We start from the raw sequence: 68,408 nt of genomic DNA on the forward strand, positions 1-68,408 counted from the left end.
AACAAAAAGCTGGCCTTACCCTGGTGCATGGTGCATGTGCGCCAGGGCTAGCACAACGTACGTAGTGTCGCCCCTGTGTAAAGACACACCATTGGAGAAGTGATCTTTTATACAAGGTAGCTCTTACTGTTGGAGGAGTCTGAACTCTGTACTGTCATCAAAACATTCAATGCGGCCCTCATTTAGTATGCATGATACAATGTTCTACGATTAGTGAAGTTACTTAATTACTTTAGATTGTCTTCGTCTACAATGTTGAAATGGGTAATTTAAATATTGTTTTAAAGTTACATCAAGCTTAGATACAGATTTATGCAGTTCTTTTATATTATTTTTTATAGTAGTAAAGTTGGTAATATAGATGAAAATAGAGCAAATTTAATTTGCTATTGTCATTAGTCCGCAATAGGAAGCGTACAGATACCATAAGCCAATTAATTTAACGATGACTTCACCTATCGAACTTGTGAATAAGCGCCCTCTTGTTATTGAATTCGTGAGAACGTTGGTAAGCGTAGCAGCATCCCTGCTGGTAAAGCACCGTGGGTTTTGTCGGCCTGCACAATCAAATGAACAGCTAGCATCCCATTCCCATCGTCAAGTGCAACGGTAACACGCGTGCAGCAAGAACAGTGTAATTAGGGGACCATCTAGACTACATGTAAGTCATCTGTTAAGCTACTGCAGCAATATGTAGTATGATCAGAAGAACCTCATTGTAATAAACACGCTTTGCATTTTATTCTACCATCTTTGATTTTAGTGCAACAATTGAGGCATACTCCCTCCGTATAGGAAATAAACGACATTCTGGCCCCTCCCGTGGTTTGCATTAAAAATGTTTAGGACCACTGATACGTAGTATATGATTATTAGGACCACTGGATCTACGACTCGACATAATTCGTAAAACGATAAAAGCAAATATATCAACTACTCACGATAAGACTATGATGTAAAAGTAAAGATATGTATACATACCTACAATAAATAAAGAATATCACAAAAACACCAAATAAAGATAGTAGGTGATAACTTAACCTCTTGCAGCCCTTAAAATATAAGAAAATATAACATGGGTTAATCAACTCTAGCGAATATATGTTGCGATGTCCACCGCAATGGATTAAGTAAGTATTATTGTGAGTGCGGGAATGAATTCGGCTAGAACCTCACACTCAAAAGTACATAGTAGAGTCTTTTGTCTCGAAATTGAGTAAAATCTATCACCAATATCTAAACAGTCGATTTGTAAGTTTAGGAACCGGAATGACGCAACGGTACAAATTTTGGAGACTAGTAATGGACTTTACTCTTTAAAATTTCTCAGACGCTCGGATAAAAGGAACCATCCTAGCTACTAGTACGCGTAGCAATAATCAGCACCTTGAGTGAGTATATACTTAAATGAAATAAAAAATGAGCGGAATCCTGTCCTCATGAAACCCTATCTTCCCAAGTCCAACCCTAGCAGCAGTAGCTATACGACACCACTAGCATGAACACGGAAGGTAATCAGGGGACCATCCCCTCTATATAAGCCCACCTTGATGGGTTATCTACCACCAGAACGGTTGAAGAAGCTCAGCCAGTAGTATATGTAGCCCTCCCAGATCTGGCCCCGCTGCTTCCGCCTTCCTCCGTCCCCAATTCGGGAAAACCGGGACGATATGGAGAGTCTGCGTAACGGGGTTTGGTTCCTACATCCCTCTCCGATCCCCTTTCGTGCTCTCTCTCTTCGTGTCGAGTTCTTGCTGCGTCTGCTTGGCCCCCTTTTCAGCGGTGATCGACGGTGGGATGGGGCGGGGCGCTGGACATGGTGGTGTGCTGTGGCTGACAGAAGAGAGTGAGCACGCAGCGGCCAGACTGCATCTGAAATTCTGAATACGCGGGGGTGGATGGATGCAGGCCTAGACGCAGCTGCTGTTGCGTGCTCACTTCTCTCTCTGTCAGCTCTCTCTCCTCCTCGGGACTTGTTCCGCCTTGTCCATCTCCCCCCTCCCACTTCCATCCATTGCTGCTCACCGCTGCGTCGTCGTGCAGACGTTGTCGCATCGGTCGCCGTGGCCGTCGTGGCACTGTTCGTCTTGAGGCGCCTGCCGGCCTTGCCGTGTCCCCACCTGCAATAATCCTGCTCGGATTCCTACGGCGCCGGCCTGCCTGCTCTTTGGAACAAGGTACTCTTAAATTTCAGGCAGCCGCCGCGCGCATGCACGCCATGGATCCTCGCGCCGGCCGGTTTCTTTTCTCGGCGAGTTGTGGTTGCTGTCTTTGTGGCTTCCGATGATGGATTATTAGCAGGGGCGGCCTTCAGCCTTGGGGGAGGAGGACGCGTGATGGTTTGATTAACACCTGGCTTTGCTCGCCTCCCCAGGTGTGCTTAACGGAAACCACTGTTTGACTAGTCCTTGCTACCCCTTCTCCCTCCTCTCTCTCTCTCACTTATCTACTCTTTCCTCTTCCTTTCCGTAAAGATTTTACAGCAAAAACTGGATCTTTTGACTCTGTTCTTTTGCTCATCTCATGTGGCGCTGTGAGTGTTGGGAAGTAGGTGCCTAGGTAGGAGGCAGCCATGAAGACGGTGGTCGGAGGCAGATCTGCGAGGTGCAAGTGGAAAGGGAGGCGGCCGGGCACCTACCACCGCCGCCGGCGGCCGCGGCGACTACCAGATCTGGAAATAATGTTTCTTCCCCGGCCGGTGAGTCCAGCATGCTGCTTCTTCCTCTCGATCTCGTCCTAGTTTCTTCCTCTCTCCTCGTACCTGATCTATTTGTGGTATTGTGCTTATATTGTTACTTGCCTTGTTTTAGTGTTGTTTCGTGGATGGTTGATTTCGTCTCTGAGGGCGATTGGGGATTTTGCATCTCACCATGGCGCATTCATACGTGTGATATGAGCTAGCTAAGAGTTTCTTGTTGTCAATTCGATTTTCAGCCATGCAATTGTTTGTCTCTGGTGTTCAGTTTATCTCTTGCATGTGTGTTGCTCTTAATTCGAGTTAACCGGTGTCAATCTTCCAGATAATATAGGCTTAGTTAACCTTAGGCTCAAGCTTATCTACTCTCGTGCCCACCTAATTTTCTTAATTTATGGCCGGTCTTTTATCAGTCCTTTATATGATCTCCCATCTGGGAATTTGTTGTAGTACAGTGCAACACATGGTCGTTTTATTGTATGCAGAATTGAGGCCTTGTTGAACCCTATAGGAACAATCAACTCCGAGGATTTCATACTACTATATGCAATACTACTTGCTTTACTTGCAAGCATGTATTGTTTTTCCAGTGCTTTTTTATACATCATTTGTTGTATCCTTCAACTCTGCGCCATCTCCATATATTTCCACTCGATCCAGTGTAAAACTATAGTCGAGGCACTCCTCCAAACTGTTGCTTCATGCTACAACACTATTGTAATTCATTAGTTTAGTACAGAAGTTGCAGCTAGCCACAAAAGATATTTATTTACATGGATCATGTAAAACTTTGCAACCAGTTCTGCGTGTGATGCAAGTGAAAAACCTGTAGTTTGTTGCTGTATGCATGGCACATTGAGTTTAATTAAGATGTAGCTCAATTGTTTGTTACTGAAGTTTCAGCTATCAACACCAAAGATATATTCTTGCCTTGGTCTTGTAAATTAAACGTAAGTTAATAATAAACTCCACATATAAGGATCACTGCTTAGTTTCAGTTTAATTGTATGTTATATTGCATATATATTTGGACACAATAAACTGGAAAAAGATAAAAATTTGGATGGAGCTTATGATGCTTCTTGTTATATATGGCTTTACAAATTTTATTGAAAATATCTAATAGATGAAGTTTCTAATAATGGCGATGCGGGCACTCGCTTCTATCTAACAGTTTTTTTATATCAAAATTAACCAGTTTTCATATTAGTTCCTCTTGCAATCTGTAGCATTGCATGAAATAATTCCATTCTGAGAGTTAAGTAGTGACTAATTCCTTAGCAGAACAAGGACATAATGTGCTGGTTGCAGTCTCTGCTCCTTAAAGTGATTGAAATCTCAATTATAAAAATACTTTTAACTTGCATATTAGACACTGGATCTATGTAGCTCCATTTCCCAGTAGATTTTACAGGGCTTTTGAACAGGAGAATGTTCATGTTACATACACGGCCTATTTTTATCAAATTGATATTGGTGTCCTTATTTAGTAATCAAATAGCCACCACTCACTCCAAAATCACCATATGCTCCTCCCTGTACCTTTTTACCCTACTATTCATGCAGTGTAAACGTTATTGTTGTTTAGGTGATGTTGGCTGACTTGTACATTGTGCATTCTTGGTTGATAGCTAACTTTTGGACATTATTTTATTTGATATATAAATAATGACCCAAAATTGAGATTAACTAACAAAACGATTCTATTTTGTTGACTTGTGCCACTCAACTATTATGTTTTGGTGCAAATATCTGAGTCCAATTTAATTATTTGAGGCACCATACCATCTGGTTTTATTTTATCTAATTAATAACTGGTTACAGAAAATTATCTAACCAAATACATCCATATCATAGATGTTAATGCAAATGAGGATTGTAAATTAGAATTTAGATAGCTGACGTCACATGGAGTCCGTATCAATAAAAAGTAGATAAATATAGTTATAAGCGCTCAAGTCCACTAAACTACTGTAAGAAAAATCAAACCTAAAATGATTCTACAATCAAATTTTTTGCCACACATTCAGTATAAACATACACGTGTGATGTTGGTAATATCGTAAATAACTAAATATTAATAACCTAAACTGGTGTCTCAGTTCTTTTTTGTTTGTCATTTTAGCTTTATGTGCACTAACAAGATAATGAGCAACAAAACTGAGCCTTGGAAATGTATAAAACATTGTATAGAATATATGCAGGATTAGCCCTGTTCCACCTCCGTAGAGGCTTTGAGCTCTGAGATACTAATCTTGCTTACAGACTCCAATATCTCTATGGCTTATATAATGCTTACTAATAATCACAAGATACCAACTAACCAAAGATCCTGCTGAATAACTAAACAAATATAAACTAAGGAGAAAGGGAAGGCGCTGTAGATGGATTGCACATGCGGCACTGATGCGTGCGACCCACGAAAGAGTCCACAACAGTTCCTCCATCCCCGCAAAACAGCTTGTCCTCAAGCTAGAAGTCTGGATACTCCTGCAAGAACTCAGTGACCATCTCCCATGTGGCATCAGATGCAGGACTCCCCATCCACTGCACATGCCACATGCCTCGATTCAGCCGAGCTTGGATGACCTTCTCTAGTACAAGCAGCACACGCACATTCTATGTGGGCGGTAGCTGCACTACCTCCGTCGGCGGCGCCTGACGAAAGGCTTGAGGAAGACGACGTGGAACACGAGAGGCCTGTCGCCTTGGTGCATTACCACGCCAAAGCTAGACCCAGACGCAACACAGTTGATGATGAATCGGCACTCGATGTCTGGCAGCTGCATTGCCGGGCCGGAGGTGAGCGTCCGCTTGAGGGCGCAGGAGGCGTTGTCGGCATCTACCATCCGCATTACGCCTCCTTGAGGAGGCCAGATGGTGAGCGTCCGTGTCATGGTGTCACAGTCGCAGATGAACTTACAGTAGTAGTAGCATGTAAGCCTGAGGAAGCTGTGCAGCGCTCGACGAACCGCCGTCGGCATTGGCCATGCCTCTACTGCCTTGACCTTTGCCAGGTCCATGGCGATGCCATTCCTGGTAATGATGTGGCCGAGGTATGCCACAGCCCCTGGACTGCTCATCGAAAGCGCACTTGCTCCACTTGAGGATGAGGTGGTTTGCGCGGAGGACTTGGAGGACCACCTGTACGTGAATTGTAAATGATGAGTTGTAAATGAGGATGTTGCGAAGAATACGAGCACAAAGCATCAAGTGATGCAGGTGCTCCGCCCATGATGAGCTGTAGATGAGGATGTCTTTAAGAATACGAGCACAAAGCGTCGAAGGAAGTCGCGGAGGACGTTGTTTGTAATCTGGGCCGGCTTAGAGGGGAAGGCAGCCAGGGCGACAGCCCGGGGCCCACGGAGTAGGGGGGCCTATAATCTAGTATGTAGTACGTAGTAATACTTGGTCTTTACTATTTGGTCCAACTCGGAGTATATGAGCAGGCAGCCAGCCACGCAGGCAGTCTCGCAGATTTCCAGACTCCCGCATGAATTAGTGATATTATTAGAATTTGTATCTTCCTTTTAATTACCGTCTTAAATTAAAAAATAGTTGGCCTAAGAGCATCTCCATCAGTCTCCTAATCCCCTAAAAAACTACCACTATTGGGAAAAGAATTGCTCCATTAGTCTCCCAATAGTTCTCCCTTTCCCTAATATTTTTTTGGTTCATCCCAATAGTTCCTCCTAAATCTCCCAATATAGAGGGGAACCCAACACCATCCCAATATATTGGGAAAAGATTATTGGGAGACTACTGGAGATGCTCTAAGACCCTCCATAATGTGAGGCTTGAGTGAGGCTAAAAAAAAAGGAGAGAGAGGACTGGGGTATTATTCTACACACTATTGAAGCTGATGCTTATGTCAAGCGATGCCAAGAAAATGTGGAGCGGAGCAAGAACTTGCGCTGGTGCCAATTCTATTAAAAATGGTTTCATTGTCCTTGTCAGCTCTCCTCGCCAACCTCGCCAACTGCCGCTCACTGCATGTCTCAGGCCTGGGAAGAAAAAACACTAAAAGCAATGCTATTTTATTTAATGTGGTTTCCAATACTACACCAAAGCGGAATTACCTTGCAAGCATATTTGACAGCTTCGATCCTCATTCATCTGTAAACTGCAGTTTGGAAGGTTGATGCCTATTCACTCACTTCGAGACTCTCTTTTTAAGTCACTATAACATTGTGGAGTGCCTAAAGGGCCCATAATGTTTGGATCGCCCTGGGCCATTGAAAACCATGAGCCGGCCTTGTTTGTAATCAACTGGAACATGTATGGTGCATTGGTGAGGCCGAACGCCATCACGAGGAACTCGAAATGGCCGTGGTGGGTGCCAAATGCCATCTTGGCGTCGTCATCCAGTTGCATAGCCGTTGCACAGATCGATTTTGGTGAAGAAGCATGTGCCCTTGAAGTTGTCCAGCAGTTCATCCACCATCGGGATCGAGAACTTGTCCTTAACAGTGTTCAAGTTGAAGGCGCGTCAGTTGAAGACCCAGCCTTACGGACCAACAAAACGGGTAGCAAAAATGGCGATGTGCTGGACCTAATGACGTTGAGTTGGAGCATCTCCTCGCACTACTTCTAGATCTCATCCTTCAACAGTTGGTGGTAGCGGTAGGATCGAACAACGATCGGCGACATGTCGAGCAGATGTATGCAGTGGTTGTAGACGTGAGTTGGTGGCAGGCCCTATGGGGTGTCAGAAATGTCTGCAAACTCGGAGAGAAGGAGTTAGAGCAGGTCGTCGGAGTTCATGGCGCGAGCATACTCACCATTATTGGGTGCCTCCAAGCCGAACCACTGTCCTCGGCGTTCCACCACCAGAAGGACATTGATTGCTGGCTGAAATCCCACAAGATGGGGCCGAGGGTGCTGAGCCACTGGCATCTAAGGATGGCCTCATACCCTTCCAAGGGAACAATGAAGAAGTTGATGGAGAAGCAAACAACACCAATGGAGACAGGGACGACCGGATTTCGCATGGGATGCGCTCGCGGTTAATGGTCATTCCGAGGCGCGGCCGAGGCTAGAGACCGAGCTTGCGCGCTGTCGTCGTCCCGTTGAAGGAGTGGCTCGAGCTAGAATCCACCGGGGCACGTAGTGGCGCTTCTTGCTCAGACATGCTGAGGTGCATGGTCCTGGGCGACATGATGCCGTGAGCGCATTGAGGCAGATCGCAATATCATCATCCAAATCATTGAAGATTGTCTCTCTGTTGACCTCGAGCAGGTAGATGCCGTGCATAGGGCAGTCTTTGATGTGCTCGCGAGTGAATTTGGCGGGGAAATTGAGCAGAGTCCCTCGGCGCGGCATTGCGCCATCTCCTCCTGTGTGAGGCACTTGAATCGTGTGCCTGGGGCCAGTTAGGGCTATGGTGCTAGGGTTGCCGCCGTGGACGTGACGGGCGATGAGGAGCTGGACGGAGGGGATGTCATCGCTGCTGAAGGTACAGGAGCACACACTAGAGTTCTACGATTTGGCCCCCCGAGTAGCGGTCAGAGGGGTTGCCGAAGCCAAGCCGGGGCTCAAATGGCCTTGCGAGGCCCATGGCATCCTCTAGGGAACAGGGGCACTGCAGCTCGACACTTAACGTGGAGTGAGTCACCAAGGCCCGCGGTGAAGATGGCGATCTACTGGGGATTCATCATGTTGTCATAGCGAGCCAGATGTGTGAGGAAGCGGTCCTAGTACTCGGCAACGGTCCCTGTTCGGCGAACATGGATCAGTTCGCCTAGCTAGTTGCTGCGTGTCGGCTGCTTGAAACGAAGGCTGACAAGCTCGACAAAGTGCAGCCAAGTTGGGACTCCTTAGCCGTGCTCCATACTATAGTACAATTGTTGAGCTGCATCGTCGAGTTAGAAGGAAGCCAGCCATACCTTCTCTCCTTTGGCGGTGCATGCGGCGCGCAAGAATATGTCTCGCTGTGGTGAAGCCAAGCGATGGGATCGGCGGAGCTGTCAAACTTCAGGAAATGCAGCTTGTGCGAAGCTGCTAGAGGAGCGCTGGTGTCATTGGCGAGGCTCTTGCCATTGGCTCTGTTGGTGGAGGACTCCGATTGTTCGAGATGTAGGGATTGGACGTTGTTGACGGCGACATGGAGGTGCGCTTGGTTGACTTTGAGGGAGGAAACCTCGTCCTCGACTGCCGTTACTTTGTCCAGGACCTCGGCCAACAACTTCTTGGGATCGGCAATGCTGGATTCACTCATGGTGATCGAGATTAGGGTGGGATGGGTGGGAAGCGTGGAGGAAAGATGGTACGGCAAGGAGTTTTAGTAATATGAACCAAACATACGATGGCAGGATTAGCCCCGTTCGCCCTCCGTAGAGGCTCTGAACTCTGAGATACTAATCCTGGTTACAGACTCCAATGTTTCTGCGGCTTATATAATGCTGACTATAACAATCCAAAGATACCAACTAACCAAAGATCCCGCCGAATAACTAACCAAATATAAACTAAGGAGAAGGGAAGGCGCTGCTCCAGGTGGATTGCGCCGGCGGCGCTGATACATATGCGACCCACGAAAGAGTCCACAACCTAGCTATTATATATATATATATATATATATATATATATATATATATATATATATATATATATATATATATATATATTCTTGAAGTCTGGCAAAAAAAACTACTAACAACCTGCAATTGACAAAAAGAAAAGGAGCTGAAGTAGTCTTGTTTGTAGGTAAAATAAATTAATAATCTCGTTGGATCTTAGTAATGTTATGAACTAGATCCAAGAAGGGTACTTATGAATAGGATGGAAAGAGCAACATGATGTGTACCAAATGAAGTGTTTGGATCAAATATGTAAATATGAGGTTTCCTCCCTCAAATATGTAAATATGTAAATTTTGGAATTGGCATTTTACTTTGATTTCCCGGTTGTCTATAACTTATCTTTAAGCAAAGAGTTATCTAGATTATCCAAATGGTAAAAATATCTCTCTGCCATCATATTTCCTATTATGTCATTTGAAAAAAATTTGATGGTGTTGGCCCTATTTTTCTGTACCATTTATGCTAATAGCAGTCTGACATTATGGCCTCCAACTCTCACTCTCATCTCTCATCTGTTTTCTGCCATTGTTGCGACCATATTGGTAAGATTGTGAAATCATTATGTATCATATGTTGGTACAAGGATCTTAAAAAATACATTTTAAGCTTTAGTATTCCTTCTAGTTCCAAATATACCCTTCCTTAGTAAAAGTCAGCGTGCAATTTCGAGGCATTTTGCTTTGTTAGACCTTCATACAAGGACACAAGGTCAGTCATTTTGTTTACTACAATTTCTCTTGCAAACTTTTAAAAAATTATATATTTAGAATTGGAGGTACATGTAGTTTAACTAGTTGCATGGTTTGATTTAAAAACATTTTGCGTTAACATTTTTCTATTTTCATGACAATTTGCTGATCATGTAGACAGAAAGCCAATTAACAAATTCAACATATGGGCTCTAATAATTAACAATTAGGGATTGAAGAGCTCTGTGTTGAGGGTTGAGAATTTACAGTGCACCACAGATAATGTAGCTAGCAAGATTTATTGAGCATATGCCTATGCAAGTTATATATATTTTTAACGTAGTCGATCAAATCCAGGTTATGAAGAGTCAATTTATTGGATATTGGATGGGTATACGTAAAGCTGGCATCAACATAAATAATATGATAACAAGCTTTCTTTGTCAAATATTTCTATATATGCAACAAAATTTTCACTTCACTATAATTTGTACACACAAGTTACTTTATATTTTTGTGAGGGTCTGTCTAGCATTTATGTACTCCTGTATAACAATAGATGATTAATATCTGGAAAATACATTTTATATAGCTTATCCATCGTTTATGGAACAATATAGTGTATATAAAAGATCGATCGACAATAAGTTCATGTAGTACTATTGAAGATGGTATAATGTAGTATAAGATAATAAATTATTTGATCGTGTCTAAATTAGTTTCTCTTTGTGCCTAGTTATTATGGGGGTGCTTAAGGAGACAAGCTCGTACTGGTTATGTTGTTTTAGAACTATTTAGTAGCGTATGTATACCTAACTATTAATTAAGGTTACATAATTATCGTTCTGTTGGCCAAAACACCATTTATTATCTCGCATGTGATCTACGATTAAGGTAGACTATTATAGAACCTTGTATGGATATATACTGGTTATACAAATATGCGACTAATTTCTAGAACTGTCTAAGTTGACCAAACAACTTATCATGGAAAGCATTTTCTAATTAGCCTTGTGCTAAGGTGAAATATTATTATTGCTAACAATTTTCTTGATATTTTAGTGTTTGTATCCTATGAGTGTTATTAATCACTTTCGCACTCAAAAAGTCAATTATGATGTATTCTGTTTTTGGTTGATCACATATCCCGTATTGTGTGTTTTTTTTTAATCATTTGAACATATGGTCAACTACTTAGCTAGGCCGCACATCCCATGTTTTCCATCTGTGTAGTCACTCGTGAATTCATGGCTAAAGGAATACATGAAACTTGGCAAATGTCTATTAGATAAATGCAAGGTTTTTTGATAGCATGCATACTGCATACATCAGCCTCATATTATCACATATATATTTGTAGGTGCCTTCTTGAAGATTGCGGATGAAGCATTTCCTATAGTCTGGTCAACAACTGGTGTACACCAATATATACACTGATTATGAACTACGTTCTTTTGAAGGGTTAAGTGGTGGGGTTAAGTGGAAGGGTCTGTATGCCTGGAATCCAGCTGCCTGTGGCGAAATGCACTTGCTCAAACAGTCATGTGAGAAATCTTTTGGTTAAATTTTAGCATGGCGAGCTTGATATATGTACTAATTAATATGATTTTCGTCAGGTTCCAGGCGCAAGATGCCAAGACATATACGGAGAAACCTTGACATTTGGAAGATCCTGTCGCTACACTACAAATAAATGTGTTTTTATTTTTGCTCGCAAGAGACAGAATCATATTTCATATGCAGCGTCATAATCTTGCATATATAGGAAGCCATGCATGAAGATCAGGAGCTTTCAATGCAACTCACCTATTCTTCTATTAGCAATGATGCGAACTGGAAGCTTTTTTCTTTTCTTTTCCTTTTCGTTTCATTGCTGGCACTGCACCGAGAGAACTTAAATCATATGTTTTTTGTGGCTTGCAATATCCTGGAACTGCAAGTCTGCAACCCTGCAATTTTGTGTTGAAGGATCAATGTGCTACATCAAGGAATAAAGTTTCAAGTTCAATTCTTATGTTGTTTTGATATATGGAAACGTAGATTTGGAAACGGTTCGCTGCTTACATGCCATGAAATTCCTGTGCATAGGGTCCATTGTGCAGAAGTTTTGTTTAGTTTAAATTCTGGGGCCACCTCTGCTTGCGTTTTCCTTTCATGTGTCGCTGTCTTGTTGCCCCTACGACCTTATCTATTTTATTTAACATGATGTCATTTACTGTCATTTCATGACATTGCATTCACCCGTAGAACCAGAGCTAAACATAAACGTTCACCATTCCTGTCAAAAAGAAAAACAAGCAAAGCAGCATAAACGTTTTCACCAAGCTGCAGCCCACGGACAAGGCCCCGTATGCCAACACATCAGGGCCCAGCTATCTTTTCGGCCTAGCAGGCAATGGGCATGCCGGAGCGGAATGGCTATACATCCTATTACCTGAAGGAGGGGTGTGTCCAGCTTTGAGCTGGGACTTTTTTCTTTTTTATATTAAAAAAAATTCAAAAATATATGTCCGTTTTGAAAAATTTCAAAAATACCCCCCGGTCGTCCTATGGGGGGCGACAGGATCTAGATGTAATTATTTTTTCTTCAAATTTGCAACGAGGTCCATGGCCGAAAAAAAATGAAACAGGGGCCTGTCGCACCCCCAACGGGCGACAGGGGGGCCTGTCGCCCCTCCCCCGGGCGACTGGTGGCCCCCGCCCACAGGAGCGAGGGGGGACCTGTCGCCCCCCCTCGGGCGACCGGGGCATGCCCCCCTTATATAAGCATCTGACTCTCATTCCCTTCTCATTTGAGCTCGAAAATTCCACCAAAAATCCAGAAAAAAAGAGAGGGGTGAGGAGAAGGAAAGCGGCGAAGCCCTGTCGGATTCCGCACTTGTGATCTGCAGGTTAGTACATTTAGTTTATGTATTTTTCCATTGGTATTGTAGAGTAATTTAATTTAATTAGTGCTATAGTAAAACTATTTAAGTAGGAGTTTAATGATACTGTAGTTACGTAGTAGTAAATTAGTTTAGAAAATTAGTAATACACATTTATTATTACAATTGCAGTACTATTAGAGATGTGTTTATAAATTAATTACGATTTAGAATAGAATTTGGCATATGCAGTATAGAATTTGAGTGTCATCACGTAGTTATGAATACTTATACATTGTAGTTGAATTCCATACTTAGTTTTTACGGATTATTGAATAAGGTAGTGAAGTAAAGTGTATAACTGGATAAGTATTCTGTGATATACAGATATGTCGAGCAAGATGCACTTTCAAGTATTTTATGGTGACTTCAATGTTTTGTATGGGCCAAATGGAGTAGACCTTTCTGTCTTTAAGTGCACATCTAGCACCATAGATAAACCTCTGGAAAGGAGTTTTGGTTCCATATGTAAGTGGCTGCAGCGTGGGTTCCGTGTTGATCCGTTGACACATGTGATGACCGTCGAGACTCTTGTTAATTGGGAGGTAGAAAGTGATTTATGAGAATTGATGATGATACACAGCACTGATGACTGGCAGAAGTACATGCAAGCAGCTCTAGAGCGTGGGTGGCCTCTGGCCATTCTTGTTCAAATCCGGGAGAAGACACAAAATGAAATCCAACATGGTGCAGATCAAGCAACTCCGAGTATTCGAAGAGAAACCAATTATGTTGAGCAAGATGAGTCAGAAGAGATAGAGAACCAAAACATAGGACCACAGGGCCTTACTGATGAGGGAGAGGATACATAGCATTGTGGACGAGATAGAGGCAGAAGACCAAACCACAATAGAGATGGAAGAATATGAGGGCTCATCTGATGACGAGCAGTACTCATTGCCAAAAGAGTGGAAGGAGCATGGTTTTGGTAGTCATGTCGCAGAAGACGTACGAAATCAGGAGTGGGAGTACAGAGGGAATGAGGTAGTGCAAGGTGCAACATATCCAAATATTGAAGCCGTAAAAGATGCTGTGAGACTATGGGCAATATCAATGAAACGAGAATTTAGAGTCGTAAAGTCTGCCAGTAAAGAATATGAGGTGAAGTGTGTGAATGATGGATGTCCATGGCGAGTACATGCATTCAAGGGAAAATGGAAGTCGAACTGGAAATGTTCCATTGTGACAGAACACACTTGTTTGCTGTCAGAAGTTCTTCCCTCGCATCGCAATATATTATGCGACTTTGTTGCAAAGCAAATATATGGGTTGATTATGGACAACCTAAATTATGAGGCAAAAATGATTGTTCGACACATTGAGCAGACTTATCAGTACACCATTAGTTATTTGAAGGCATGACGGGCTAAACAAAGGGTGTTTGAGATGCAGTTCGGCACATACGAGGCATCATTTGATAACCTACATCGTATGTTATCCCAGGTTGCTGCTAGAAATCCTAGAAGTTTTTATGACACATACCTCGTACCAGCCGTGACTAGGGGGCAAAGAATTATGCAACGAGCCTTCTTTTGCATATGTGCTTGTGTTAGAGCATTTCAGTGTTGTCTTCCGGTGATCTGCATTGATGGCACATTTCTGACTGGAAGGTATAAAGGTCAGATACTCACCGCAATCGGGGTAGATTGCAACAACCAAATAGTTCCGCTCGCATTTACATTTGTTGAGAATGAGAACTTAGACAGTTGGTATTGGTTCCTTGAACGAGTGAAGGTTCATGTTGCTGCTGCACGTCCAGATGTGTGCCTTATTAGTGATAGGCATGCAGGTCTGCTGCAATCAATACTGAAATTGCAACGTGGAACTGCGACAACGCCTCCATTGTGGCCCGATGTCCAAAACAGGTGGTGCATTAGGCATATGGGTGCAAATTTATATGACCACTTCAAGAACAAGGATCTTAAGAACATGTTTAAGAGGTTGTGCACCCAAAATCAACAGAGAAAATTCAATACATTATGGCAGATGCTTGATCAGTTGACTGTAGAGCTAGTGAAGGTAAGGGCATCAGGAGCAGACACGAGTCAGGCTGCAGAGGCTAGGGATTCAATTGAGAAGCCATTTTCACACTGGATTCGAGGTGCACCTAAGGAGAAATGATCATTCCTTTATGATACCAATGGAATACGGTATGATATTCAGACAACGAACCATGCAGAGTGTTTCAATATGGTTATGCGTTCTTGTCGTGTCTTTTCTCTTGTGGGAATTGTTGAGTTCATCATTTTTGTGTGCATGAAGTATTTCAGAGAGCGTTACATGGCTGCAAGCATAAACATCAGCAACTCCCAAATTCAGTTTTGCACAAGAGTGACACAATATATGCAAGAGAAGATTGAAAAGGCCAAACTGCACCGCGTCATATCGACAGGTACAATGGAGCATAGATTTGAGGTTCTATGCAAGGATAGAACTGGTCGTGGTATCCGTAGAGATAGGGTGGTACAGGAGAGTTTGATTACAGTAGATGGCAAAGTCTTCTGCTCCTGCATGAAGCCTAAGTTATTGCATTTGCCATGCTCGCATCTCATTGTGGCATGTGCAGAGTCTGGGTTGCAGCCAGGAGTATTTGTTTCAGCTTACTTCAGCAAGGAAGTAGCTGTATCCACCTGGGGACATGAGATATACGGGATTGGAATAGTGGGGCCTTTCATTCAGGATAATGAGAATAAGATGTTTATTCCTGATCCAGCCACTAAGAAAGGCAAAGGCCGCCGTCAGACACGTCGTATTCGAAATGGTATGGACGAGTCCGAAGCAAGTAAGGCACAAAAGCGTTGCGCCAATGTGGAGCATTGTGTCACAACTACAAGAAGTGTCCTCAGAATGCACATCACGATGCTGCTGACGTGGGTCCTTTCGGAAATCCCAGAGATGGAGCACCTCCTACGTTCAGACGACCATCGGCAAGAATTGCTCGTGGAAGGCATTTGGTGTCATGATCCACAATTGTATCGAACATATTTGTAATATGTAGTAATCGTGCGTCCAATTTGTATGGAACATATCTGTAATGTATAAATATCGTGCGTGGAGTTTGTATCGAACCTATCTGTAATATATAGTAATCGTGCGTGGAGTTTGTATCGAACCTATCTGTAATGTATAAATATTACGCGTCCAGTTTGTATGAAACATATATGTACCTATGTGTTCTCATATATTTTTGAATGCAGGTATGGAGATGGACTCCTTGCTAGACCCAGTTATCGACTCGAGAAACAGGTCTTACTTTGCAGCAGCTGAGCACCGAGCCCTTGAGGTGCTACGTCCTCGTCCACCCGGGGAGGCGATCTCTATACACCACGATTGGTGTGACAGGTATGTACTGAAATATTATTGTTTATCACTTATGTATTCGTCGGTATTCCTTTGTTTCGACAATTTTGTTTATTGCAGGTTACGTGAGGCCGGTCTACTGACTCTGAGCCATCTTGTCGAGGGTGGGCCTATTCAGCTCGACCGATCCCTCCTGACGGCGCTCGTTGACAGATGGAGGCCTCACACACGTTCCACCTCCCGTGTAGGGAGATGACTCCTACGCTGCAGGACGTGGCCTACCTCCTCGGCCTCCCTATCGTCGGGGAGGCTGTAGGTCCGCGTGTGGTGGCGGCCTCGTGGAAGGATGACCTGGAGGCCCGTTTTGCCCTGGTTGACCGCGTGGAAGAAGCAGGTCCGATCAACCCACACCCGCGAGCAGCAGGTCCTTCGAAGACCTGGTTCCTACAGTTTACAGTAGGTATTCATTGCATATTTAAATTTAATTGTTACAATTCACATGTTCCATTGTCAGTTGAAACCATTAATCTTAATTGTTTATGCAGCCTGCCCTGTTGGCTGCGGATGCCGACAAGTATAGTGTGACCAGATCGCTAGAGGCGTACCTACTTTGGTTGTTTGGTTACATCATGTTCAACAACACTCATGCAACTCGGTCGATAGGATTCTCCTTCCGTATGCACGGGAGATTGCGGATGGGGACGAGGACGTACCGCCCTACAGCTGGGGCGAGGCGGTACTTGCAGCCACTTACCGTGGACTCTGCGACGGCTGCATGAAGACACATGGGAACGTTATCCTGGCAGGGTGCTCACTACTGCTACAGCTTTGGTCGTACGAGAGGCTAGCCGTTGGTCGGCCCACGATCGGCCACAAGGCTTACCACGGGGCCATGTACGGCGACGAGGAGGATGAGAGGCCCACTATGGGAACTATCTGGATCTGGCGTCAGGTACGTTCGCAACAAATCTAATTTTGTTATTCATTGTTACAAGATGCATTAGCGCACTTTTAATTTTACTTATTCGGAATGCAGAGGTCCTGGGCGCATGCGCAGGTTAGACGCGCATATCCTGAGTTTGTTTCGGAGCTCGACATGCTGACGCCCGAGGACGTTGTCTGGGAGCCTTACACCCCAGAGGCTGTGGCTACCCGTGCACCAGCAGGCCTGTCTTCGCACTGCTCCACGAATGCGAGCATGTGTCTTACTACAGTTGTCCTGGTTTATGACATCGCGGTTGAGGCATATTGCCCCTGGAGAGTCAGGAGACAGTTTGGGCAGCGCCAGGAGTTTCCGGTGCCCACCGCGTTGGAGCGTGTCAGTCGCCAGGACCACAGGTAATTATGAATGAACTTGTCTCATACATTCGTGTTGAATCTAACGATTCTTCGTGGTCCACTTTTGTAGGTTGTCAAGAAGTGGCTTGCCGTGCTCTGATGATTGGCTCACCAAGATGCAGCCGTGGGTGGACCAATGGGAACAGGCAGACGAGCACTTGGTCCATCCAACAGGACCACACACAGACAACTCCTTTAGGGCTTACCTCACCTGGTACTTACCCCGGACTCGGGCTCGTCTGGTTTATGTTGACACTCACCCGCAGCCACACCAGGCGAGGCCTCAGGATGGCTATGCCCGGCACCACGTGGAGGCACTAGCTGGCGCGGTGAGTATCTTGATCATATTTGCATATGTATATTAATATTCATAAGATAATTCATGTGTTTCTAACTGTTCTTTTACTGAATGGATGCAGTTTCGTCTTTGCAACATGATGGAGACGGACTACTCGACTTACCTGACGAGGGTACGTGCCGGATCCCCAATGACCCAGTTTGAGCAGACAGAGGCATGGTCGAGGCAGCGTGACCAGTTGCGTCAGGTAGTGCACAACTTGGGAAGCCGTGTGCAGTACGAAGACAGCCATGGGTCGTCCCAGGCCTCGTCATCGTTCCCGTGTCCGTCGACCGTGCACGGGCCGACATCGCAGTTCTTCCCAAGTGCAGGTAATGTAGATATCTCTTTAAAATTTGATCAAGTGTTCCTACATATTTACTAATATCACAAACAGGATACGATCCAGCTACTGTGTTCGGCCATACTGGAATGTTTAGAGGGACGGCACCAGTTGGCGGACCGTATCCAGGGATGGTACCGGGGCCACAGATACCGGCCTACACAGGTTAGTTTATGTTTCGTATTTTGGTTTCTACATGTCATGACGAAAGACACGAGCGTACGCTAACATCCCCATTTTATGCGTAGGATTCTACCCCGATGCGGGCGCCGACCCTTCTTCTTCCTCCTTTTGACCAGATAACGAGGGCTTCACCTTAGACGTCCTCGACAGCTTGACTCCAGACGAGCCTGCCGCGCAAGGTGACCCTGATGTCTTGGGGTATTCACAGCTAGGAGGAGCACCATTTGGGATCTCTCAGCAGCAGACACCGCAGCCCCTTTCGCGTCCTGAGCGACAGGTGAGGTCTCCCGATGTTCTCACCTACTCCGAGGGCCATGTCCGTGCCCAGCAGAGGGCTAAGAGGGTCCGACGCCCTAGGGGTGGTTAGATATATCTGATGTTTGTATCTCTGATGTTTATTTGTAATGAGATAGCTGTGGACTGCTTATTTGTATCCGATGTTTATGATTGTGCTAGTTTACTTGTCATTTGTTTCTATAGATACTATTGATGTGAACTTGTTATGTTTGTGAGTTCCATAATGCTCGTGAAATAAGAGAAGTTCTTGCGAATTTTTTCCATGATTTAATGAAGGACAAGTTAGGTGCGGTAGGAGTTAGCGGGCGAGATCCCGCCGATGATGATGACGACAACCGCATACAGTGTAAACTTCGCGACACGCTCGAATAGCTCAAAATAGGAACCATACTGTACCTAGCTGCGAGTACGAGATCACAGGTTGCCACTACTCAGCACGGCGATCACGGGTTTCCCAAATGTCGCATTTTTTGCCCAGACATACGTGACAAAAGACGACAACCCAATAGCAGTGCCCTTCCACCATTTCAAAAAGATGTGACAACACGACAACCACACCAGTTCACCTTCAAAGCAGTCTCTCTGGCGAGGACGACGGACCTGCCATTCTATAGCGAAGGTCTGTGGCGTGTAGTGGGGAAGGCGGCATCTAGTCGCGATCGACCGAGCGGCAGCAATGCAGTGCTATGAGTCTGCATGCACAGAGATGCATCGAGTAGTCATTTCGAGAATCGAATCTAGCCTTTTCAGTGTTAGGTCAGCTAGCCTCTTCACTGTGTTGTCATGTAGGCTTTTTAGGTGCATTTACACTCAACACTCCGGGTATCAGACCTTTGTGCACCTATAAATACTCCGAAGTATGTGAACTCCCAGCAGCACTCAAATACGAAAGCTCATTGTATACCCAATGTCTGGAGGTGGGTCTATCGGGAAGAATTACTATGGTTTTCGGAAAGGAAAAGGGGGAAGAAAGGGAGACCCCATAATATGGGAGGGGCCTCTTGGACCTAATTCCTTTTCGGAACCAGTGTTTGAGTTTTCGCCACAGCACAAGAGTGAATTTACCAATGAAACTCCTCTTCGACAATACGATAACCGTAGAGAACCGTGGCCAAAATGCAGACATGGTGACAACTGCTTTGTGTAGATGTGCACCGACGGGATAGATGGCGGTCGGCGTTTCTTTAAATGTCCACACGTATGGGTAATACTCGGTTGTTTCATTTTTTTATCTTCAATGAGACACCTTACATGAAATTTGTTTTGCAGTCTTTCGATGCTTCAGAAAACTGTGGTTTTACTAGGTGGGTCGATCCTGCACCAATTGATTATGTTCAGGAGTTCATCGAGTACCTCCAGATAAAGATCTTTGATCTGGAATGCAAGGTGAACCATTATGAGGAAGTGAGCGAGGGTAATAAAGACGACGAAGATGATGATACTAGCAATGCTGCCGGTTCACAGGATGAACCATGCACTATTCCTTACTGCAACTGCCCTTGTCACAAGAAGAAGGGCCCTGCGACTCCGGCACCACCGCCTGCACCACCTGCAATGGGTGGATACTGCGGAGAAGGCTCAACGCAGTTTGCCACGTGGGGGTACGGCTACTAGGACTACCCTAGTGCTAGTGACATACTGCATCATTGTGTTTGTTGTGTTGTTTTTAAATTACCTAAGGCATGTTAGGTTAGTCCAGAATCTGTTTACCGTAGTTTGCAACGGGTTCTGCCATGCCACTGCATGTGTGATGTGTGTTTCATTATCGTTGTATTATGATGTAAAATTTGATGGTTCACATTATGTAATGCATTTCTTAGTTCTTATTTCTTATCGTTATATTAATTAAATGTGTGCTTTTTAGTATTCTAGTGACATGAAAAGCTCCGAAAATATTAAGGACAAGTTCAAACATTTCATAGATTCCCGGCTACAACTGCAAATTAATGGTACAAGTTACAACAAACAGAGTCAAGCTCTAAACTGAAAACATAAACAACTAATTGCAGTGGCATGTGCACGCGACAAGGTAATTTCTTGTTGCATCTAAACCTACCATGCCTTATGGAATGTAAAATGCCGGGATTACATGGTACTACTCTACTGAGTGCACCGAGGATATTTGCCCTTCCTAATTGCTTCGGGCCCGGCTTCCTTCGCACGGCGTGCCCTCTCTCGCTTTCTCTCTCTGTCAGTTTCACGTTCGGCCGCCGCCTTACGATCCACCTCCTCCATCCTCTTGTGGATCTCTTCTTGCTCTTTCTTGCGCTTCTCTTCTTGCTGTTCCTCGTGCTTCATTCAGCGCCAACGTTCTGTAGCCCACCTTGCTTGTTGTTCCACAAAGTTCTTTGCCTGCTGCGACTGCACGGTGTCGAACCACTGCATAAAATCACAAAGAGGCGGAGGAAACTTTGTCCAACAAAAGTTAGAATCATAACTCAATGTTAGGTCACGAAGAAAAATAGCATATGTTGTCCTGCTACATTGGCCCGGTATTTGCCGTATCGCTTAGGTGGATCATATTCGTAGTTCTCACACATAAAGAACCTCATGCCGTAGTCATCTCCTAAAACCTCAGATTACATGAACTTGCATAACGAACCGCAAAAGCACATTGTCACATCAATTCCTTCAGGTACGGTGGCTACACACTTGCTCCACGGAATGTAGGTTGATCCTGACGAAGACATTGGCGCTATAGTGTGGTGCGCCAAATGACGAACAATGATTTAAATAATGCACATATCGTATACCAAATCGATGCGTGAAAATATAGGTACTGTCATAATTCTATTGTCTTATGCTGCAATATCAATAAAGTACTGTCATAATTCTATTCTAATGCATAATTAATTTAAAAATAAGTCTGTAATAGTACTCAAATTGTAATACTAAACGAGTGTTCTAAAGCACCAAATCTAATTCAGCTAATCCGCTAATTAAATGAAATTGTTATACAATATCAACGGATTCATACGGAAGTTACCTGCAGATCACAAGTGCGGAATTCGGCAGAGCTTCGCTGCTTTTCTTCTCCTCACCCCTCTCTTTTTTCCTGAATTTTTATGCTCAAATGACAAGGGAATGGCGGCCAGGGCTTATATAGGAGGGAGGGACCCTGTCGCCCCTGGGGTGGGCGACAGGCCCCTGTCGCCCGTTGGGGGGGGCGACAGGCCCCTGTTTCATTTTTTTCGGCCATGAACCTCGTTGCAAATTTGAAGAAAAAAATTACATCTAGATCCTGTCGCCCCCATAGGGTGACCGGGGGGTATTTTTGAAATTTTTCAAAACGGACATATATTTTTAAAATAGTCCTTTGAGCTGATTCTAGCATATTCGGCCTAATAACTATTGCTGCCGGCTGTTTTGTTATCCAACATTGGATTGTGGGCTGTTTTTAGCATATTTGGCCCAATAGCCATTTTCTGCATACTGTTTTGTAATTTTGTTAGAAAAAAGTTTAATTTACTCCCTTTCTATTATAGCCAAAGTTTGGATATAGCCGTGGGTTAGCGGGGGCTGCTGGGTCACAAGGGTGGCCCTAGCAGACTTGTCACCTACTCCAGATTTTATGTTTCTGGGTATAAATTAGCCTAACAAACTAGCTCATAGTCAAATTTATTCAAGAATAAATTTATTTTGTTTCGAAACAATTTTTAAATTATTCTAGCAATACAAAAAATGTGTTCGAGAACAAAAAAAATTATTCCGAAATAAAAAAAACTTAGTTATTGGACCTTGAGCGATGGTTTGACAGGCAATAGCCCGAGCGACTCCTAATATTTGCGCGGATTAGTTGGGCGAGCGAGCAGTGTTGCTGTAGCCTGTATGTAGCCTATAGCCGGCCCTGTGAGCGCTTTTATTCTTTGTGTATGTTTTTATTCTATGGTATTCTTTTATCCCTTCAATGCCATGCACAGTGTCGCTGTAGCGTTTAGCCATGCGAGCTAGGACACATCATCTTGGTTAGAAAATATCATCATGCGCACGTGTATGATTGCTTTCTTTTCTAGTTTTATTCTTTGTCGTTGATTTCTCTTGCCAAGTATAGGTTCCGATACTTTTTTATTTTTCATTCTCCGCATTTATTTATTATTCCAATTTTTTTATTTTTCTTTCTTTTTTCTTCTAATCCTGTGTATATCACTTTCTTATTTCTTTACTTTTGATTCTAAACCCGATCTAGATATTATTTCCTAACTTTTTTATTCGTGACATTATTTTTAGGGAACGTATCTGGTGCAAACCACAGGTTCGTGATAACTTGTGCAAACCATGCCAAAAAAATCACACATGTAGATGATATGATGATAAACAACCTTATAAAATATCTTATACAAACTCGACTTCCTTTGTGAGATATAAAAATAACAAATTTCTAACAAATCATCTGGACAACTTCCTGGCTTGAAATTTGCTCTTTTTATATCTCACAGATGAAGTCGAGTTTGGACAAATTATTTTACAAGGTTGTGTACCATCATATCAACTAGATGTGTGATTTTTTTTGTGAATTTAAACGATTTTTTTTTGTCATAGTTTACACGGGTTTTCACGAAGTTGTGGTTTGCACTAGATATGTTCCCTTATTTTTATTCTTCACATGGCAGGTTACTTGTATACTAATTTGTTCCACGATTTCGGTCAATAAAGTTTTGACACATCCACTAACTAGATTTTTTGAGGCAGTTAGTAGTAATGACTTATTAGAGGTAGCATGCGCTCGTCGTGTGTTTTCTGCTTAGCATGCATTGCATCCATATTAGAGGTAGCAGATAATGATGAATGTGTTCCTTCTATGTAGTTGTCTAGATGCATGTATGTGAGAGGTAGCAAATAATAATGCATGTGCACTTGTGAAGGTTTGCATACAAGTCCCCCCCCCTCCTTTTTATTTTTTATTTTTGATTATATTATATTATATTTTTCTTTGTATTCTTTTTCAATTTATATGATCGTTTATATATTATACTTTCTTGATACTTGTGTTAACTCTTAGTCCATGCTTCACAATCATTTATTTATGATGTTCAACAAATTGGTATTCATGTTATAGAATTTATACAAATTGTGGATGTGTTGTGTAGAGTTATTTTATAATTTATATTTTTTATATACTAACTTGTTTAGCACGTGTATATATTTATAAGCATATTTTTTACAATGTAAATGCATTTATTGTTCATATAAAATTATTTGTCTATGTGTAACTAATTTTATTCAAAATACCAAATTATTTGTTCGTCTTGTAGATTAAATGGTTCCATGATGTTGATCAATTTTGTTCGCAATATTTATTTTTTATTACTTATCCTATATAATTAAATGTTTGCCAAGTATATATAATATTTTGTTCATTGTGCATTATTGTTAGTCTGTTATGTTTATCTTTTTGTTCGTAGAAAATAATTATTTGTTCATGCTCTTAAAATATATGTTCCTAGTTTCTGAAATTAAGTATTTAACATTAAAAAATGTTTTTTAAAAAAATATCGCGTAAATATAAGCAAATTTGATCTCATTTTAAAGATCTTGTCATGAAAAAGAAAATGGTGCAGTCCAAATTTAATCTAGCTTAGGTTAATAGTTATAGATTTTTTAGTTTCGAAATTGCATGCATATGGATCATATCATCATCTTTGTTCATTTTGTACGCACAGAATCTTTTCGGAACAAGTCCATATTATCCCCCTAAACTTGTCAAGGAGTCCGCATTATCCCCCTCAACTCTCAAAACCGAACAAATCACCCCTTAGACTGTGTGGGCCCCATCTGTCAACTTCTCATCTCTCTCCTTTCTCTGCTTCTTCTACGTAGCAGCGGCCGGCTCCAGTGCGGCGGGAGGCCCACCCAGCGCGTAGGCGGCAGCCAGCGTGAGCCCGCGCGCGGCGGCCACCACACGCAGGTGGCCAGGCTGCTGGCCGCGCCCGCCGAATTGCACGGAGCTCCTCGTCCACGGCTGGTCACCTGCATGCCCGCATCCCCCACCGCTGCCCGAGCCCTCCGCTCCTGCCTCCCCCGCCGTCGCCGGTTCCGTCCCGCCGCTCGAGCTCTCCTTCTCGCCACGCTCGCCGCCGCCTGAGCTCCCCTCCTCGCCGTGCTTGCCCCGTCACTGCTGGGGCGTCTGCTCTGGGCTGACTCGTGAGGATTTGGGCCCTGCGGCGGAGCTCGAGCGGGGGGGGGGGGGGGGGGGGGGGGGGGGGGTTAAAGTGGACTTGTTCCAATTTTTCTCAAGCACACAGTCAGTCTTAAATGGATTTATTTGCAGCCCAAATAAGATCCGGAGATGCGTACTTCAGGTGATTTTTGCACCCGAAGCGATATTTAATCGCGCCCATATATGGTGGCTAGCTAATGCGTTGAGGTAGAAATGATAAAGATGGCATAATTGTAATCAAGAACTGACAGGTGATGGGCCCGTGTAAATAAAAATTAAATGTTGGAAAATATGAAGAGATAAGTTGCTGTACGTGTTGGGCTCTAAACTCGTCACATGCTGACTTGGCTTGGAAGCCTTATTAAACCTTGCTCACATAGACGTATATCCTCGCATCGACTGGGAGCGTCACGGGCGCCCCGGCACCGGCACGGCCTTGAGCGGCGTCACCATGTTGAGCGACGTGCCGAACCGGTCCCGAACGTCCACGTCCCCGGGCTGCATCCCCTCGGGCAGCCTCCACTCGAACGCGTGCAGCATGGATGCCAGGAGCAGCGGCAGCACCCGGGTGGCCATGGGCGTGCCGGGGCACGCCCTCCGGCCGGCCCCGAACGGCATGAACTCCAGCCGGCCCTTGACGCGGAAGTCCGCGTCGCCCGCGCCCACGAACCGCTCCGGCACGAACGCCTCGGGCTCCGGCCACACCGCCGGGTCCCGCATGACCGCCCACAGGTTGACGATCACCTTGGTGCCGCTCGGCACCGGGAAGCCGCCCACCTCCGCGCCGTCGGCCATGGCCAGGTGCGGCATCAGCATCGGGCTCGGCGGGTGCAGCCGCATGGACTCCATCACCACGGCGCGGAGGTAGGGCATCCTGTCGATGTCGGACTCGTCGGGGTGAAGCTTGGAGCCCAGCGCGTCCCGCAACTCGGCGCGGACCTTGGACATCACGGCCGGGTGCCGGAGCAGCTCGGCCATCGTCCACTCGACGGTGATCGCGTTCGTGTCCGTTCCGGCGGCAAAGAGATCCTGCATGTGCGCGTGGTCAAAGGAAAAACCTGGACTTTACTTTGGAAAAGAAAATGTGGCCGTGTTTTGTTCAGTGCCTTTGACGAATCAGCTGTAAGATCGCGACAAGGTGAATGCAAAACTTGTGGACCTTGTTTTTTTTGTCAGTTCGAACACAAAGGAGACGAAATTCCATGGATATCGTTCAAGATAGATTTGGCTATTGGACAGAAACTTACCAAAAGAAAGGACTTGATAGTTTGCAGGCTGAGCTGATCCAATGAGTGAAGCTGAAGCAGCACGTCTAAGAAATCCTCCTTCTTGCAGCCGCCGCCGGCGTTGATGCATCGCGCGATGATATCGCCGAAGAAGTCGTAGAACCTGCCGATAAGCTCAGCGTTGCGCCGGCGCCGGCCCTGCAGGTCGAGCTTGGCGAGCACGGGGAAGAGGTCCGAGAGGTTGGGCTTGCAGGCCTCCTCCACCGTGTCCCTGACCAGCATCTCCAGCTCCTGCGCGCGGTCCGAGCTCAGGTCGGCTACGTCCTCGGAGAAGAGCGCGTTGGACACGACGTTGAGCACGCACGAGAACACGACGCGCCCCACGTCCACGGCCTCGCCGGCGTGGCGTCCCAGGCAGGCGACCAGCTCCCTCGCCTTCCCCTCCCGCGCGGCGCGCGTCGCGTCCAGCCCGCGCGCCGAGAAGAGGTGGGTGGTGCCCACGGCGTGGAGCCGCTTCCACAGCGGGCTGGTGCCGGGGAGCCAGATGACGGAGTGCTCGTGGTTCCCCAGCGCGCGCCCGGCGTCCGTCACCGACCGCGCCGCCAGGACGTGGTCGTACCTCCGCAGCACGTCGCGCGCCGCCGCGGCGGAGGAGGCCACGACGGCGTCGGCGGCGCCGAGCCTCAGGGACATAACGGGGCCGTGCGTCTCGGCAAGCCTGGCGAGGGCGTGGTGGGGCTCCCCGTGGAGGTGGAGGATGTTGCCGAGGAGGGGCAGAGGCGCCGGGCCCGGCGGCCGCCGCGCCGGACCGGAAATGATCTTGGTTGAAAGGAAGAGCTTATAGAGGAGGCAGGAGGCGAGTGAGACGTAGAGGAACCATAGCAGGGCTGAAGCTTCCATTTTTCCTTAGGATCGGTATAATGGGTAGATGGGGAGTGGATTCTGGATGCTCGTGGATTCTTCATTGAGCTGTATGCACGGTCCTATATAGTGGCGCAATCACCAGTCAGCTTTCATTTGGAGAATAAATTGGCCAGCCTAAACTAACAATGCTCGCAAAAGTCTTCCGTTGAAAACTTTTCAAGAGACGTCTCAAAGTTTTTCTGATAAACATCTTACAGAAAAAGTGATGAAATGACTTTTTTTTAAAAAAAAAAACTTTCCCTACATTGGAAAAGGTTAAGAAATATGAAAAACTGGGAGATTGTCAGATTGTGCACGAGTCAATTAGGCTTTTTTAGTGTGCGAGTGCAGATTAGGACGGCCCATATTTGGGCATTAGAAGGTGCATTTTCTCCGTCATCCATCAAAACATTCATGGTTTAAAGAAGTTCATGGAAGCTTACAACTCGGTTAGTGTCTATTGTATTGGATTTCGTGTTGAAACCGGATATTGCATGAGATATGTTTTTTCCCCTCTCTCTTCGTTCTCTCATTTATTAATTTATTATGGTGCCACATAAGTTAAGGTCTTGTTTTGTTTCTCTTAAGCCACCTGCTTATAAGCTGAAAAGTGAAATAAGTAACCCATTTTTGTCAAACAACACTAGCTTATTAAGTCATGTGATTTATAAGTCATAAGTTTGTACACACTTAAAGCCATAAAGCCAGGAAGGGGTGGGGTACAATAGGATCTTTAATGAGCTTATAAATCACCTATAACCAAACAGACAGGGCTTATAAGTCACTGATTTTTAATCACATGGCTTATGGTTACCAAACGGAGCATAAAAATCCTATGTGACAATGTCAATGTTTAAAATGGCGGGCTATAGAATTTAGCGGAAGCTTGGCCAAAACGCTATTTTACCGATATAGCGGCGCTATAGCGCGCTAATGAGCATCGCGACAGCTACTTCTGATTGCTATAGCGGCACTATTTTGGCGCTATAGCACGCTACTTTTTACACTAGACAATGTAATTAATGCTAGAAGAATTGGTGATCTCATCCCAACTCTGAACACTAATTGTGATTTACACTCATTTTCAACAATTTTATAATTTTACCGCTATTTGTTGAAAATGAGGGCTCCGTTTGCCCTCTTTTTAACCCTGTTAGTGTGTTCTAAAACAATGAAATATATATAAAAAAGAAAAACTCATAATAATGGTATGGAAAGACAGTAATACCCTTATCCATTGGCACACATGACACAATCCTGTTTACCCCCTCAAGAACCCTCTCTCAATGCCCCCCCCCCCCCCCCCCCCCCCCCCCCCATTCTCCTCTCTCCCAGATTCAAGCAGCAGCGACGACTCCACTGACTCGGACAGCGGGCCCGTGGGCTCGGCGAGGGAGCGGGGGGCGTGCAGGTTCAACCGCTAGGGCCTATTCGTTGCCTTCGCCGTCGTCGTGCGGCGTTTCTTGCAATCAAAGGAGGGGTCCTGCGTCGGCTTGGACCTCCACCACGCACCTCCTGGTGGTCCGATCCGACGGTGGGCGGAGGAACGGGGCCACTGGCCACCACACCCTCGCCGCGGAGTGGCCAGCTAAAGGCTCGCCAGAGTACTACTCCGAGCTCTCCCGCCATGACCGTTCCCTCCTTGCTGTCACGACCTCACCGGCGCCGGCAATGAACTTCTGACCTTTCGCCGATGGCAACGCAACCATCCAAAGCCTCGGATCGTGAGACTTGTCTGAATGCTACGGGCATCACAAATTGGAAATCAATCCACCAAGAACACGCATGATCTGAAGTACGACGTGGAGGTGGCGCGGGGCACGCCGGAGGTCGGTGGCACTGGATACCGGCAGCGACCTTCTCTGGGTGCCCTGCAGATGCAAGCAGAGCGTGCCGCTGTCCAAAAACGACACGGCGGAGGGCTGGCCGCAGCTCCGCGAGTACAGCCCGAGGCTGTTGTCGACGAGCACGCCGATGACCTGCAACAACCCGCTGCGACCGGCCCAACACTTGCAACGCAATCACCAGACCAGGGCGGAGCTATAAAAAGCATCTCCAACCCGGGCTAAACCAAAGGATAAATACTAGATTGATTGAAGGAAACATATCAGGTGCAAACCAATTTTTTCGTGTAAACTATAAAAACTTCAATCTAGATCATCAGATCAGCAGATTTACCATGTATGAATTAAGCTAACCAATGCTGCAGCACACCCAGCACGGGCCTAACTCTGCCCCTGGCCACCACCAACGGAAGCTCCCGTACGGCCTCCTCCGGGGTGCTGGTCCCGGACGTGCTTCATCTAGAAATGGTAATAGATCATGATTTTATTAGTTTGTTTATAATTTTTAAATTTTCAAATTTAAAATTATATAAAATTAGAGCCGACCGGATCCGGCGCCGACGCAGAGCCCCTGCAGGCCCCCGTCGTGTTCGGATGCGGGCAGGTGAGCAGACGGTTGCATTCCTGGACGGCGCCGGCTTTGACGGCCTGCTGGGCCACGGATGGACTCATGGACAGGGAGTCCGTGCCAGCGGGCTCGCCAGACGCGGTCTCTGTCGCATCCAACAGCTTCTCCCTGTGCTTGGGCAACGACGGCGTCGGCCGGATCAACTTCGGCAGTTCGGCGGCACCGGCAGCCGCGGCGAGACGCCCTTCCATCCCCCGGAGCACACAGTTAGGCCTTTGGTTTCAAACTTTTTTCAGAAGTCCCTATCACATCAAAAGGAATCTTATTATTTCATAGTATTAAATAAAATCTATTTATAAATGTTTTTTGACAGCTGAGTGCTTTTTCGCGAGACGAATCTAATGAGCCTAATTAATTCATAATTTGCTATAGTGATACTACAGTAACCATTCGCTAATTATAGATTAAGATATATCATTAGATTCATCTCGCAGTTTAGCCATATGGTTCTGCAGTTAGTTTTATAATTAACATTTATTTAATACTTCTAAATACTAAAAAGTTTTTGGGACTTTTTTTTTAATCCTTGTTCCAAAACACCCCCTTAGTCAGTTGCTGTTCTGTGACGTTACTTCACCTTACTACTTGTAATGCCGTGCAGCCTGACGTCACGACGATCAACGTCGGCAGGGAGTCGGCGCGGTGGAGTTCGAGGTTCAATCACGGACTCCGGCAGACCGGCACGACCTTCACGTACCTCAACGACCCGGTGGAGTTCTCCAGGATTTGTGCTCATTAAATGTTGTTCGTCCGCGTCGATGGGCATATGAAGGCCGCGTTTGCTTGCGCATTGTAAAAATTTTGAAAAATCATTTTTTTACGTTTGAAGTACTAAATATAGACTAATCACAAAAATAATTACAGAACTCGTCTGTAAATCGCGAGACGAATCTAATGAGCCTAGTTAATCTGTCACTAGAGGTTATTTACTGTAGCATTAATGTAGCAATTTACCATCTAACTACAGCCTAATTAGGTTCATTAGATTCGTCTCGCCATTTACAGACAGCAGTCGAAATGTGTTTTTATTTTGTTTAAATTTAAGTCTCCAGGCAAGTGCCGGAATTTTTTTTTTGGAATTTTGGTTTTTGCAACCAAACACGGCCGAAAGCATGGAATGTCTGTTGGATTTCAGTTCAGCTCTGGGCTAATTTCTGCAGCGGATGTCATGCAAGTTACTATGTCGTGATGCTGTTAAGATTTTATTATTGGTCAGCTTTAATCCTGTTAATTTTTAGTTAATAAAATTATGTTTATATCTGATAAAGTACTGTCCATATATTTAATGCTAAATAGAAGTAAAATTACAAATTGCTTACAAAAACAGGGGCAAAAAATGTAAGAGTAAACTCATCTTTTACCAGCTCATTTCACACGGTTATGCAGTGTTCACAGAGTAGGGGCAAACTCTCGATTCGTTTTTATAAAATAAGGATAAAATTGTAAAGTCTGAGAAAAACAAGGATAAAATTTCAATTCGTGATCAAGGTAAGATCGCAATTACCCCATCCCCAATTAGAATAGATCTTGTAAACAATCCGTAAAATTTCCAACCTGTTAACTAAAACCTTCAAATGACGTTTTTCCATTTAACCGTTCACCCACATTATTATTTCGCACGAACTTTGTACAGAATTTCGTGGAAAGAACACTTTGTACAAAACAGAGTTTGCGATTCGTGTCACGCGTGACGCAGGTGCCCACCTTGGCATCCAAAGGATCAGGACGTTCGAAATTGGCATTAAAGTGATGGTGGCTCCATGCATCCCGATTCCCGATAACCTCGGCAACAGGCGATCTGTTTACTGCTTCGGCCGTCAGGCGTTTCGGTCCCCGATCCCTATTTCTACCGCCGCGCGGACCTTCTCCCCCGCGCCGCGCGCTTGAGAGCACCCTCTGCTGTGATCCAATCCAATCCAACCCTTCCTCCGTAGGTGTCGACCGCCGCTGCGCGCAAGCGGCCGGACGCGTGTGCTGCGCCGCCGACGCATTCCAAGCTTCCGTAGCCCACAGTAATCGGACACACCGGAGTTAGCAAGTACTGGTACGTACGGAAGAACTCGCGGCTGGGATCCTTCCGCCGCCGTGATGTTGATGTAGTATTTTGTTTTGTTCAAAAGACTATCTTGGCGAGTTAGGGCGGCTGTTCGCCGGCGGTTGCTTTAGTTTAGGATGCGTTATGGTCACCAGTTGGTGTGCGCACACAGCGCACCCGAAGTGTTTGATGAAATGCTGCAAGGAGCTCGCTCGCTCTCTTTCTGGTTACCGTTCTGTAGCAGTTGAAGCCAATAAACCATGATTTAGACAGGACATTGTGGCTCGAGAAAGTTTATCACCAATTCACCATGAGTCCGTGTGCTGGGCTTCCAATTTATAGGAGGCGTTCTTCACCAAAGTCAGGGCACGCTTACAGATTTCAACCAGTAGTTTGATGATAAGGTGATATGAGCGAGAGTACTTTTGCTGCCTGCTCCTTTTTTCTGCTCTTTTGCCTTCCTGCTAACTGCTAGTTGTACTGGTGCAGGCCGTCAGGTTAGGGTTGCTTCTTATTGCATCTTTAGTTTTCATCTTTCATGTACCTGCCAGTTCTTTTGAATCCTTAGTGTTATCTAGTTCTGATATTTTCTCTCATTTTAATATTTTCTCAAGAGAACTTACTCCTTGAATTTCCTCGGAACATAGACCTCGGCCAGGTATTGATCAGGTTCAACCAAGAGAGCAACAGCGCAACACTACAACGACAATGCTAGACCTGGTTGCTATAGCAGCTGATGATTCTGCGCTGGCTGAGGATATGCAGGTTGAAGAGGTTCTCCAATTCTCAACTCAGTTCAAGAGTGAGAATGTCTGTGCAGTTTGCAAACAGGTGATCCAATCGTTGGAAGCCTCATGGAAACCTGACAATTGTGACCATGTCATCTGCATTGCCTGCTTCTGCCAATACACAGAGGCCACCGGGCTGCCTAGGTGTGTCGTGGCTTCTTGTGAATCTTTGTGCCATACAGAGATGCAGCACGAGATCAGGGTGCCTCATGGCACTTTGATCTCAACGGAAGACATGGACAGCCGTAAAGGGAAAAACCCTCTCAACGCCATGCCCCAAGAGCTTGGGCAATGCTCTCATGGGGCGGATGCAATGATAAGCAATGAGTTCTACTGTTCCATCTGCATGGAGACAATGCACATTGGGGAATTCTTTCCCATTGACGGATGCACACACACCTTCTGCATCAGTTGTGTGAGGCAGTACATTGCTGCAAAGGTTGAGGAGAATGTATTGTCTATTGGCTGCCCTGACCGGGGGTGCAAGAAAGGTGTGTTGCACCCAGAAGCATGCCGTGATGTGATCCCTTTGCAGCTGTTCCAGAGGTGGGGTGCGGCGCTCTGTGACTCATCATTGGGGGAATTCAAATTCTACTGCCCCTTCAAGGACTGCTCGGCTCTGTTGGTTGATGATCCTGGCCCTGGTGAGGCGGTGATAACAAATGTGGAGTGCCCACACTGCTGCCGGATGTTCTGTGCCCAGTGCAAGGTTCCATGGCACGATGGTGTGACATGCACAGAGTTCCAACGCCTCGGGAAAGATGAGCGAGGCAGGGAGGACCTGTTGCTGAGGAAGGTTGCACAGGAGAGAAAGTGGCAGAGGTGCCCCAAGTGCAAGATGTACGTGGAGAGGATCACGGGCTGCGTGTTCATCATCTGCAGGTACTGCTTGCAGATCAAACATACAGTTTTGCAATGAGCACAAATGATGACGTTTTTCTTTCTCCCAATTTGCAGGTGCGGGCACTGCTTCTGCTACCTTTGTGCATCCCCAATGTCTAGGGATAGCCATTATTGCAAGACCTGCAAGCGAACCTATTGAATGACCTGAAGCTTCCAAGCCCTAACTGAAGGAAGGGAATTCTTAGCTCTACCTCTACTAAATCTGGTTGATTGCTGTTATGACTGTTTTGATTATCTCTGGCTTGTGCAGTTCTGATTTGATAAGTCGGTATCAGAAGTAGCACTGGGGTCTATTAGTAATAATAACTAGAGTGTGGTTTAGGAAATGACATCACAAGAGTGAAGCTTAGTCTTGCCACCTTTTGTAATGGCTGACATCTGAAGGTGCTGTCCAGTTTCTAGCAATTAGGAAGTAGTATCATGCTACAGTAGCTTGCAAGGCAGCTACTAGGTATGTTGCTTTTGAGAAATCACCGATCACTCAGTTTAGTTGTACCAGCTAACTAATATTTCAAATCTAATGGCTGGCATGTGTTGCAAGTTGGAAACGGGTATCTGCACTTGATCATTTATGCATGGCTCGGAGGGCAAACCATTTTTTTCAATTTGAACTGCATAAGGCCATAGGTTAATGTTTCCTTAATGTATATATATGTATAGACTGCTATCATCTGAAACCAGACGCACACTGCTGGAGGCGTAATGACGTAGCGTTCTTCTTGCCCAACCACACACGCGTAGGGGTGGTAATGGGCTATGGTCCTAGTGGTCTTCTCGTAGCCCAACAAGACTCGTAAATTTTTTTAATTCAAAATTATATAAAATTAGAGCCCGATTTTTTTAGAACCCGGCCCTTAGATTTTCTAGTTCAAAATATTGAGCCCTTTACCACTCCTACACACGCGGCGCCTGAATCTGTTGGGATCGGAGGTGATGTGTCCATGGCAAATCTGATGCCCCCGAAACGGCAGCCGAAGACGGTGGATGGAGATGGACGCGTCAGGGCGTCGTGCTAGTGGAAAGCCGAGCCGTGGCCAGAGCCGCGGCCAAATCGAACCAGACAGTGGCTGCAGCCTGCTGGTGCTCGACCCCATTGGCCACCACAAAGCGGTAAAGGTCTATACGTGACACGCCTTTGGAGTCGCCTTGCGTTGTCAAATTCCCATTGGCCGCAGGGTACATGCTTTTTGTGTGATATGCATTACTTTTGACTTGCCTGTCCACCTCCCACGGGTCCAAAAAGCAAATAAAGCCACGGACGCGCATCGTTAAATCATCTTTGGGTGTTCTTTTCTGGGCGCACTGATAAATCGCCTTTAACGATGTAGGCGAATTTGAAGCGAATTATTCTCCTCCTGATCTTTTTGATACTTTATTTATTCTTGTCCTGATTGGATATCGATAACAAGTCACAAACGCCGTACCCAGATAAGAGGCTTCAGAAAAAAAAAATCACAAACACAATTAGATTATTCGAGCAGTAGCTGCCGTGCATCCTGAATTCTAGGTTGAATAGTTTTAGACCACACTCGGTCGAAAATGTTACAAGGTTGGGTGTCGGGCTGGGTAAAATAAACTGAGAATCGAGAACCGAACCGAGTTTATTGAGTACCGAGAATTTCGATTCTTGTTCAGTTCCATAGAGCAACCGAAATTTCTCGGTATTTTCAGTTTTTAGGCTCAGTTCGCCGAAGAATAGAAATTTTGCCCAGTTAGGCCCAACATGACCGGCCCACCTTCTCCCCACCCCACTCCCCCCTCCCCCCATGCCCCCATGCAATCAACCCCTCCCCACCCCGTCTTTCCCAGTCCGCCACCCCTGCTTCCTCCCCACCCTGCCGCCCCACTCCAAGTCCGCCCCTGCCCCCTCCCCACCCTGCCAACCCTGCCCCCTCCCCACCCCGCCGCCCTTGCCCGGCTGCTCGCCAGCTCCCGTAGCAGGATGGCGGCACGTCACCTCCTGCTGCTTGCCGCGCTGCTCCTGGCGGCGGCCACGGCGGACCCCGATGCCGGCGGCGGCGGGTGGCCCCTGGAGCCGGCGCTGCTGCCACTCCCCTGCCATGGCCAGCACTGCCTGCGGCCGGGCTAGAGGCCTGCGCTTCCAAGCGCGCGCGGGCTGGACTCCGCCAAGGCCGCCATAGGGGCTTGCGCGGAGGATCCCCGATGGCGTCTCGCCACCTCCATCTCACCGCCGCCGGCTTCGTTTCCCTCTCCGGCCCTGCTCCAAGCCCGACCTCCACGGCTCCACCTAACCCTAGCTCTGCACCGAGTTTGCTTTGCGTCCGGTTCCTTCGGATAGAACCGGAACCAAACCAAATTAACCGAACTAAAATTGCTCGGTTCTTGATTCTGACAAGAACCGATCGACTCTCATTTTCTAGGAACCGAACTTCTCTGAGAATGGAGGAAATCGGTTCGGTTCCTCCCGAATGCCCAGCCCAAGTTGTCTCTGTCTGGTGCAGTTCCGATTTTAAATCACGCTGGAACGAACTGAGACTGACCTAGAGCATCAATGCAACGATATCCCACGGGATCCAAGCTTGTACACATCGAATTAGGCAGCATTTGGATTCAAGTGCTAATGCCCAAAAGTACTAAAACTTTAGCACTAGCTCATTCAAAAAAAGTGCTAATAAGGCGAGTTAAATTTTAGTTAAGATTTAAAAACTTTAGCAAAGATATCTATACCTATTTCTAAAACGAGTTAGGTATCTACCCAATTTTTTAGTTTGGTCCATCTCGTATTATTGACAGGTCGGTCTTAGTCCAACCCACATGCGAGTCGAATCAACCTTTCTGTCCACGACTCGATCACGTAGATCGCTACGAATAATCGTACAAATAAACCCTAATTACGCATATCCCTACCAATTATCGGCGCTAATCCGATACTTATACCAGCGCTAATCCAATACTTATACCAATAATAAATCTTGAGCCGTGTGTGAAGCGGGTTCAGACTTGGGGACCTGAGCCTGTGCTAGTCCAAAGGATTAGCGCGGGCAGGCACTGCATGAGCGAGCGCTCGCTGTCGCTTAAAGCGACCGACGGACCGGCCCAGGTAACTTCAGCAGCAGGGTGATCGATCGGCAGGTCGCTTCAGCAGAGCGCCGAGGCAGCCGACCCGGCCAGCCCCTTCGCTTCCTCGTACGGCGCGTCGCCATCGCGCCCCGGCCCTCGCTCGCTCCGCGCCCGATCGCCGCCGCGCGCGCCGGTGGCGACCCGCTCCAAGGTTCGCGCCAGCCGCTGGGAGTGGGCACGCGGAAGCGCCCTGGCACTGGTACGCTCGCGAGAAAACCCCCCTTCTGCGTGCCATTAAAGCCGTGATCTTGATGGGGGTTTGGGTAGTTCAGGCGAGTTCATCCCGGTTGCCGCAGCTGGCGCCGGTGTGGCTGGTGCTGGACACGGGGTGCGATCCGCGCGTGTGCGAATTGGTGTGCTCGGGTGGGCGCTCGCGGCTTCGCCCTTGTGGCTTCCGCTCTGTGGTGGAATTCCTTCTGATCGGAATTCGGTTCAGTGCAACTTCGTCAGCCTGGTTGCCGCTGAATGTAGGACGCGTTCTTGTTGCGAGGCCGTACTTTGCGCTTGTGCAGCGCACACCACATGCTTGATGGTATGCCGGCAAGGAGTTACCGTTCCTTTTTTTTCCTGCTCTCTCCCCGTGAATTGCAACTCGCTTTCCCCTCCTAATTGTACTGGTATCTGTGTCAGACCTCACGCTTGCGTTGCTTCTTGTTGCATCTTTAGTCTAAAGATTTTACTATGCACATACCAGCATATACGCAGTAACCTTCTCGTTCCTTTGATGTATAGAACAGTGCTCACAACCTGAATTTCCTTGGAGCAGAGACCTCCGATGGGTGTTCGATCATTCGTTTCCAACTGAGTGAGCAAAGCAACATAGCTACAACAATGCTGGACCTGATTTACATGTTAGCTTGCGATTTGGTGCTGGCCGAGAATCCACAGGCTGAAGAGGTTCTCCGCTCCTCAACTCACCCAGAAAGGTTGTGTGCTGTTTGCAAATTGGTGATCCCGTCGCTGGAAGCGTCATGGAAACCTGACAACTGTGATCATGTCATCTGCATTGCCTGCCTCTGCCATTATGCAGCCACGACAGAGGCCACCGGGCGGCCCAGGTGTGCGGTCACATCTTAGTGAATCTTTGTGCAAGTCAGTGTCACACCCGGTTTTAAGGACAAAACCGAATGCATAACTATATGTATGTCAAGATCAAGTTTCATACATATAAATACATTATAAGTGAATAATTAGTACAGTATCACGAAAAAGAGAACTAAAACAAATAAAAGACTATCAGAGTTTACAGCTTATTCTGGAAACGAAGGTTTCAAACTTCACAGACAATCGACTGAGGGTTGCATACGCCTAGAACTCAGCAACATCTTCAAAAGACTCCACCACAACTTTCTCCTTCTGAGCAGCAGTAAGCAAGGGTGAGTACACTTATGGTTGGTACTCAGCAAGGCCACAGGAAATAATCAGGAAATGATTTAAATCCATCTTTAAATTTATTAATCATGTGAGGGTCCAAGCCGCTCTTGTCCGTGAGCACGGCTGATATATCAGTTTTACACTCTGCAGATGTTGTATATTTTCACCACAATTCGCGTAAAAGTTCCTAAGAACTTTGAACCCAACCACGCAATGTGCTAGCTAGGCATAGTATCACACTTCCGAGGTGTGACTGCATAGGGACGCTACGAGGCCTTTACAAAGATTCCCTAACATATGACAATCCGCTAAGGTTTCAAGTCAAAGTGGTCATAACACTGTCCTAATGAGGTGGTACCTTACCAAAGGATCGTTAAACAATACCAATTGCCCCAAGAGGACCGAGCTATACCCCGTCGATGCATCCCCTCTTGCATTTTCGGTAAGACTGTCACAAGCTAAAGTCTCTAATTAATCAGCCAAGACCAGAGCCATGTAGTATTGTGGTTGTACGGTTTTCTTGGGTGGTTCTCCATTTCCAATTAAATCATCATAATACTCTTGTAAATAAGCATAGACAGAAAGATGGTTAGGGTCACTTACCTTTCTCCAACGAAAAGCTACTCTTACTGCTCTTTAGTTTTTGCTCACTTGAAATTCTTGATCTTCAATCTTCAAACAATGATCCTTCTACTCGAAGCAATCAACGAGCAACCATACAAAGCAAACAAAAATATACAACTAAGAACAATACACCAAAACAAAAGAAAGGCTTTAAAAGAACGTACTAAAGGATAGGGCTCGCTACTATGGTTACGAGAGCTCAAGAAACGCGAAAAAAAGAACTAAAACGGCGATTCTATGGGACAAATGATGCTTCAGGGATCTAGTCGCGATTAACTAAAGGGTTAAGGTCTAACAGAAAAGATTTGTGAGACACAACAAAGTGTGCTCACAGAGGATAAAAAGGTTATAAATCTATTGCACACGTCACAAGGATCACGTGAGCGCAAGAATCGCTGAAAACGAAGTTGAAACGTGAAAGATATGGCTAAAACAAGGTTCTAGGGACTTATTTGTGAAGAAACAGAACTTCCAGAGGCTAGATTTGAAGAAACCAGGGATCTAAACATAATTAAACTCTAAACTTGGGGGCTAGCGCGCAAAACTCCAGCTCCTGGACAGCGGGTTCTATTTTAGAAAAACCCAGGGGTCAAAACAGAAAATAAAGGACTGGTTTGTAAACATGTTTGAACTGCAGCGGACTGCGGCTTGATTCTCACAAAACTTAGGGGCTTCTTTGAAAAACGTCCTAGGGTTGACCGGTATGAATTTAGTTGACTGGGTCTAGATCTAGTGTAGGCCGTTAGATCTGGATCCAAGGGCCAAGGATCACTCGGGCGGGGCAGAGCGGCGCGGGTCACGGCGGAGCGTCGCCGGCGGTGGGCTTGCGGCGGCGGGCTTGCCGGACTTGGCCAAAATCGGCTGTCCGGGCACCGTTTCGAGCTCGGGTTGGCCTGGGAGAGGTAACGCGCTACGGGGAACGCATCTAGAGGGTCGGCTCAGGGCGTAGACGCGGCGGCGGGCACGCTCGGCGGCGAGGGGCGAAACGGCGGCGACGGCGAACTACAGCGCGCGAGGGGAGGCAAAAGAAAGATGGAGGGGTCGGCGAGCATATCCACCTCAACGCGAAACTCCGGGGCGACTTGTACGTCGAGATGGGGCGGCGGAACGGCGGCACGACGCGGAGCTCCGAGCTCGGCATTGGCGCGGCGGCGGCTAGGGTTAGCGCGAAACGAAAGCGACGGCGGCGGCTGGGTAGGGTTCCAGGGTGCGGGCGACGCCTTTTATAGGCCGGAGTAGGGCTCCTTGGCATGCGGGCCACGCCGAGGCTGCGGCGGCGCAGGGTCGGGTCGGGCTTGGACTCAACCAGAGTCCTAGCTGCGCACGGGGAAGGAGAAAGGCCCGACGAGCGGGGCCCACGCGGTAGTGAGAGTGAGAGAGGGGGGAGAGGGGGCCGAACTGGGCTAGGAGAAGAGTTTGGGCCGGGGTTTTGGGCCGCGCGAAAGAGAAGGAAAAAGGAGGGCTGGGCCGGCTGGGCTGAAATCAAGGGGAGGAAAAAGAAGATGCTTTGCATTTTTGAAACTAATTCAATTCAAACTCAAATTCAGAGAATTCAAATTTGAATTGAACAACAAGCAATAAAACAATGCAGTTCAGCATGAATGCATAACAACCAAAACGACCTCATTTAATTTAGAAGACAACCAATTATTTTAGTATTTACATACTAAATTCCCTGTGAAGAAAATAAATATTGAGAAAATTTTAAAAATAAGAGAAAATTATTGTTTTATTTTTAATTTTAATTACATCCTGAAATTTAAAATTTTCAGGGTGTGACAGTCAGAGACGCATCAGGGGGTCAATGTGGATCATAGCCCTTTGATCTCAATGGAAGGCATAGGCAGTGGCAAAGGGAAAGAACGTTTGGATGTTATGCTTCAGGAGCTAGGCCAATGCTCCCGTGGCACAAATGCGATGGCCGGTGGCGAGTTATGTTGCGCCATGTGCATGGAGACGGTGCAGGTCAGAGAGGTCTTCCCTGTTCCGGGGTGCACACACCTCTTCTGCATCAGCTGTCTGAGCCAGTACATCACTGCGAAGGTTGAAGATAACGTGGTGTCCATAGGCTGCCCTCAACCAGGATGTAAGGATGGTACACTGTATCCAGAGGCTTGCCAAGATGTGATCCCACTGCAGCTGTTCTAGAGGTGGGGTGTTGCACTCTGTAACTTGGCGCTGGGGGAATTCATGTTCTACTGCCCCTTCAAGGACTGCTCGGCGCTACTGGTCGATGAACGTGGACAATGTGAGGCAGAAATAAGGAAAGCTGAGTGCCCATGCTGCTCCAGGATGTTCTGTGTGCAGTGCAAGGTGGCATGGCACTACAACATCACCTGTGAAGATTTCCGGAGGCTCGGGAATGATGAGGGGAGACTAGATGACTTGCTACTGAGGAAGGTCAGGCAGGAGAGCATGGCGCAACCTGATCCTGTGGGCTCCTGTCAATCTTTGCAAAAGTTAGAGACACATCAAGGGATTAATGTGGGTCATACTACCTTAATCTCAATCGGAGACATGGACAACTGCAAGGGGAAAAAGCCATTTGTTGCTATGCTTCAGGAGCTGGACCAATGCTCTCAGGGTGCCAATGTGATGGCCCGCAGCGAGTTCTACTGCACCATATGCATGGAGACAGTAGACCTCAAAGACCTCTTTCCCATTACTGGGTGCACACACCTTTTCTGTGTTGGTTGCATGAACCAGTACATCACTACGAAGGTTGAGGATAATGTGTTCTCCATTGGATGCCCAGAACCGGGGTGCAAGGATGGTTTACTGGACCCAGAGGCGTGCCGTGACATTATCCCACTGCAGCTATTCCATAGGTGGGGCACTGCGCTCTGTGACTCGGCACTGGGGGCATTCAAGTTCTACTGCCCCTTCATGGACTGCTCTGTGCTGTTGTTCAACGAATGTGGCCCTCGCGATGCAGCAATAAGGAAAGCTGAGTGCCCACACTGCTCCCGGATGTTTTGTGCACGGTGCAAGGTGGCATGGCACCACGGTGTCACATGTGAAGATTTCCAGCGGCTTAGGAATGATGAACAGGGGCAAGATGACCTGCCGCTGAAGAAGGCTGTGCGGAAGAATAAGTGGGAGAGGTGCCTCCGGCGTGTTGTGTCTACTTATAAATCATTGTGCAAGTCAAAGGCAAATCCGAACATCGATGTGAGTCATAGTACCTTGATCTCAACTGAAGACATGGATAGTCGAAAAGGGAAAGAGCCATTGGATGATATGCTTATGGAGCTAGGCCAAAGCTTTCCTGGTGTGAATGCGATGGCCAGCAGTGAGTTCTACTGCACCATATGTATGGAGGCAGTGCACGTAAGGGAGCTCTTTCCTATTTCTGGGTGCAAACATCTCTTCTGCATCAGCTGCGTGAGCCAGTACATTACCGCCAAAGTAGAGGATAACGTGTTGTCCATTGGCTGCCCTGACCCAGGATGCAAATATGGTGCATTAGACCCGGAGGCGTGCCGTGACGTGATCCCGCCGCAGCTGTTCCAGAGGTGGGGCGCTGCGCTTTGTGACTCAGCGCTGGGATCATTCAAGTTCTATTGTCCCTTCAACGACTGCTCGGCGTTGCTTGTTCATGAGCATGGCCACGGTGAGGCAGCGATAACAAAAGCTATGTGCCCACACTGCCGCCGCTTGTTCTGTGCACAATGCAAGGTGGCATGGCATGACAACATCGCCTGCACAGAGTTCCAACGGCTTGGGAAGGACGAGCGGGGCAAGAATGACCTGCTGCTGAGGAAGGTCGCACGGGAGAGCAGGTGGCAGAGGTGCCCCAAGTGCAAGATGTACGTGGAGAGGGCCGAGGGCTGCGTGTACATCGTCTGCAGGTACTATCTCGCTGCTTGCATTCCAAATTACATGTCCAACGAGCACATATATATATGACAACTGACAAGGTTCTTTGTTATTCCAATTTACAGGTGCCAGCATCGTTTCTGCTACCTCTGTGCCTCCCCAATGTCCAAGGGCATACATCACTGCAGCAGGTGCAAGAGGACCTGGTGAATGACCTGAAGCTGCAAAACTCTGCGTGAGGGAAGGAAGTTTCTGAACTCTCTGTAAAACCATTCAGTTGCTGGTATGACTGCTTTGGTTAGAATTAGCTTGGTCAATCGTGATTGGCCAAATCATTATCATAAAGTATACATTGTTTAGGAAAAAGACGTGGCAGGAACGAGACTTAAGTTAGCCTAAGAGACTTATGATAGAGAGCTGGTGACTTTCTTAAGAAAAAAAATGCATAAGGTGCTACCTTAGAATGGAACTCAATGTGTCCCTTTATGGCATTACTGAGCATGCAAATGGAATATATGTCGTATGAACTACCTATGGTACTACTATCTGATATATTATTCTATCTAAATTTCATTCCCAGACGCATCCAATTTCTTCGTTGTGCTTAAGTGTAGCTTACTTGGACTTTGATTATAGTGCTTCTTGTGGAAAGAGGATAAACAGGTCAATCTGTACCGTGAAGTTTCTTTGCTCCTGTTGCTACTAGCTGTCTAGCTCCTACAACTTCAGCATGACATGCCAAGAAAAATGACGTGTGAACATTTACATTGGACTCCATGTAAAAGACAATGGTTATTCCTTCAATTTTCCTCGGAACATTTTTCCCCTTGCATTTATACTGTACGAGACTTCTGGTTTATGGCTGAGCCATGACCACAACTTTGAGTAGCAACTCCTGATTGATCGATCTTAGGTGGTGTTTGGTTGAGGGATTTGTAAGTTGTATTGTGATCCGATTACACCAGTAACAGATTGCATTAGATTGTGTTTGTTTCGGCCTCACTGTAATCAGGCGACGCCGTGATCGGATACGAGTCTGTAGAAACCAGTTACAGCTCGCACCCACCCAGGCGTGAATCGTTTACTATCCTGGCAGCCTTCCTCTGGTCCGCGTGGCCGAGCCTCCACGTCTTCCTCATCGGCTTAATTCCCCCAATTCGCGCCGCTCGTCAGTCATCCCTTCTCCAACGCTCTGCCAATCATTTTCCTTCCATCAGCAACCCGCCGTTAGCCAGCAACGACCACCGCCATTGATGATGCTTAGCATCACATGAACCATCTACTTGAAAAATGCCGCCACGATGGGTTCTCTTCTGCCAGATATGACAGCAGCCGACGAAGTGGTCGGCATCCAAGCGCTGGGCCGCCATGCTTATGCTGTTGCGGCAAGCCCGTGGTGCCTGTTTAATTGAGGCCATACAGTCTTTTGTTGAGCTTGCAGATGAGACTGCCATGGGCGGGGTCGACGAAGCCAGCGGGTTGCCGAGTGTAGATATCCTCGCTGATGACACCGTGGAGAAAGGCGTTGTTGATGTCGAGCTAGTGGAGGGCCAATCTCGAGCGGCAGCCAAGGTGAGGACGGTGGCCGATTTGACGACGGGGCAGTATGTTTCGCTGTAGTCGACCCCAGCACGCTGCGTGAATCCACGAACAACCCATCTTGCCTTGTATCAATCAAGTGTCCCATCCTCATTGTACTTGTGGCGGAAGATCCACTTCCCACTGACAACGTGAGCTCCTGCAGGTCGAGCGACAAGTTCCTAGGTATTGCTAGCCTGGAGGGTGTCGAACTTGCCTGCATGGCAGCACGCCGATTGGGAACTTGGAGGGTGCCTGTCCGAGACACTGAATGGGCAAGATGGGTGCGACAGATGCACTAAAGATGGCAAAGGGTACAAAATATCCGCGTATCCACGGATACCAAATCCAATAGGTGTGGATACGGGTCTAAGTTTGTGCCAGTAGGTACAGGTGTGGGTACAATTCTAAACCCAATGGATATAAGCTAATGGGTTGGAAATGTGATACCTGAATCCGCAAATCCATTGACATATTGGCCTGAATATCCATGTAGATAAAAAAATCTCTACTATCTAGGGTTTCACTCGTCATTACTCCCAATCCTGGTCGCCACCCCACCCAGCGTCCCCTCCTACTCGCCTCCTTGGGCGGTCTGACCCCTGTTCATCGCCGCCGCCCCTTCTCGGTTCGCCCTGCGTCGACCGCTGCCCCCCTAACTTCTTGGCTCCTTGCGCCGACCGCCGCTGCCTTGCTCGGCTCCTCATCACGTAGGCCGCCGTACCTCCTCGACTCCTCACCGCATGGGCCGCCACCCCTTCTTCACAGCTCCCTCCCATCACTGGCAGCCACCCCGCCTCCTTGGCGCGCTGGCCACCGCCACTCCTTCTCGGCTCCTCCCACGCAGGTCGCCGCCCCTCCTTCTCGGCTCCTCCCCGCGCTGGCCACGCCCAGGTGCCTAGGCCACATGTTGGCCGTGCCTGCGCCCCCGGCTGCGCTACTCCCATTGCCCGCGCCTAAGTGCTTGTGTTCTTGATACCCTATATATAGCTTGCGGGTATACAGGTGTACTGGGGGCATGCGCATACGCGTGGATAGAGAGTACAGATGTCGCTTCCTACCTATTGCGGATACATATTTTAGCTCACAGGTACGGGTTTACAAAATGTATATCCGCACGGATTTTACACGATGCCATCCCTAGAGGCGACGTCAGCATATTGAGGATTGGGCTTGAGGGAGTCGATCTGGAGGCGTGATCATAGGGTGCTGAAACGAACATGGCACCATTTATGCCATTTCGAGTGATTTTGGTGATCGAATGACAACACAATACTTGGACTAATATGATTGTTAAGATGACCATTATCAGTCTTTTAGGTTCAAGTGATGACAAAGAGAAAGAGAAGATAGGCGTAGCAAGGCCCGAAGGGCCGCCCCTACGGGGGTTTCACTATGGTATTTTGGTGCAGAAGGGAATCGAAGCCAAGTCAGCTTATAGGCACCGGATGAACCGATGGTTCAAAAAGGGGCATCGGTGCATTGGACGTACTGTGTTCAAGAGATGATGCAAGCCGAGCAAGAGTCAAGTCTTCAGCACCGGTTGAACCGGTGAAGCATCGGTGCATACCATCGGTGTAATGACGTCAGCAGAAGAGTTGAGTGCTGTGAGTGACCGGATTAACCGACAGCTAAGCATCGGATGAACCGGTGGTCACTGTGTCAGCTGACAGAAGCTCAACGGCTACTTCGGGTCTGAGAGTGACCGGATGAACCGACGCTACCCCAGGCAGAGGCATCGGTTCATCCGATGATACACAGATTTTCTGCTGACCATTGGAGCAACAGCTACAAGACTTGGTGGCCTATATATACGCCTCACCCCGGCCATTTGAAGCTTGCTGGAGTTGCTGGACATCCCACACACACCCAAGAACATCTACAAGCCATACAAGAGCATCAAGATCATATCTTTAGCCCTTAGCACACTTTGAGAGTGTTAGCAAGGCTCTTCGATTCAGGAGCACCGGAAGAACCGACGCCAGGGCATCGGAGCATCCGATGGTAGTCGGAAGAACCGACGCCTTGATACTTTGGTGCAGAAGGGAATCGAAGCCAAGTCAGCCTATAGGCACCGGTTGAACCGACGGTCTAAAATAGGGCATCGGTGCAATGGCCGTCCTTTGTACCAGAGACGATGTCAAGTGCCCAGAAGAAGTTTTCTTCAGCACCGGTTCAACCGACGGTGCATCGGTGCATACCACCGGTGTAATGACGTCGGCGTTCAGGAGAAGATTCCTTCAGCACCGGTTGAACCGGTGAGGCATCGGTGCAAAGCATCGGTTCAACCGGTGGTCTCTGCGTCAGCCATCAGGAGTCCAACGGCTACTTCGTGTTATGAGTGACCGGATGAACCGACGCTACCCTGCCAAGAGGCATCGGTTCTTCCGGTGGTACGCAGATTTTCAGCTAACCGTTGGAGCAACGGCTACAAGACTTGGTGGCCTATATATACGCCTCACCCCGGCCATTTGAAGATTGCTGGAGTTGCTGGACATCCCACACACACCCAAGAACATCTCCAAGCCATACAAAAGCATCAAGATCATATCCTTAGCCCTTAGCACACTTTGAGAGTGTTGTGTAAAGGATTAGCTCTTAGTGAGTGAGTTTGCAAGGCTTAGAGCCTTTGTGCTGTGGTTCATTAGTGAACCAAAACAAGAGCTTGGTGCGCCGGCACCTTGGAGCGTGGAGCTCGCCGGCAACGTCATCGACCCTCCGACTTGGTGTGGAGCGGCGACGACACCTTTGTGCGGGGGACGTGGAGACCCCCATCCTTTGTGGAGAAGCTCCTTAGTGGAACCCGGGGCCAAGGTGACCGTGATTGTGTTCACGGAAGAGACTTGGTGGCCGAGTAGCAATACTCTTAGTGAGTGCTACAACAACGTGGATGTAGGTGTGCCTTTGTGGCTAACCGAACCACGGGATAAACACCCGCGTCAAGAGTTTGCTATCTCCTATCCCGCTCTTTAAGCTTCCGCATTTCTTTCTAGTAATTTGTATGCCTTTACTTTCATAGAATAGTTTCTTGATAGGAAAGGCTATAGGTTGCTAAACTCTTTTGGGATAGGGGTTTTACACTAGAACAACCTAGTTGCACATATTGATAGCATGTTTTAGTTTAAGTTTTGTGCAAACTAGTTGGAGCCATAGGTCTAAGTTTTTATTAGTGCCTAATTCACCCCCTCCCCCTCTTAGGCTAGAGCACCCGATCACTTTCAACTACCATATATGGATTGAGCGGCTTCTTCCGGTGATGGTTCGAGGCTATTTACCTGATAATGTATGGCTCGTGCTAGCAGAGTTGAGCAATTTTTCCGTCAGCTTTGTGCTAAGGAGTTATCTCGGGCTGTTATTGCGGACATGGAAAAAATGGCTCCCGTGTTGCTCTGTAAGTTGGAGAAGATCTTTCCACCAGCCTTCTTCAATCCAATGAAGCATTTGCTTCTGCATCTGCCTTATGAGGCAAGAATGGGAGGGCTTGTGCAGTTCCATTGGTGCTATCCAGTTGAGCGATGCCAGAAGGTTCTTCGAACGAAATGTAAGAATAAATGCAAAATTGAGGCTTCGATTGCAGAGGCATATATTTTGGAGGAGGTGTCAAACTTCACGACTAAATACTTTGGTGAGAAGCTTCCCAGCGTGCATAATCCACCTCCTCATTACAATGCTGGCGATAATGAATCGAGTCTCAGCATTTTCCAAGGGCAACTTGGAAGTGCAAGTGATGCGAGGTACAAGACCCTGAACCATGAAGAGTGGCGCCGTATCATGCTTTATTTGTTGACCAACCTTACTGAGGTGGAGCCGTACATAGGGTAAGTTCTCATTTAACGTGTTCACGATGTTCCACGATTCAGCATCTCATTTAACCTCTTCTTGCATTTGCACTAAGCAGCATCCAACCCCTTGATCATATTTCACACAGGCAATTTCTTCGTCAATTCTGGCGTCGCTCAAGGTCTCCGACCCAGAACGAATCAGAGTCTCTTCTTAAAAATGGCGCCGAAAATTCTCAGCCCAATTTCATTTATTGGTTACAACGAAAGGTAAACTCCAATTCACAGGATCTTTGGTGTAGCTATAGGTTCAAGTCATTTAACGTTTCGAACAATATGACGAACTTTGTCCCTTTCGCTTTCAGGGGCAAACCGATTCGTCCATGAGTGCCGAGTTGAGACAAGTGGCTGATGGATTTAGCTATAGGGTTAAGTCATTTAATGTTTATGACGTGAATGGATATCGCTTTCACACATCAGGATACGAGCAAAGTCGGCCCAATCGAAAAACCACTAATACTGGAGTCTTTACGCCAGGCCAAGATGGGGTCGAGTATTATGGAAGACTTGAAGAAATATACGAACTCAAGTTTCAAGGTTCCGTACCACTGACTCCCGTTAGTTTCAAATGCCATTGGTTTGATCCTACATTAACCAGGCGGACCCCAAATGTTGGCCTATCGAAATTCGTCAGGATTCAAAGTTACCAGGCGACGATGTCTACATTGTGCCTCAATAGGCCACACAAGTTTATTGTCTCTCATATCCGTGCCAAACCGACAAACGTCTTCAGGGTTGGGATGTTGTGTATAAAGTATCGCCACACGGCAAACTTTCTGTCCCAAACAATGAAGACTACAACAATGGCAGAGAGTTCTTTCAAGAAGAAGGACTAGAAGAGAGTTTCGAGATAGACTTAAGTGACGTGATGGGAATGGAAGTGGACAATGAAAGGATTGCTGACGAGGAAGTTGGAGATGAGGTTGAAAATGCTCATGACTTAGAATTACTCGAGCGGCTGCGTTTGGGCAGAGATAGTGAAGATGACATTCCTCCTTCGAATAATGCTGATTACGTCGAGGAGCCTAATAGTGATGATGAGGATTATGATCCAGCTAATCCCGATCATGATGACTATTTCTAGTACATGTATGAACTGATTTTGCATATTTGTAGATATATTTATTTTTTATTTTGCATAATTTGTTAAGTACATATTGTTCATTTTTGCTGATTCGTTTACAATTATTCATTGCAGGTTATTGATTCGAAATGCCAGGCGGGGGCAAGATTGGTTTCCTGAGCGCCTTGTACAGGAGTAGTGGTGGAGAGCAAGAGGCTCCTGAGGGGTCCAGTGCAGCAGGGGGGGTCCAATGCCTCAGAGGGGTCCAGGAGGCGTTGGGGACGAGGGCCAGGGAGAACGAGAGGAGGTAAGACAGGTGGTGGAGGCTAGGGGAGGATGAGAAGGAGCAGGAGGGAGAGGACACCTCCAGATTTGATGACGGCGGCGGCGGCGGAGGAGGAGGAGGAGGAGGACGAGGAGGAGGAGGAGGAGCGGGAGCAGGAGGAGCGGGAGCAGGAGGAGCAGGAGGAGTCGAGACAGGAGGAGGAGGACCAAGAGGAGGAGGAGGAGGCAGCAGGAGATATGAGGGCGGTGTGGTTGCGAGGACCGTCGCAACTGCCGTAGCGGCCGATACCTCTTGCGAGACGCCCGATGATTCGACCGGTACCGGACAGGTAATACTTTACGTTATGCACAATGGCATTTATTTTTCAATTCATATGTTCAAAATGACAAGACACTAATACTTTATGTTATACACTTTTATAGGTATTGGATGCGCGTGCAGGCGGGTGCCCACAAAAGGAAGCCCAACGGCATCCTGGGAACCCTATGCAGGGAGCTCTTCCTTGGGCTGGTGATGCATGCCAGGATCCTGGAGCCGGCATACACGTGGGACCACTACATCGCCGTCCCAGATGCAGAAGATCGGGAAGGGAGGTCCTTCGGCAACAAGGCGAGACGGGTGGTGGGAGAATTCTGGGTAAGTCGTTGCACTATATTGGTGAATAGTTACCATATATTTGAAACTCTTTGAATATTGACTGCAATTATCGAGTCTATATGCAGGATTTCTACAGGTGCGAGCCAGGATATGAGGCCATAGCGGTGAGGCCATAGCGGCTCAGGTGGCTGACACAGCATGTCGCAAACTAGTGAAGGACATGCACTACGAGGCTTGTGTTCAGGCCGTAATTACCTACTGCGCCGATGTGGAAAAAAGAAAGGTCAGCAAGGACATAGCAAGAAATATGTTCCTCACGCGGGAACAATGCTTGAGGGTAAATGACGAAATGACTACTCATTTCTTTTGAATTTCATTTTCAGAAATGTCATCCACTTTGCTTCCATTACGTGTAGGTGCCTCCGAACTGGTGCGCCGGCAAGGGCGCGTGCTGGGAAATGATGGTGGACAGGTGGCTTAGCGAGGAGTGGATTCAGCGGCACAACTTATGCCGGGAGCGCCGCTTGTTGATGCAAGGTGCGCCACACCATCAAGGCAGCCGAGGCCTTCCTGAGTACAGGGATGTTTGGGTAAGTCATTACACTTTTTGGTACTTTCAAACTCTAAATTCTGCATTCTCACTAATCATTGTATTCTTTCGCTTTGCTTGCAGTCGGAGTCACATGAAGACCAGGAATGCAACGACTTCCAGGCATACTGTATGGCGCACAAGGGCAGGGCGACGTCCGACGTCTCCTACAACCCGGCGGATCCACCTGAGGCGTACAACAACCCGAGCGTCCACACGTGCATCACTTAGTACACGGAGATGGGAAAGGCGCTCCATGGGGACACATGGGATCCGGCCACCCATCCCCTTTCTGGAGAAGCCATCATGAGGGCAGGAGTAGGGAAGAAGCACGGCCGTTACTGGATCGCCAACAGCTTTGTCGACACAGCCAGTATGCCGACTGTCTCCCAGCTTCGGGCAAGGACCACCGACTCGACCCCGCCAATACGCCCACGGCCTGAGACTTCAGTGGCCAGCATGCGTGCAATCCAGGTTATTTCTGCTCCATTTGTCGTTCGTTGCTTTTAGTTATCTTTTGTTCGCATTGTAACATTTGGGTGAAATCTTATAGGCCCGGATGGACGAAGAGACGAAGAGGCGGGAGGAGATCGAGGCGAGGCTGGAGGAGGAGCGGATGCTAAGGCAGGAGCAAGAGCGCAGGTGGCAGGAAGAGCGGATGCAGGAGCGGCAGAGGATGGAGCAGGCGCTTCTTGCTGAGTGACAGGCCGCGCAACAACAGATGCAGACCATGTTCTCATACCTCCAAGGCCTTGGCGCGACAATCAACTATCAACCGCCGCCAATGATGCCCTGGCCTCCACCGCCGTTGCCACCGCTAGGCCTTCCTTCAATATTTACTTCATCTGGCGCTACAGGCACTCCTATGAGTATGATATATAGATTTACTTTGCTTGCACATACATATTCAAATTTTGAGATACTTTATGTCAATATATCATGTGCTATATCTGAAAGAACATCTAGACTCACTTAGTGGTTGGTTGATTAATGACATATGCTTTAATAAGAATGATTAGAAGGTATCACAGCTGATATATACATGAGCTAAGTCAAGGATATGAAAGTTGAAAAGCGGCTATTCATTTAATATTTTATCTTTTCAAATTGAGTTTAGGAATGTCATACTATCAAGAGGGACATGAACTCTTACAATTTTCTCAAGATGTAATCCTATGTCCATTTTTTTTGCAGAATCAATCGATTGGGGGGGGGGGGGGTCAAATGAGCCTCCGGACGAGAATTCACCGGCACCGGCGGCGTCGCAGTGGCCACCTACCTAGCTGATTTAGAGTTGTTCATGGTATTTATTCTACAGACTTGTGCTTGTTGGACTAGACTTGTTTAATTTGTTGGACTTGTGCTTGTTGAACGTTAAAATTATGGCATCGATGTTGGACTTGTGCTATTTGTGATATTCGTGCGATGTAGCGTGAGATATTTGTGTTATTATGTGATATTTGTGATGGACGTGCCTTATATATGCTGTATTAAATGTCTGGAATGTATATATGCTGTATTTGTGATGATGAATGTGGTTATTACACAATAAACAGAATAAATAAAAAAACAGCAAGCTTTGCCGAGTGTTTTTACCCAGACACTCGGCAAATCAACTATTTTTCTATTTACTGGAAAAAGGCTTCGCCGAGTGCATTTACTTAGGCACTCGGCGAAGTTTGAAACTTTGCCAAGTGCCAGACGTGTGGCACTCGGCAAAGAGCCAAACTTCGCCGAGTGCCAGTGTGGCAGCACTCGGCAAAGCTCGAAACTTCGCCGAGTGCTGCCAGCTTGGCACTCGGCGAAGTTTGAATCTTTGCCGAGTGCCACGTGTCTGGCACTCGGCAAAGTTTTCGACCCCGTCCCGTTCGGCCGTCCCGTTCGTCCGTTCCGTTCACCAGTTTGCCTGTTCGTCCGTCCCGTTTCAACTTTTTTTGCCGAGTGCGGCTTGGCACACGGCAAAAGTTTGCCGATTGCCCGAGAAAAGGCACTCGGCAAAGCCGGCTTTGCCGGTAGAAGAAAGACCGTGTGCGCTTCGCCGAGTGCTACACTCGGCAAAGAAGTTGCCGAGTGTTTTTCAGCCTTTGCCGAGTGTCTGTGACACTCGGCAAAGTACGCGAGTCCGGTAGTGAATGCAAGTGATGGAGCGCGGCGCAAGCTTGAGCACACTCGTGGCCGTTGTGTTAGGGTAGCATATATGCAGCCAAAGACACGTAGCACGTCATAGTTGGGTTCTCGAGAATGAAGAAGACGATAGGGTGTCTTGAGCTATTTTGGCTTGCAGGGACGATAGTTGAGTAGGAGGGTGGAGGTGTTAAGGGCTTCGACCCAGAACTGCACGAGGCATGGCGGCATGAAGGAGGAGAACACGGATGCCGTCATTGAGTGCGCGCAGGATGCGTTCAACCTTGCCATTTTGTGGCGAGGTGTAGGGGTAAGTGAGCTGAAGGATGGTGCCGGTGGAGGAATAGAAGGAGCGTAGGGTGTGACTATCAAATTCACGCCCAATGTCGGACCGGAATGCTGTACACAACGATCGAACTGAGTTTGAACGTAAGCATAAAAATGCTTGATGGTGGCGGCTACCTTAGACTTTTGGAGCAGCGGAATAAACGTCCATACAAAGTGAGTGAAATCATCAAGGAGGGCAAGGTAGTACTTGTAACCTGAGAAGTTGCACACGGGAGAGGTCCAGACATCACTAGAAACAAGTTCAAACGGTGCAATTGTTTTGGACTTGTAAATTTGGAAAGGAAGACGAACATGTTTGCCAACACAGCATGCATGGCATGAATGGCATGTATGAGACAAATCTTTATTACATTGAAATGGAAAAAGAGTGAAGAAGCTGCTGAAGCGACTCCTTGCCGGGATGCCTAAGCCAGCGATCCATAGAGACGGTCAGGAGGCACTCACGGCTAGAAAATCTAGCATTAAAATTGGTTGACTTCTGCTCGTATTCAGTGAAATTGAGATGCCATCAGTTTTAGGGGCACTTCAGACATTCTACCACTCATTCCAGAGAATCGACTTAAAATAATCAGAATTGCCAAACATCAGCTTATTCAGACAGCCGATTCTCCAGACAGCTGGCTTATCACAGAATCTTGCTTCTCATAAAAGCGAGATCCAGATAAGCGGAAACAAATAGGGCCAACATAAGTATATAAATCTTTTATTGAAACAACATGTTGCCTTCAATTTTACAGTAAAAATACATTTTCATTGGGTTTTAGATTTTATGAGGTTGAAGTGTAATCTAAAGTCGGTGCCTAATAACAACAATTCCATTTCTTCTTTCAAAAAATAAAAATATATGGTTCCGTCAGCAAAATGTGCATATAACAAGTTGAGTTAACAAAAAAGACATCAGGCATCCATATGTTTCTATATAAACGTACCTGTAACCCTAGATGTTCTAGTAGAATAATTTAATGTCTTTCTAAAGAGTCCAGGAGACTGATTCCCTGATTAGAAAGCTAGAACCTTGCAGTCTGGGCACCGGCAAAACTGACATATAGTTCATTATTGCTAACATTTAAAAACATCAGTGTTATTTTTCCAATCTGAAACAATCACGCCAAGGGATGCAGAGGAAAGAGACTAGATCATCGACAATGACAGTGGTGCTACGATGGCGTCAGGAAGCATGTTTTCTATAGCATTGCGATGGTTGAGGAATTACAAATGCAGAAAGTGATTATGTTCTCTGCTTTCCAACAAATGGTCTTAGAGGACACATAAGTTGATTCCCTGCTCGACAATCTATTCCGGCAAGATCATACAGAATCAAAAAAAGGCCCTCCACCTCTACTGATCTTGGCAACCCTCGTCATCGACGCTGGCCATGAATTCGACTGCTCAATTTTGGAAAGTGTGTCCAGTAGTTGCAAGTTCAGCGTCAGCCCAGAGTCCTCCTGTGGAGAAAGCACTAAGTGGGGACCTGCTTGTGTAGGCACTTGGCAAGTAGAGGTTCTGCTGCCCGTCAATTGACTACTCGGTTAGTCTTTTCACCAAGGATGATGGCGGGTGCTATTGCCGTAGTCGAGTGCATGAGGCTATTCAGTGCCCGATGCTTGGTGCCGTGGCATGGCGGCATCGGCGGTGAGGAATTTCCAGAGATTGGGGAAGACGACTTAAGTCAGGAGGATGCTATGGTGATTGGTGAGGCGGCTTGCTCGTGAGCAGCCATGGCAATAATGGTGGCCCCAGTGCAGGATGTATGTTGTGGAGAAGTCTAAGGGTTGTACGTCTATGAAGTGCAGGTATGGGCAAGCATTTCTCTTTTTGAAAATTGTGATTTTCTCCTTGTGGATTCAAACATACAAACTGTAGGGAATCGGGTAGGCTACGCTAGCACCACTACCGCATATACCCAAGACGCTTGCGAGTAGAAGATCATAGATCGTTACCACTAGACGCGCAGCGCAGCGGAAGAAGTCGCGCGTCGATGTAGAGGAAGTAGTCGATCACGTCCCACGAACCGAGCTCCTCGTACTTGATCCCAGCAGCCGATCAGCGCAGCAGTCGCAGCAGCGCCTTCACGGAGTCCACACGTACGGGGATGAAACGCCGGGCGTCAGTGTGCTAGCACCGCACGCACGGCAAGGGCGGCGGCCGAGAGAGAGGGAGGGGCGGCGGCTAGGGAGGTGGCGCAGCTCAGGGTTTCGCCCCTAGCCCCTCCCTCGTATATATAGGCCGTACTAATGGGCTTCTATCTCATAGGCCCATTAGTAACCCTAATCCCTCTTGGATCAATATCCTTTTGGGACTTTAAACCGTATTGTGATGATGGGCTCTTGGGCATATCACCAACACAAAATACTCTGCTTTCTTGGATATTTGGATTCATAGGTGCGGGGGATTGCTTCTTCTACTCATGTACAAAATATGCAAGCGATAATCGACTGGCTCATATCCTAGAATTTTTCATTGCTGATCAAATTTCTATTCCCCCCCCCCTCATACCTGAGCGGGTGTGTAGCAACATTTTATAGACATGAACCATAACTTTCACTATTACTGGCTAATGCATGTGAGTTTATTGTGTAGCATACTAGAGTGCAAGTGAAAGTGGAGAAAGAAACAGATTCAAAATTTTAGTTGCATAGATAATTTGAGTCTTGTGGTGTATATGCAATGAAAATTTCATTGATGTGCGCGTGCCTTTTAGATCAATATCTACCCAGCCTGTTTGTACAAGTCTTTGAATCAAATAACATCTGCATAATTGAAGGACTGAAACATAATTATCACAAACCTCAAACTTTTAATCCAAATGTTTCTATATTTTTTAGATCATAAAGTTCAAGCTAGCAGTTGTAGGTTTAGACCACATCATTCGACATTAGGGAAACAACTAGCAACCATTGCTAGTTTCAGCACCCAGCATGAAGTATACAAATTATAGCTAAAGAACCATTAGCATCCACAGCTAAAGACATCCATGTTGATGTCATTATTCAACACCCTCATACACCCGCAGCTCCATCAACAGATGAGTCCATCAACTGGAAGTCTCTGCCGCAGAATTGAATTCCCTGAATGATGAACACCACTACCGTCAACTTTTATGTAATTGTTAATAGCTTTTGCGAAGAAAAGATAAATCAAGCCCATGCAAAAAAAAAAATCAACTAAAAAACTCAAAACAAAAATGTAGTTTTTACTTGTAATACTAACTAGAATCTACTCTCACCGATTCAAAATACATGCTGTTTATAGGGTAGCGGTATTATCTATAAGGTGAAGCTTTAACTAGAAAATTTGTATTGGAATATGATTTTTCAAAGAAATGCATTAAAATAATTTAAGGGTACATCTTGTGTTGAATATAATAACATATTGACATCTAGGATCTTACATTGTCAATCTATGCAACTTTTCATACATTGATGATCAAATTTAAAAAGTTTGACCAGCAACAATAAAATAGACATATAACTGAAGAACATGGTTTTTTTGAGTTGTGAATCCACAGGGTGCCATATCCAATAAAATCTTCAATACTGTATTATTGAAGGAAGCACATAAACTACAACTTTGTAAGATAGCGAGGTTCCAATATGCATGTTAAGTGAGATCAAGATCAATTTATTCATAAACAATATGCGTGAGTTTGAGCTAGTGCTTGAAACTGCAAAGGTGGATAGTCAAGTTGACCTTTTTCCTCATTCTGAAAATGGGCAGGAACCTGGGCATTCCTCTGCTTGGAGACCACATGCATAGCAAAACTTGCATCCACACCTATTAAACAAAGTAACATGAATAAATTAAAAATGTTCTACACAAGATATAAATATATTATTATATATTACATACAATATATAGCCATGTAATTAGGAGTAATAAAAACAAATCAATACATGGGAAAGTTAAAAAACAAACTAATACAAATATTCCCACATAAATATAATATCGAGGATAGATAGCCTACATTAAATTATTTAATCAACTTCATATCTTCCATTGATATATATTTCTATGTTATGTACCAATGTATGAGAAATATATGGTAGAAAGGAGTATCTAGTATGCATACAATGCAAATTGTAAACAGTAGAATAGAAATTACTTCTTTTACCAGATTATCAACAACATTATATATATTTGTCCAGGGTTTGACAATTAATCCTCACCTGCAGTAATGGTCTGGAATCCAATTTTTCTAGGTGGACCTTTTGACTATTATGAAAATACTCTTAATCAAACCGCCTAGTCCAAATTTGGTAACATCTTAATTCTATTACCCAAGTAAACATGTAAAAGTTCAATAAATGGTTCACTCTATCCTTCACATTTTGCTTATGTGCAAATTAGAAGCAAGGAACTAGTTGCATCATGCCCTCCTCGATCCTTTTGCTTTGTCAGCTCAGCCTTACTGTAGAGAAGGTAAACCTTTTAAAATCTTACTTTCTAGACTTCAAGAATGGTTAACATGCTGCAAGAATGATATATCCCTTTTAACATACTTTTGACCAATAGAAGGTAAAACTCCATATATATATATATACATATATATATATATATGTATGTATATATATACATATATATATATGTTGAATATTTTATGTTTTTGATCAATAGAATTGTTATATTTTTTTGTTGTTTTGATGGATATGTACATCATGGCATTGCAGTTTTATCAGCACTTCAACTATTCAACATATAAATGTGCCTCCTAAATGCCTCAGTTAGGGCGATAAAATATGCTGCTAAATGTATAGAAGCTGCAACCTCTTGTCATGGGTGATTAACATAAGCAAGAAAGCTCACTGCTCATTCATAGTAGTTGTTTGTGTGCAGGATGACACAATAAATTGTTTGTCGTGATCACTTATATATTTAGAGTAGAGGTCAGCCAAGAATTAAAACAGAAATTACAAAACCATTACAACTCTCAGGATTGTCGCTGATCAGTCAGCTCATTTGGAATAAATATTATAGTGGGATAACATGGTTGATTCTTTCGGCAAGATATTATAAGGTTCAAACAGTATACATCGAGTTTAGGTCCTGCTATTTATACTATGAGTCTGAATTTATATTTTGTTGGGTGCGCCCTGGATAAATTAAATGAATGTATGCTTTGTGTTGTGGGAAAAAAGCTGGGGAACCTTTTCTCTAAAAAAACAAGTATAGATCATTGTTTTGGTAGGGTTTTTGCTGCTGGTGATTGCTTTCCTTTGCACTCTGCCAAAATAGTTTTTCATGCTGTTTACAATTTTGATTGCTCCCCTTAACGGTTTAGAAACTATTTAATTGATGGATAGGTTGTGATATGTTAACTCATTTCTAAAATTTGGAATCTGTGTCATCCGATGAATTTATACTGAAATCATACTTGCTGAAAAGGTTATGAACTTGGCTGTGGAAAATATGCTATGAACTTGTTTCCATTTAGATCTAAAGAGATTGGGTAAACACAAAAATCATATTGCACGCAAAATATTTATCTAGACTATAAAATACATGTGGAGCATGTGTTAATGTACTTATTAGGCACTGCAAGAAACGAGACATCTTGTGTTTGTATATCCATGTGTAGTACTTATGGAGAACAAATATACAGTCGATACTGATTGAAGCATATACAAGTGATTCTTTTTAGTTTCTTCGTTGTCCTCGAAAAATACCAAGCAGCGAAATTTGCACCCTAGGTACCAACTAACATTCCTCTCAAGTTATAATTGGTGGTTAATCTTGGTATGTTCCTAAGGACCGCAATAATCCTTGTGGATAACTTTTGGCCCGTTCAACATTATATATAGCTTTGGACCATGGAAGGCACTCCATACGTCATTGGAAGAAAATTTACCACTTATTCTAAAAATTTGAAGAAGATTACAACAAGACTTTATTCTATTTACCCCTCACAATAAAGCTGCCAATAAGTTACTTGTTGAAACCTGACTGAGCTCCACTCCTTAGTTTGTGTGCCTATGTATATTTTACTTTTGTAGTTACGTAAATCATTTCTATGTCATTTAACATATCATCTACATGGAAAAACAATGTCTCTCCCCTGGCCCTACTATTTAGCATCATAAGTTTAACACACTGGAGTTATAAACTCAAAGAAATAGAAATAAACTTGATATGGATGCATTAATTGCAGACGCTTCAGCTTTCAAAACACTACTACAAAAAACATTAATCGCGGCCTTTAAAAATGGCCTCAGGGGCAGGCACATTTTAACCACCTTGGTCAATGCCTGCGATTAACCAAGGTGGTCAACTCTTATTAACCGAAGAGGTTACAAAAAATCCCCTCGCAAAATTGATCAACAGAGGCGGGCGCCTTAAAATGTCTGTCTCAGTTAATGTCTATTAACTGAGGTGGGTTGTTTTAATGTAAATGCCTTGATTAATACATTAGGTGGTGTTTGGTTCCAGGAACTAAAAGAGACTAAAGGTCATTAAATGAGTGCACAAAAGTGCCATGTTACCCCTAATCTGCATGCATCCAAGAGGTGGGGACCGGGGTAGGGGGTAGAATAGTAGGTCTCATGTGGGCTTTAAGTCCCAAAAAGTTTCTCAAGAGGGACTTTTGATTCTTTAGCCCCAACTAGCACTTTAGCCCCAAAAAGTCCCTCCTGTTTTGTTCTCTAGGGACTAAAGTACCAGAGATTTTTGCATAAGTCCCATGAACCAAACACCCCCTTATACTAACTTTGTCCGTTCCAATGCACGGACATATTTGCTTAGTGAATATAAAAGATACCTTCAACTACTCAAAATAAACTAGATGATATAACAAACGTTTTGTCAATTTAAGTTTCAGTATTGTTTTCTATTTTTCCATCTGTGCACCAATATAATTCCTAGATAACATTTATTCTGATCTGATATTGGAAACAACACTAAATTTGAAACCCCATGTCATTGAAACAACATATCTTCTACCAAATGGAGAGTGCAATCAATTTATTTCTCAAACAAAATTGTAATCCGTTACAGGTCTATATGCTTATTGATTGATAAATTAAGACCTTTATATATAAGATTACAATATGAAACAGATAACCAGTGGAAAAGTACTATTGTAACTTTAAAACAAAGACCACACAAAATAGTGACATACCGATATCTATAAATTCAAGAAGACAAGGTAATGTTCCATACCTGCACTTTACCATGCGACAACCATCAACTTTTTCAATACATATATTGCATTTAGGGCAACTTTTCCATCTATTACGATGAGCAAGATTCATTAGAAGTATTTCATCATCTTTTGAGGTTCCAGGGGAGTTCTGACTATTGAATTGATCCTTGTTAGGTAGTCCAAATGTTGAGTCTTCCATCAAGTTGCCCCATTTCTCAATCATCTCTTCAGTAATAATATTGCGACATGCATCCAGTTGCAAGAAGCTAAATTTGCAGTCCAACACGGGGCATTTGATTGGTATATTGTTCTCTTTAATATGAGTGGTAACGTAGGTACTTATACAATCATTGCAAAATAGATGAATGCATCCTTTCATTGGAAAATTTTCACACTTTGGTAGATCTGATAAGCATATACCACAATTGAAATTTCCATTTCTTCCTAACCACTCATCAAACTTAAGGGAGAGTTGCCAAGTACTTGTTTCCCCTTGAATGTTTGAACCAGAACACAAATAATTTCGAGTTAGAAGTTATCACAAAGGAAATAAAGAAGAGATAATTCCCTACTTGGCACTAGTATAATGAGTAATTCCTTTCTTGAGCCTCAAAATATCAGCCTCCCTATTTGACACTGGGTCTAAGTTTTATGCCCTTTATTACACTCTATTAAAGATTGTTAAATGTATGTGAAAGACAAATTTGCCACCTGTTACATTCCGGAGCCACCTCTCATTCCCTTGTTACTTTCTCTAGTTCTTGCCAGTCATGGAGGTGTCGTCAGTTTAAATTCTTTGCTGCTGGTCATCAGTTCGCATCTAGGACTAGCAGAATTGGTTATCCTCAACTTTCTATTTTATCTAGAGTTCACAATTTGCTTGGGAATCATAACATCATATGCCCGACCTTGGGGCCTGGGAGAAGGTTTTGGTCCTCACTGTCTCTAATTTTTTCCACCTGTTTCGCTCAATCAGGCTCTGGATATTCTTCATGGGCTCATACATGCTCTGTGCTCCGGTGGGCAACATCACTCATGCATGCATGGTTGGAGCGTGTGGTGTGCGATGCACATCGGGCCTAGCAATACGCTACCCACCCCATATCTCAGAGACTCCGAGTAGTGAGAGATGGCCATAGCTTTTTGGTGTTTTTCAGTTTGGCCTCAAAGGACTCAATATTTGTCTTTGGCCTCAAAGGACTCAATATTTGTCTTTCTTGGTGTATCTTGACCATCGATAACCTCCAAAATTGTTTAGAGATTTTTGCCTAGCCTAAGCCTAGCTATTTTACTATATATCACAAAATAGTAATATGTTGATTATTTCTTCACGAGAAAATAGAGGCAAAGTTGTATGAAAATAGTGTCAAGTAGAGGGGACTGAAATTTTAAGGGCTAGCAAGGAATTACTCAATATATCATATCAAATAGGGAATTTTCTCAATAGAAAAGGGGAAGGATATTGATTTCATACCACTCTCAGATTGGAACTTTGGTTTCTTGTTGGCAACTTCCGCGACATGGATTTCTTCATCATCGCTACTTTCCAAAGGGAGGAGGTATGGATAGCTTGCATCGCTTTGGTCCTTGGGCTCGGGTGCCGCCATTATTACAGATGGGAATTTGGTTCCAATTTAGAGTTTGCCAATAACCAAGTTTGGTAGGTATGTCCCTATATATATAGAATGTGTTGATTCGAGAAGGTTCTATTTTACATTATTCAGCCCACCGTTTTAATTACTTCCTACTTTTAGATTTTCTCCCATTACTTTCATCAGTTTCTTTCCTTTTGCTTTTAATGAAAAAAACTGTGGGCGAGTTATCAATAGCACTTCAATTCCTTATTTTATATTACTAGGATCCAATTAGATCTGTTTTCCTTTATATAAAAGCCAAGTATTGAAGTACCATTATGACCTGACAGCCCATATCATGCAATTCTTATGATTGTATAGGATTCCTTTGAGAGACTCAAGATATAGAAATGATATAAATGTGGCTCTGTATTCTAGTTTTACAACACAATCAAATCAAATCAAGATCTCTTATTAAATGATTCAAGTAAAAAATGTTGGCATTTCATTTTATTCTAATCAATAGCTTCTTTGTAATGGTGACTACATATATAGAAATTCTATAAATAACAAATCTCTACATCATTTTTAGAACTAGTAAATGCAATTCCAAAGGATTACAATCAATATCTACCAATCCTCTAAAAATTCCATCGCAAATGTTTTGAAGGCTCCTAGCTATATAGCGTCAGCCAGTGTTTTGAATGAGCTCGAACAAAAATGAATTGGGTAGCTCTAACTAGGGTGGATCCAATCAGGTGGTCTCAGGTGTGGCAATTTCATATGATGATGCCTTCATGCTCTTAGCAATAGTTCTATTGAGATTTTTTTCCACATGTGGCTGCAACTAGGATGATCTTAACTAACTACTGTATCATAATAAGAATAATGCATTAGGGAGAGGAAAGGTGGGAGCAGGCCCCATAACCATAACACTGAGTAGCCGAACATGAGAGGTTAGGGAAATGAAAGAATAGAGGTGGGATCAAAAGAAGAAAAGGTAAGCGGGTGAGTCTACATAGAAAAAGAAGCGCAAGAATCTCAAACGATGAGCAAGCTCAAGTATGGAGTAGGATGACTGATAGATAGGATCCGCGACCTCACCACGTTGGCCGAAGTCAAGTGTGTGAAGAGTTATAGAATAAACAAGTAATGGCCTAGGAATGCAAGTGTTTTTGTGTGCTCCCGCACATGCCTCAAGCCGGCCATCACTATACCACAACCCGTTTATATTGTTAGACATGAGTTGGTAAAACTGAAACATCACCGAGGCTCCGTTAGTCAGTAAATATTTCTATCAAACTATTAGTTGGTGTATTAACATTGTCTAATCGACTAACAGACAATATAAATATTTCCATCTTTTGTTAGAGCATTAGTCAGCAAATCGTAGTAGTTAGGTACAAGGATTTGTCATTATATGTGGGCTAGGTCTTGTTTCCCCACGCACATTATGGCCAGCCCACTCACGCTCGAATTTCACAAAAATGGCTTAGAGTCCATGCGCCATCAAACCCTAGCTCAAAAGTTTTCTACCACGCTTCCCTCCCTGTACTCAAGATGCCGCCACACACTCCCTCTCCCAAAATCTCCGCCTCTGCACCCTTCTCTCCCAGATTACCGCCTCCACCTCTACATCAATCTCATCTGAACCCTCCTCCCAAACCTAGCATGCACACTTCCCCTACAGCTCTGCCCCCAATTCTCACGCACACCATTCTCCAACTAGCCCGTTAGCCCTGTGTCATCTCACCAGTGCGTGGAGGTGTTGCATGGAGGGGCCGCACCGTATTGGGCTAAAAGGCTTCATGGCTGGCTTGTATGGGGCCTTTGGAAATAGGATTCCAATGGATAATCCTTAATGCAAAATGAGATAATAAAGAAATGGTTGAGGAAAAGGATCCCCTAATTTCGGTCATATTTTTGCCTCCACCACTTTAGGGTTGGTTTCATATTTGCTTGAAGAAATGGGAAATGGTCAGGGGGGATGGAAATTAAAGATGGCATCTGTTGCCTATTGGGATGGGAATTGTGTCCTTTTTCATCTCAAGAAATAAAATATGAAGAACCATGTGCCTTTGCCGGTCATCACTTCATCGTAGCTCGGCCTTGTCTCCTAATCTCACTGCCAACCATTGGCCTCCACCCTATCGCTTTCACATGTAGATCAATGAGATCCAGCGGGTACAATGATGAGTGAGGATGGGGATGGGGAGGTGGCAGTGTCACATAACAAGGAGGGGCCCACGATCACGTTGCTTAGTCTTTCATGTCTCCTCGCTCCCAATTTCTCAATTATTTTTTGCTGCTGATCCTTGCTTGGTTTTGTTTGGATTTGATATAGCATGGTGATTAATTTATTTATTTCCCTATGAGGTGTATGTATGTGTGCAGCTTTAAAGATCACTGGGATTAAGAGAGTGGAGGTACACAGGCCACAAACAGGTCCTTGGCACCATGAAAGGAGCTGGTCGGTGGGAGGAAGCGTACCCTCTATTTGGGGGCATAGAGAAGAGAAGAGAAGAGAAGAGAAGAGAAATAAGATTAGTGAGGTTCGCTTCTTGTTTAGATTTCTTGTTTGATACATGTGCTCTTTCCTTCACGAAAAGAACACTACTTTCTTTTTAGATCAGCTAAGAGTAGCTAGAAGATTAAGTTGTGATCCGTGGCTATTGTCTTGATGTAATTTGTATTTTTATTTACATCATGTTCATGTATAGCCTAAGAAAAATCATGAAAAGAACACAAGATCTCATGCGTAAATATACTTTTTTTTCTTAAATTTATGAGATCTTATGCGTAAATTTACTGTTTGTTCTTAAATTTGTCCCAACAACATTCATAGACCAAGCCACCCCCTCCTTAATTTATTACCAACAAAAGTTTTTTTTTGAAGTTCTAGGCTGATATATATATATATATATATATATATATATATATATATATATATATATATATATATATATATATATATATATATATAACCAATTGGGGCAGCATGACGTCCACTAATAATATCCTAGCCCAATCATGATATGATCCATTTGCATAGGTCCGGGCAGGTGAGGGCATAAAATGTAGCCCGTAGTGGCCGGATGGATACGATTTGAGATCAAAGAGGAGCCCAACAAGACATTTTTAATCCTCGCCCATGGTAAACCCTACATATATAACCCTCCCCTATGGCATCCCCTCCTTGTCTCTTGAACTCCCATCCTAACTACCTTCATGCTGACACCCCACGGCTCACCAAGAGTCATAAGCCCCATAGGCCCTTATGGCCCCATCCTAATTGAACCTTAACTACTCCAGCCACAGGATCACCACTCTAGCGCTCCCTCCTCCAAGGCTAAGCAGGGTGCCTCCTCGGTTCCTCCCTCCTTCTGCTGGCAATAAGATCCATCCATGCCAACCTTGAGCACACATTTGATCGTAGCTCATAATGTGGAATCAGACGATGTTGGATTCTAGTCGTTAATGTAGGAACGACTCCCTACTGCTGATGCTATAGGCGAAGTAGGTGATAGCTGCAAGGCTATGCCTAGAGGCACATGGATCAGCAACAAGTGGCTGCATCGACAGCATGAAGGTTGTAGTGGTACACCTACATGGTGGATGACCAATCGAACGCTGACTTAGCTAGACCAATGCATATGATTTCATTCCTTTTATAGTCGTGTTATCAATTTGGTTGATGCGTGCAAAAATCCTTATGATTTTTTGGTAATAAGCTCATGCACGATAGTCATGTTATTAGTTTGCTCTGATTACTTGTTTTGTGTGGGGACTTTTCACTTTAGAGATTTTGAGATCAAATCCCCCCTTATATATGCATCTCAGGGTGGCCCGAGGGCTTGAACTGTCTTAGGTGTGAATGCCTATTTCTACAGCTCATTTTTACCATGTTCCATATATATTGTATTATAAGTGCTAGAGTCAGTATGATGCTGCCATGAGGCCATCACATCATCGAACATCTGTCAAGACTTAGGACCAGTTCACCCACTGAAAGGTCCCTGATGTCGACTGGAGGAGGGGGTGAATAGTCAAAACTGAAAATTCCAACACTTCCAAGGTTTGTCCAGAATCTCCTAAAGTTTCCAAAGATTCCAAAGAAATGTTCGGAGATTTTGAACAAATCTACAGAAATGGAATACAACTACTCAAACCTTCACCACAAGTAGATCTAGCAAATTTCCAAGGTTTGTGGATGATTTTCTACTACGTCTCTCCTAGTACTCGCGGACAAAACTTTTCCAAAGAGTAGATTGAGAGCAAACCCTAGAAAACTAGTTTGAACCAAGAACTTCAACACAACACAAGAAGCAAGCACAAGCACACAGAGAACTGTTTTACCAAAGTTGGGTTCACTTGAACCTACTCTTCATTGAGGCACCCAAGAAGAACACTTACTTCTTGAGCTATCTTGCCTCACCTTAGCAACCCAAGTTGCTAAGGGTGTTTACTCGATGTAGTGGTGGTACAAACTTCCTGGAGCACACCACAATCTTGGGTGCTCAACGGGTGATGCCTAGCCGGCTAGGAGCTTGAAGCTCCAAGAGTAAAAAACATGAAATCCACCAACTTGACGAAGAATGAGGTTCTCAAGAGATGGGAAATTAGCTCACTAGCACACTCTCTTGCTCTCCCAACAATTTCCCTTCAATCCCCTCACTAAATCTTACTTGGAAGTCAAAGGGAGTCAATGCTAGGGTCCTTGATTGCTCAGGACAGAGGGGAGCTCAAGTTAGGTTGGAGAGCATTAATGTGAAGGGGTATTTATCCTCCTAATCCCAAAATAGTCGTTGAACTGTTAGGTTCCAAAGATTCTGCACCTTCTCCAAAGATTGTGGAAATGTCTGGATACTCCAAATATTCAAACATCTCTGGAGAAAACTCAACAATCCGCAGAAACCCAAAGTTCCAAAGACACCAAAAATACTTTCGGAGATTCTGGACCTTTTTGCAGAAAGCACTCCAAAGTTATCCCATGTGATGTGCAAGTGCAATGGTGTCTCTCATAGGTTTGTTAGGTCATCTTGAGCACCTTTTCTATGCAAGTCGACAGAATTGATGTCCCTCTTGATAGTACGGCATTCCTATACTAAAATTCAAAATATAAAAGAATTGAAATCCTCATAAATGCCACTTTTGTCCTCATTTCCTTTTTAGTGGTCCTTCTTGCCGACACCAGCTTATCATTCTCAATAATAGCTTTAGTTCCACAAGCGTGCGTCATTAATCAATCAAAACCCACTAAACGGGCCTAGATGTTCTTTCACCCGCCTAGGAAGTTACATCACCAGACATCTAGGTTCGGAGATGAACAGGGCACTTCTTGATTCTCTATCCAGAGCTTGCTTGACTCCCACCATTTGTCCTTCCTTGGTCAAGGGTCATCAATCTGTAGGTGGTGGGCTATATCCTGACACTCCTGTTCGCATGGTTCTTCTATAATGAATGCGTTTTTATGGGGATGGTGAGTACTACAAATAGGATGCAACATCGTGACCACAGTAGGGCTCCTTATTTTATACTTCCTCCATTCATTTTTGATTGATATATTTCCATATAGCACAATGACTAAGGCACCAAGTGTGCTTATTGTTGGCGCCTACCAGTGTCACCACCGAGAAAGCAGCGATGATGCCCGTAGACGCCAATTTTGGGGTGGCAGTATTTCATGAGCCACAAATAAATCCACAAGCGCACGAAATACCGCTGTAGCATTTTACCCGAGAGTATACCGGGGTGTTATTTATATTTCCACAGGGAAGGCGGTGAGTGAAGAGATATAGACTAGTTGATGAACTTTATCTAGATTGGATATTCTCATGCATAAACAGGGGTAAGATATATAACATGGTAGGAGGTAGTGTGACACACACACAAACTACTCTCTTGGATAAATAAACAAAAGAAAAGATAAAAGGTGCTCTAGGCCGGGAGCAAGGCAGAAGTCAGAGCTCGAGTCAACTGTGCTAGGCTAGCTATATCTATACTATCTCATTGGTTAGATCGTCAGAGATTAAACTACACAACAGGGAGACCGCTATCGAAGCAACGGGAGGAGCCCGTACACCCCGGTGGCTTTATGTACCTCCTACCCCCCATACCGAACGTAGAGGATTACTTGGCCTCGGACAGGGCTGTCACCACCTGCTGGCTACCATCAACAAACCGTGGGTATAGTTGACATTCAACAACTCTTAGCTAATCTAGACACCATGTCTACACTTGTAAGGGATACTCTAGTGTCTCGCGCGGAGCCCCCACCCTCCGGATGGACAGACATCACACTAGAACAAACATACGAATACTGGAGTAGTTGATAAAGTTCTAAGAATTATACGATAACCATCTCAAGCACAGGGCGATCATGCAATGCAAGCATTGAATAATAACGCAACCATATCAAGAAGCATATATCCGATAGCTCAGAACATACTTCAAGCAGATATCGGTAACCATAGTCTAATTCTATTACAAACAACTGAATATTACAAGAGAGAGCTAGAGATGAACCCATACCAGACTCTCGAGCAGATCCGGCGACTCAAAGACTCCTAGACTTCTCCTAGACTTCACTAAGCCTAAAGACTATGCAAGAAGTGCAAGAGAGGAGAGGAAGTGTGGTGTGTGTGTGTGTGTCATAATCTCTACCCCCTCCCCCCCCCCCCCTTTATTTATAGCAAGGAGCCATGGGTGAGAGCTTGCAGAACCGGCTTGAGCAACCAGTGAGGAGGTGACACATGGAAAAGTTGAGGCGGTGGGGCCAACGGGCCAGTTCGGGCGACCAGGTAGGTCGGTCGACCTGTCCGGGCCGCCAACCGCCCCCATCTTCTTCCAACGAGCTGTCTTGGGCCTCCTCTTGTCTGAATGTTGGGGCTTGCCTTGTCTTGACTGATTTTGGTGTGGTTCTTGGGCTACACTTGGTCCAAATGAGCCTAAATCGTTGCTCTGATATTTTCTGTGATTTTTTGTCGGGCCTAAGTGTGCTTGCAACTTGCATATTAGCTCAAAAACACAGCTTGCATTTTCTAGAAGGTGAAATGTGGTTTAGGGACTTTATTGGATAAAGATGCGTGTAAGAAATGCAAACTCTCATGATTTTCTGATCAAGTTGACGCCTGGAAATGACCATTAGTGAGCGTAAACAAGATCCTCCAAGCTGTCCTTTGCTTGTCCCGAGCAAAATAGGACAAA

General features: G+C 45.4%; 4 protein-coding genes and 2 long non-coding RNA genes across 13 annotated transcripts; 5 read left to right on the forward strand and 1 right to left on the reverse strand.

Moving 5' to 3' along the window:
- Positions 1 to 1,533: 1,533 nt before the first annotated feature.
- On the forward strand, positions 1,534 to 11,979 carry LOC120695656. 8 transcript variants are annotated; one of them, XR_005683779.1, is made up of 6 exons: positions 1,538 to 1,948; positions 2,044 to 2,177; positions 2,302 to 2,374; positions 2,552 to 2,698; positions 11,326 to 11,509; positions 11,582 to 11,979. It is a non-coding gene; the product is annotated as an uncharacterized LOC120695656 (long non-coding RNA). The 8 variants fall into 8 exon arrangements; XR_005683774.1 differs by having other exon boundaries at positions 1,534 to 1,948; positions 2,302 to 2,698; XR_005683775.1 differs by having other exon boundaries at positions 1,535 to 1,691; positions 2,302 to 2,698.
- Positions 11,980 to 25,046: 13,067 nt separating this feature from the next.
- On the reverse strand, positions 25,047 to 27,086 carry LOC120695657 (cytochrome P450 76M5-like). Its single transcript, XM_039978871.1, has 2 exons — positions 26,092 to 27,086; positions 25,047 to 25,873 (listed from the first exon to the last, which is right to left on the reverse strand). Exons 1-2 carry the CDS (start codon positions 26,968 to 26,970, stop codon positions 25,253 to 25,255), a joined length of 1,500 nt encoding a protein of 499 aa, XP_039834805.1. The 5' UTR covers positions 26,971 to 27,086; the 3' UTR covers positions 25,047 to 25,252.
- Positions 27,087 to 31,201: 4,115 nt separating this feature from the next.
- Positions 31,202 to 33,725, forward strand: LOC120695658 (probable E3 ubiquitin-protein ligase RNF144A-B). The gene is made up of 3 exons (XM_039978872.1): positions 31,202 to 31,489; positions 32,128 to 33,150; positions 33,226 to 33,725. The coding sequence occupies exons 2-3, from the start codon at positions 32,189 to 32,191 to the stop codon at positions 33,308 to 33,310; spliced, it is 1,047 nt and encodes a 348-aa protein (XP_039834806.1). The 5' UTR covers positions 31,202 to 31,489; positions 32,128 to 32,188; the 3' UTR covers positions 33,311 to 33,725.
- Positions 33,726 to 36,204: 2,479 nt separating this feature from the next.
- On the forward strand, positions 36,205 to 37,453 carry LOC120695660. Its single transcript, XR_005683781.1, has 2 exons — positions 36,205 to 36,451; positions 37,019 to 37,453. It is a non-coding gene; the product is annotated as an uncharacterized LOC120695660 (long non-coding RNA).
- A 2,577-nt stretch (positions 37,454 to 40,030) lies between these two features.
- Positions 40,031 to 42,614, forward strand: LOC120695659. Its single transcript, XM_039978873.1, has 2 exons — positions 40,031 to 42,101; positions 42,195 to 42,614. Exons 1-2 carry the CDS (start codon positions 40,441 to 40,443, stop codon positions 42,277 to 42,279), a joined length of 1,746 nt encoding a protein of 581 aa, XP_039834807.1. The 5' UTR covers positions 40,031 to 40,440; the 3' UTR covers positions 42,280 to 42,614.
- A 6,416-nt stretch (positions 42,615 to 49,030) lies between these two features.
- Positions 49,031 to 50,252, forward strand: LOC120695345. The gene is made up of 5 exons (XM_039978620.1): positions 49,031 to 49,163; positions 49,258 to 49,471; positions 49,558 to 49,596; positions 49,849 to 50,022; positions 50,106 to 50,252. Exons 1-5 carry the CDS (start codon positions 49,141 to 49,143, stop codon positions 50,250 to 50,252), a joined length of 597 nt encoding a protein of 198 aa, XP_039834554.1. The 5' UTR covers positions 49,031 to 49,140.
- The last annotated feature ends 18,156 nt before the right edge of the window (positions 50,253 to 68,408 follow it).

Source organism: Panicum virgatum, chromosome 2K (assembly GCF_016808335.1).
Source record: "Panicum virgatum strain AP13 chromosome 2K, P.virgatum_v5, whole genome shotgun sequence".
NCBI classification, from domain to species: Eukaryota; Viridiplantae; Streptophyta; class Magnoliopsida; order Poales; family Poaceae; genus Panicum; species Panicum virgatum.

Excerpts from the sequence above, each read along its gene's own strand:
- LOC120695657 (XM_039978871.1), bottom strand. The coding sequence starts at position 26,970 with ATGGAAGCTTCAGCCCTGCTATGGTTCCTCTACGTCTCACTCGCCTCC. Across the intron at positions 25,874-26,091 it reads CTATCAAGTCCTTTCTTTTG|GATCTCTTTGCCGCCGGAAC; the intron begins GTAAGTTTCTGT and ends GCGCACATGCAG.
- LOC120695658 (XM_039978872.1), top strand. The coding sequence starts at position 32,189 with ATGCTAGACCTGGTTGCTATAGCAGCTGATGATTCTGCGCTGGCTGAG. Across the intron at positions 33,151-33,225 it reads TGCGTGTTCATCATCTGCAG|GTGCGGGCACTGCTTCTGCT; the intron begins GTACTGCTTGCA and ends CCCAATTTGCAG.
- LOC120695659 (XM_039978873.1), top strand. The coding sequence starts at position 40,441 with ATGTTCTACTGCCCCTTCAAGGACTGCTCGGCGCTACTGGTCGATGAA. Across the intron at positions 42,102-42,194 it reads TGCGTGTACATCGTCTGCAG|GTGCCAGCATCGTTTCTGCT; the intron begins GTACTATCTCGC and ends TCCAATTTACAG.
- LOC120695345 (XM_039978620.1), top strand. The coding sequence starts at position 49,141 with ATGATTCGACCGGTACCGGACAG. Across the intron at positions 49,164-49,257 it reads ATTCGACCGGTACCGGACAG|GTATTGGATGCGCGTGCAGG; the intron begins GTAATACTTTAC and ends ACACTTTTATAG. Across the intron at positions 49,597-49,848 it reads CAGGATATGAGGCCATAGCG|GTGCCTCCGAACTGGTGCGC; the intron begins GTGAGGCCATAG and ends CATTACGTGTAG.